At 36.2% G+C, this 72,089-nt stretch overlaps 1 protein-coding gene across 1 annotated transcript; it reads left to right on the forward strand.

Annotated features, from left to right (window-relative positions):
• Positions 1 to 12,665: 12,665 nt before the first annotated feature.
• LOC131061906 (uncharacterized) lies at positions 12,666 to 19,702 on the forward strand. The gene is made up of 2 exons (XM_057995755.2): positions 12,666 to 13,767; positions 18,735 to 19,702. The coding sequence occupies exons 1-2, from the start codon at positions 13,012 to 13,014 to the stop codon at positions 19,014 to 19,016; spliced, it is 1,038 nt and encodes a 345-aa protein (XP_057851738.1). The 5' UTR covers positions 12,666 to 13,011; the 3' UTR covers positions 19,017 to 19,702.
• Positions 19,703 to 72,089: the final 52,387 nt, after the last annotated feature.

Consider the following 72,089-nt stretch of genomic DNA (forward strand, 5'->3'; position numbering starts at 1 on the left):
TAGAGTATGCTTGGTTAAAAGCAAATCCTGTTAAAGATTACAAACACATTGCTAGATGTGACCCAATTAAGGGATTTCCCTCAGATCTATTAGGATCTTCACCTTGTTAGAAGTGACCTTGTTAAAGGATTTCAAACACTCAATCAGAATGTCACCTTGCTAGAGGGTTTTACAAATAAAACTGTTAAGTCCACTCGGTTAAGAGATTTTCTATCACTTCACAAAATAACAGTAATAAAATCTATCTGCAACTTCACATTTAAAATGCTAAAGTAGATTCTTATTTGCTCAATACAATCTAGACATAGAACTAATCTTGTCCATCTGCTGGGCTTCTATACTCTATTATTCAAACAGGTCTTCAAGCTTCTGTGCTCGGTAATCATTCTGTAGCATCCCTGTGCATAAATTTGCCCGCATGCATTGTTTATCAATAGTTCCCTATTTATAAACAATTCACCAACCGCTTAATCTCCTTGATCACATTTCCCATGATCAATCATAGCCATCAGATCTTCAAACTTTGACCAGGTTCAATGTATCCTTCTATCTGAAAATGTTTTACCCTGTCTTGGAACTTGTGCTAGGGTATTGTGGTTCAATCTGAGCTGTAGATCTTCATGCCGATTTTCCTTTGCCATAGATTCATTAACAAACTTCATGCACGACATACCAATCATTTAATCAGTTCCATCTCATCAGCTTCCTTCATTAAATAACACATGTAACCATTTAATGTATTCTGTTACAGCTCGGTTACAACTCGGTAATAACTCGGTGAATACTAAACTTCACTCAGTAGACATTTTGCCTTCATTAACCGATAGCGATAACCTTAGGGTTTACCAACTAGGTTCTTTGCTTCGTAACATAGTATAGTATTAACCTTACAATTTACAACATATGTATGATGTTAAAACAATCTAAACATCATGATCTCATCATTGTCTGACTCGGTAATAGTTGCCCATTGAATACCTTATTCATCCCCTTATTTATCATATTCTTTCTGTGTCTTTTACGGACATCTTTATACTCTTCAAATCATACTTCTCAAGATATGGCAACGTCATACTGAATTAGAAAATCAATTTCTTGACATCAATGACAAAATAATAATATCAAGACAGTAAACATCCTTAATCAGTTATATCCATAATCATCAACAACCTTCTCAATATCCTTATTGAAATGCCAACAATCTCCCATTGTCTGTTATAATGCCAAATGCCAATAATCTCCCCCTTTGGAATTGATGGAAAAACCAATTGATTTGACCTTAAAAAGATCCAGATTGCTATGATTCTGGAATGCTGAAATGCTCTCTTGTTGTCAATAGACTTCTCCCCCATACATTAGACTTCTCCTATTTTCTTCAGTCTTCTCCCCTTTTTTTTAATTTTTAGTTTCAGTCTTTTCAATCAATCTTCTCTCCCTTTGACAACAATGCCAAAAAGTAAAGAACTAAAACATAATTTCTTCCTGTATGAAGTGAATTCCTGCTGTTGTGTATCAACTAAGTCTCAGTCAGAGCATTTTGTCTTCAATTCCTGTTCCCTGTATTGTATCCTGCATTATTTCCTGCACACCTTTAGAAAACATCCTAAAGTGTGTAAATCAACATCAACTCTTTGCAAAGCCCTGGCGGGAAATTCTCTTTATTTTAATGAGGTATATAACTCTAGATGGCAGGTTTACGAAAGTATATGGATATCACTTTGTCCTCTTAAATCATTTTAGGCATAACGATAAGGTGAATTTCCCTTATTTCTTGCTCTGTTCTATGAATGCATCCCTAAAATCATATAAAGAAAATCCTCGGGGTGACACTGCAATGCACCAGGGACTTATGGTCCTCATTTATGATCATCTAAAGGCCTGTAAAATCAATCGAATGCAGCTCTCTATGGATTCGGAAGAAGAAATGTCTGATTCTGATTTCTCGGAGGAGGAGGATTTAGATAATGATTCCTCGACTGAAAATGAGGAAAGCTCTGACGACTCAGAGTATGAGAGGAGCAAGAAGAGGAAATCAAGACCCTCTTCTTCTAAGAGTAAAAAACCCCAAAGCAAACCCTTGATTAGTATTTCTTCGAAAGAAGAGGACTCTGATTTCTTTGAGGAGAAGAAGAACCCTAAGGGAGTGATGAAGGAAAAAAGTAAAATCCAAGCCCAACCCAGGAAGAAGCAAAAGAAAACAGAGGAGACTGGCAAAGATCCGGAGGACACAGGCAAGGAACCGGATGAGGACAAGAAAACAAGAACCCTAGAAGCTGAACAAAGCCTGAAGATGGAGACTATGGAGGAGACCCTCAGGGCCGCTGACACTATTTCTGCCCTCCATATTGCTAAAGATGAACATATAACCCCTGGTAAAGTTACTCCTTCTCTTGGTCCTCACCCCGAGGCCTTGAAGGGTTTTATGAAAACCATTGAATGGCTTATTGATGGGAATAAGAATACTGTGGATGAATACAAAAAACTCTGCAACAGAGTCATGATCCTGGAGACCATTAACATTGGAGAGGGGAACACTATGGCCAATTATATTGAAGATTTGAAGAACACAATTGCCAAAGCGGAAGACATCAGAGATGCCTTTAATCCTCGGTTTGAGAAAATTGAAAAGGAGATACAGGATAGAAAAACCCTGGAGGAAACTAATGAAAAAACACTCTCGGATACAATTGCCAAAGTGGACAAGATAGAGGAGTGCCTCAAGAACATTGCGGAGCAGAGTCTCAGCATTCTGAAAATCTCAGCCAACAACACCCATACCATCATTAGCAAGCTCGATGATGAAAAGGAAACCCAGGAAATTGATCTGGATGCAGAAGGAACCGGGGAAGCCCAAGGTCCCAGAACTCACACCCGTGGAAAGAGGAAGGAAAAGAAAGTGAATAAGGACCTAGAGGAGCTAAAAGCAGTTGGGGCGACCTATGACGAGCTGGTGACTAAGGCAGAGGATCTGTTGAAGAAAATTACTATGCAGTGTTTCCTTGGGTTCTTTGCTATTTTTTGTTGTTTAGCTATTTTTTCTGTTCGCTGGTTTTTTAGACCAGTCGCTTTGTATGAGGACTCTATTTTCTCAACTTTTTATTTTAACTATGTTGTAATGGTTTTGGGTCCTTAAAACCTGTTTTTCATTCAATCAGAACATCAACTCTTAAAAGATATTCGATAGAGTCATTGAATTGATGCTTTCACCGAACTCGATCAGTGAGTAGAAGATAAGGGTAGGACCCCTAACTTACTTCTGAGATATTCAAAAGTGTCCCTTGGTAGTGGCTTGGTAAAGATATCTGCTATTTGTTCCTTTGTGCTAACATACTCCAACACTACTTTCTTCTCTTGAGCTTCTTCTCTAAGATAATGATATTTGATAGAGATGTGCTTTGTCTTAGAGTGCATAACAGGATTCTTCGAAATGTTAATGGCACTAGTATTGTCACAGAATATAGTTACTGTCTCAGTAACTTTCTCATTTATACCTTCCAACAGTTGTTTGATCCATGCTATGTTGGTACAATTCAATGCTGTAGTAACGTATTCATCTTTTGTTGTTGACTGTGAAACACATCCTTGTTTCTTGCTAAGCCAGCTCACTAGTCTTTCTCCTAAAAAGAAAGCTCCTCCACTTGTGCTTTTCATGTCATCAATGTTGCCTGCCCAATCAGCATCAGTATAAACTTTTAAATCAAAATCATTTCCTTTCTAATATACTAAGCCATAATCCTCTGTGCCTTTCAAGTATCTAAAAATTCTTTTGATTGTTGTCATGTGTGTTTCCTTAGGATCTGTAGAGAATCTTGCAACTATACCTACTGCATGTGCTATGTCTGGTCTGCTGTGAACAACATATTGTATCTTTCCAATCATGGATCGGTAAAGTGTCTCATCAACAGATGCAGATTCATCATTCTTTGATAGTTTACAGTTGGTAGTCATAGGAGTACTTACTGGTTTTGAATCCTCCATTCCAAATTTCTTCAGGATTTCCTTTATGTACATGGATTGAGTAATGAAAATCTCATTTTTAATTTGCAGTATCTGTAAACCTATAAAATACTTTATCTCACTGATTAATGACATCTCAAATTCTTTGCTCATTTCATTTCCAAAGTTCTTACATAGAGAATCATTTCCACAAAATATAATATCATCAACAAATATGGCTGAGATCAGTATTCCATTTTCATCATTCTTCATGTACATATTGCTATTCTCACTTGTCCTTATAAAACCAATCTTAATCAAATAAGAGTGCAATCTTTCATACCATGCTCTAGGTGCTTGTTTCAGACCATATAATGCTTTGTTCAATTTACATACCTGATCTTTATTATTGTCTTCAAGAAATCCTTCAGGTTGTTCAATAAAAACTTCTTCTTCTAATATTCCATTCAGAAATGCAGATTTGACATCCATTTGATATACCTTGAAGTTTTTGAAAGCAGCATATACCAACAATGTTCTTACTCCTTCAAGTCTAGCCACAGGTGCAAAAGTTTCACCATAATCAATTCCTTCTTCTTGAGCATAACCTTTGTAAACTAGTCTTGCTTTATTTCGAATGACCTCACCTTTTTCATTTATCTTGTTTCTGAAAATCCACTTTGTACTGATTACATTTTTGTCCTTTGGTCTTGGGATTAGTGTCCATGTGTCATTCTTCTTGATTTGATCAATCTCTTCTGTCATAGCATTTATCCAATCTTCACTGTTAAATGCCTCTTTCACTATTCTCGGTTCAAGTTCAAATATCAGACATGTGTTCTGTCTCAGTTTGTTCCTTGTCATCACTGGATCATCCTTATCTCCTATAATCTGACTTGGTGCATGATGTCTTCTGACATACTTGGCTAATACAGGCTCGACAGGCTCTATATGATCTTCTTCATCACTCGGTAACTGGACATTCTCTTCATTTTCTTCAACAGTTTTCTTGGTAAAACTTGTCGGTTGAAAATAGACAAATTCATCATAATCTTCTGGTTCTTTGGAATTTCCTTCATCATTTCTTTTTGCAAATTCATCAATTTTCACATTTGTACTTTCTACTATTTTGTTAGATGATTTGATCAGACATTTAAATGCTTTGCTTCTAGAAGAATAACCTAGAAATGTTCCTTCTTCACTTTTCTGATCAAACTTACCATTTCTATCATCTTTGCGTACATAGCATATACTTCCAAAGATTTTAAAATAACTTACATTAGGTTTCTTGTCATACCAGATTTCATATGGTGTCTTTAAAGTACCTTTCTTCAATTGTACTCGGTTTAGGGTGTAAACTGTTGTGCTTATTGCTTCTCTCCAAAATGTTTGTGGCACTTTCTTTTCAATCATCAAGGTTCTGGCACAATCCATAATAGATCTGTTTCTTCTCTCAGCTATTCCATTTTGTTGTGGAGTTCTTGGTGCAGAGACTTGTCTTTTAATACCATGATCATTGCAGAATAAGTTGAACTCATCAGATGTGAACTCTCCTCCTCTATCTGATCTAAGACATTTCAATTGTCTTCCTGTTTCATTTTCAACTCTTGTCTTGTACCATTTAAACATTTGAAAAGCTTCTAATTTTTCTTTTAAAAACATAACTGACATCATCCTTGAATAGTCATCCACAAATAATATGAAACATTTATCACCATAATAACTTTGAACTTTCATAGGACCACAAAGATTAGTGTGCACAAGATCTAAAATTCCCTTAGAAGTGTAAGACTTACTTGTAAAGCTTGATCTTGTCATCTTACCCATCTGGCATCCTCGACACATAGCATTCTCAAGCTTTTCAAGACTCGGTAGACCTCTTACTCGGTGCTTCTTACTTATTTTGATCAGATTATCAAAATTTACATGACAAAACCTTTTGTGCCATAACCAGGTATCATCTATCTTTGCATACAGACACTTGTTCTGAGTTGAGTCAAGGTGAAATGTGTTACCTTTTGTTTGTGTCCTGGTAGCAGCTAACTTTCCATTCTTGTCATGAACTTTGACAATTCCCTTCTGAAATTCTATTCGGTAACCTATATTGTTTAGCTATGCTACACTCAACAAATTGTATTTCAAACCTTCAACCCAATAAACATCATTGCATCTTGCATTGTCAAGAAGTGTTATAGATCCTTTACCTTTCACTAGACATGGTGCATCATTACCAAATCTTACATAGCCTCCATCATAATCTTCTAACATAACAAACTTGTGTTTATCACCTGTCATATGATGTGAGCATCCACTATCTATGATCCAAGAATCATTAGTATTTATGTGAGATATTAGGGCTTTTTATTCATACCTTTCTTCATCTGAACCATCTTTGATAGCCACATAAACTACTTCCTCTGTATCAGTTTCATCTGATTTATCATCATTGGATTCCTCATCAGCTATTAAGCATGTCTTTCTATCTCTTCTTCTGAAGTCTCGGTGTCCTCTGTAATGATTGTCTTTCTGTCTGTCATCTCGGTAATCTCTCTTTTCAGTAGATTCTTTGTCAGAACAGTTAGAAGCCATATGTCCTATCTTATCACAATTGAAACATTTCAAAGGTAGTTTTCCTTTATACTTACCTTTGCCTCTCGGTAACCTTTTGGCTAATAGTGCTTCAAACTCTTCCTGCTTTTTTATTTCCTCATACAGTTTGTGTACTTCTTCCATGTTCTTACGAAATCTTTCACTTGCTCCACTGTGATCTCCTTCAGAGTACTTATACTTTCTTTCATTGTAATCATTAGATTCATCAAGATGAAAGGAACTAAATGCAGATTCAACTTTATTTACTGAAGATCCAATGTTATCAAAGTTACTTAACTCAAATGCATGTAGCTTACCAATAGTAGCATCTAAAGAAACTGGCATATTAGGTACATACCTCAATTCATTGATTGTAGAGACTCGGATTGCATAAGCCGATAGAAGGGTTCTTAACAACTTACTTGTTATATCCTTTTCTTTAATAGTTCCACCTGCTGCTTTGATTTGATTGACAATCTCCTTTAGTCTTGTACTGTACTGAGTTATGTTCTCAACTTCATTCATCCTCATAGTTTCAAGTTGTCCTCTTAGACTATCTACTTTTACTCTTTGAACATGTTCATCTCCTTCATATACTGATATGAGCTTATCCCACACAGCCTTTGCATCATTGCAGCCTTCTAGATCATTAAACTTTGAGTTGGTCAATGTAGATGTTATTTCAATCATTGCTTGGATATGTTCTTGCTTTGCCTTTATCTCTTCCATTGTCAATGGATAGGTGCTCGGTGTGATGAAATCATTCTCCAGATAATATACATCATATTCTCCAACTCCTGATAGGTGCAACTTCATCCTTTTCTGCCATGTAGAGAAACTTGACTTGTTCAGCTTCGGTGCATCCCTCTTATACATCTTTGGATCTCTGCCTCAAGTACCTTTAAACTTTTCTTCCAGAGTCCAAAGCTCTGATACCAATTGATAGTTCTAATACTTAATGTAAGTACAAATCCAATAGCCAACAAGATGAGAGGAGGGGGGGGTGAATCATACAAACTTAATCTTCCATAAAAACATCAGATTCAACCTTGGTAACATATACTTCAATAATATAACCAAAACTGCTAAACATGCAAACTCAAAAGCATATAAACATCATAAACCTCATAACACCAGATTTAACGTGGAAACCCAAATAGGGAAAAACCACTGTGGGATTTCAGACCCACTAAGAAATATACTCTTCTAGAGTATGCTCGATTAAAAGCAAATCCTGTTAAAGATTACAAACACATTGCTAGATGTGACCCGGTTAAGGGATTTCCCTCAGATCTGTTAGGATCTTCACCTTGTTAGAAGTGACCTTGTTAAAGGATTTCAAACACTCAATCAGAATGTCACCTTGCTAGAGGGTTTTACAAATAGGACTGTTAAGTCCACTCGGTTAAGAGATTTTCTGTCACTTCACAAAATAACAGTAATAAAATCTATCTGCAACTTCACATCTAAAATGCTAAAGCAGATTCTTATTTTCTCAATACAATCTAGACATAGAACTAATCTTGTCCATCTGCTGGGCTTCTATACTATGTTATTCAAACAGGTCTTCAAGCTTCTGTGCTCAGTAATCATTCTATAGCATCCCTGTGCATACATTTGCCTGCATGCATTGTTTATCAATAGTTCCCTATTTATAAACAATTCGCCAACCACTTAATCTCCTTGATCACATTTTCCATGATCAATCATAGCCATCAGATCTTCAAACTTTGGCCAGGTTCAATGTATCTTTCGATCTGAAAATGTTTTACCCTGCCTTGGAACTTGCATACATTTCTTGGAACTTGTGCTAGGGTATTGCGGTTCAATCTGAGCTATATATCTTCATGCCAATTTTCCTTTGCCATAGATTCATTAACAAACTTCATGCACGACATACCAATCATTTAATCAGTTTTAGCTCATCAGCTTCCTTCATTAAATAACACATGTAACCATTTAATGTATTCTGTTACAGCTCGGTTACAACTCGGTAATAACTCAATGAATACTAAACTTCACTCGGTAGACATTCTGCCTTCATTAACCGATAGTGATAACCTTAGGGTTTACCGACTAGGTTCCTTAGGGTTTACCGACTAGGTTCTTTGCTCGGTAGAATAGTATAGTATTAACCTTACAATTTACAACATATGTATGATGTTAAAACAATCGAAACATCATGATCTCATCATTGTTTGACTCGGTAATAGTTGCCCATTGAATACCTTATTCATCCCCTTATTTATCATATTCTTTCTGTGTCTTTTACCAACATCTTTATACTCTTCAAATCATACTTCTCAAGATATGGCAACATCATACTGAATTAGAAAATCAATTTCTTGACATCAATGACAAAATAATAATATCAAGACAGTAAACATCCTTAATCAGTTATATCCATAATCATCAACAACCTTCTCAATATCCTTATTGAAATGCCAACAATCTCCCATTGTCTGTTATAATGCCAAATGCCAACATTTTTTCCCTTTACCAAGTTTTCCACATCAAAATATTGGTGTTGTGTGTACTGTGCTTTCATGTTTTATCTTTCATTGTGTTGGTTTCTTTGTGCTCCGATATAAAGTTTATAATATGCATTAACTTTTATACTTGTAAGAAAACTGATTCACCTCCCCCCTCTCAGTTTTCTCCCGGTATCAAAATTGTTTAACACCATGGTCATGACATTTTTGGAGCTTTTTTAGGGATTAGGTCCAAATTTGCATATACTGCTCGGATCCAGGTGAATGCAAAAATCCCACATTTGTAGCTCAATGTTTCCTTATTTTTACCTTCATTTTTCAACACTTTACTTAGTTTCAATAATTCAATTTACAAAAGAGGAATATAACTATCACACAATCAACCCCAAATTCATTCAATATTCTGCCCTTGTCTGATTTGTGACTGAATCTAGTGGATTCCCATTCCTCTTTTGAATTTAATGACAAATTAGCGCTTTTCATCCCACTAATGGTGGAAACCCTAATTTTTCACCAATTATATATTTCTTATTCTAAAACATATTCTTGAAGTGCTCTCTATTCTATTTAATCAACTACCTTTTTACATACTTTAACTTTGACACTAAAGGAAACATCTTTGTTCCAGATAGGGTTTCTTCCTCCCACCATCTTTCAATTAAATTCAAAAAAATTGACTCTTGCATCTATATATTTTCAAACTTGAAAGGGTGCCTATCTAGCCTTCTTTCCCCTACAATATCCAATTGGATTGGGAAGTGACCTGAACTGTAGTAGGGGATACTTTCTAAGAGATATGAAACTCACACAATCTTCCTCCAAATAAAAATATATCCAAGTTTTTTCTATGTCGTAAAATTCCATTCTTCTATTAGTCTTAAGTATAGATCCCATTTTCATTGGTACCTCTAGGAGATTTTTCCTTCCTACAAAGTCTTCAAAATTAATATGAGATTGGTACCTCCTTTGCACGCTTGCTAGCTTATCTTGGTTGTGTAGGATCACATTAAAGTCTCCTATTTTAACAAAAAAATTATTTAGGGACATGGAGAAGAACTATTCTATTTCTTGCCATATTTTCTTCTTTCTTAGCAGGGAAGAGGGACCATACAAATTTATTAAGACAAACTAGAGATTATCTATTAAACTTCTTATCTTACACCCTAGCCAATTTTTATTTTTTTGTTATTCTTTCCAATTACACCTGTTGAGGTTTCTTGAGGTTTCTAGAAGGTAGCTAATCCTCTTGAGGCTCCTACTACTGTTACTATTTCTACAATCCAAAGTTTTTCTTTCCTCTTCATCAACTCCATTTCTTCACTTTTTGATTTCATTTCCTACAACATATACATGCTAATTTTTTTATTTCATTTCCTACAACATATACATGTTAATTTTTGTGATTTCATTTGGTGCTTTACCAAGCACTTTTTGTTAGAGGCATTTAAATCCCTAACATTCCATGATGAGATCTTCATTACTCTTTAGGAAGGTTCATTCCATTCCCAAATCTCAACATTCTAGTGATTTTTAATTGTCCTTTAACATTTCCCTTTTGGCCGAACATTTCCTATGTGGTTTTCCTTCCTTTCCCTTTCCCTATTCCAGTCTGGTGATGATTTCTCAATGTATTTTTGATTGATTTCAAGCTTCCCATTTCGAGTAGGGGACAATCATCCTTGCTCTTCTTTCCTTTCTATTTTTTTGTTTCCAGATGCATGTCTCTATTATTAGCTCCAATTTGTCCCAAATGGCTAAATTTGGGTCCATCTCAACTCAATTTCTAACATAGATCATGAACTCTCCTCATAAGAAACTTTCCTCTACTTTGATATAAGATCCCAAAGCCTCATTAATTTTCCTTATGACTCTTCATTCCAATGTTTTGAAGGTAGTGGGTATTTTTTCAATTGTACGTTTTAGAGGGTTGAAATTGGATACCCAATCGGTAGTATAAAATCCATATCCATCCATCATTAAAGCCCCTTGATGTATTTTTTTTTCTGTTTTCTTTTGTTTTACATTCTACCAAAAAGAAACCATTGGGTAGAGATTTTATACTTACTTTTAAACCCCAATTCTCTAATCACCACTTCTAAATTCTATCCTTAGTTGCCCACGTTACTGTCCATTTAATGAAAAATGACGTCTCCTTAAGGAAATCCACCACTAACTATAATTCATTTGCACATATCTCTATCACCTTATTGTTGAGAGACATTTATGCTTTTGTAGCTCCTAATGGGGTAAGGCACTCCCTATCCCATTTTTTGAGAGTCCATTTCTCTATACTTGGGGATTCCTACTTCCCTTTCTTTGATCTCTTCATTAGCACTGAAGAGATGAAACCTCTATAAATGCTATTATTACTTGACCTGAAAACCTAACAACAAAAGGAATACTATTTGCTCTTGTAGCCATCACATGAACATAGTTCTACTTGCTCAGATTCCATTAATCTCCCTTGTTAATGACCCTTACCATTGCATCATCTTTTGTGGCCACCTCTTCTCTACTCCTAAAATTGTTTTTTTGATTGTGAGCCATTTTTTATTTTTTGAATAATTTATTATGTTATATAATTAATAACATGTCTTGCTGGTTAGATTTCTACACTTGTGAGTTCTTTTGTTTCTCCAACATATGTGTGTAAATTTTTTAACAATGAATGAATTAATTATCTTTAATACTAGCAAATAACTTCAAATTGTACTAAACAAGTGTTTAGTCAACTCAAAGTGAGAGGAGAAATGGAGCCAATTGATAAAATTTCAATGTAGAATTTTAATATAGAAGGGAAGGGGAGAAGTTTGTGACTACAAGATCAACTACCAGCATATACCATCAAATTGCACCAAACACGTGTTTAACTAGCTCAAGGTGGGAGGATGAATGGAGTGATTTAATCAAATTCTAGTTTTATATTTTAAAATGGAGGGAGACAAGTTTGTGATTGCAAGGTCGACCCTCCAACCATGAACTTCTCCCAATGTAAACAAATTGTTTAATTTAGGTGGCAAATGGATAATCGAACCTAGGTGCATACACAAGTGTGATAAGTGAGTAGATAAAGTGGATGCATAAGAGTGCACATATAAAGAATATGATAGTGTTAAATGTATATGGATATTCATGTATAAATTGATAAAACACTAGAGAAGTGAGCGTAGCTTCTCACACGATCATTCCATTTGTAATTATGCAAATGCATCAACACATTTCCTCAAAAAAGAGAAAAATAAATAAAATTTGACATGTATGAGCAAATTTCATCATTACAATTCTTAAAAATTAATAACAACACTAAAGGTTTTACTAAATGATTAATAGACACATTCACATAACTTTATTGGCCAAACACTACACAAAATAACTTTGACATAAAACATAAATATGCAATAATTGATCGATGAATATTTATATATGCCTAACAAACATTCAATAATACCTTAAAGTATGATATTTACTTTTTTAAATAAAAAATAAAAAACAATATTCCTAAAGGGCGCAATTTCAAAATTAACATGAGGTTGATTCAAAATTTACCAATTCCGAAGGTGTTGATTCCAGGATCATCCCCACATTGTAATGAAAAAGACCCTCATAACACCCAAATATATCTCTCAAATCACATTCATCCCATGTGACCGGTAATGACCAAAAAAATCACCTTGATCAGCCCAAGTACTAGTAGATACTAGAGGTATTTCTTTATCTATATATCTACACAAATGATTGCATTCTCTCTATTCTATATTCAGACAGACAAGCAGAAGAAACAGGGTAGTTTTCCTATAAATTTTATTGATTTGAATTCTGTTTACCATAGACTTGCCAGATGGGCCAGTCATCTTAGGAAGGGCAGGGCATTATACCTATCAATCTTCAGAAATTAAAAAAAAACTGTATATCAGTCCGGTACCGTTGTTAACAGCGTAATATAATACAGTCCGAGGCCATTTGTACAGTTGGGTGGGGCTTCTTTAATGGGATCATGAGTATGCAATACATTCCTATGACTGCACTGCATTGGCCATCTTCGATCTGCAACACTACTGACCCACAGCAGGGCTGGAGATCGATTCTCACCAACCACAAGAAGAAGAAAAAGAAGCATCTGCTCTTCCAACTGAAAGGAGGAGGACGAGTAAAAGGCCATGCCCTCATTCTATCTGCCACAAAATCTTCTCTGTTACCTGAAACAGAAGAAGAGAGCGAGAAGACACCTGCCGATGCCAATCGCTGCTCCGCACGACTGGTCTCGGGTTCGAGCCGTATCCTTCATCAGCCCAATACGGTGGGGATTATCGGGGGCGTTTCCGATCTATCTACAGCAGACTTCATGCGAAAGCTCTTCAAACAGAGCTCTGAAGAGTCGGAAGGAAGCAGCCTGCCTGTGTTGCTGTGCAGTGATCCTCAGCTGAAACAGGAACTCAGTTTGGGAATCGAACTGCGGTCTTCTAGGAAGAAAGGGGATCGTGTTTCTAATGTTCTCAAGGAGAAAATTCTGTTTCTTGAGGGCGCCGGGGCGTGTTGTATTGTTATGCCTTGCCATGTTTCACATGCGTGGTATGAGGAGCTTTCACAGGTTTGTTCAGTTCCTTTTCTGCATATGGGCGACTGTGTGGCGCAGGAGCTCAAGGAAGCGAATCTCAGGCCCATCGAGACGGGAAGCAATGTCAAGATTGGCCTTCTTGGGACCGAGAACACCATGACAGCTGGGTTTTATCAGGACAGGCTTAGTAAACAGGTGACACTTTTTTTCCTAACGTTTCATTTGCCCTTATTTTGGGTCCAATTAAGTAGGAGCTACTTTGGGGTGTAGCTTATAATTTCAATCTAAAACGTTATATTTTTCTATATGGGTATTGGAAATTTGTACCAAATAGAAAAATGTCTAGTGGGATATAGAATGCAAGCCCAAAAATGTCATCTAATTTGTTGAGGCGTGAATTGAACTTCCAACAGCGTTTACAGTGTAGGAAATTGGAAATTCAATTGAAAAATATTTAGATTGAATTAAAACAGGCTTCCCTCGGCATTTTGCACGATGAATCGAGGAGGATTCATTTTTAAGTTTTGGGTATTACAGGTCATGATAGTAGCTAGAAGTTTTACATGAGTTTTGGGAATAGCTCATGGCGATTCCTAAAAGGTTGCATCTGGGTAGTTAAGTTACACTGTTACTAAGAATAGATGAGTTTTTACACTGGGCACTTCTGGTTTATATTATCACCAGGCAGTGAAAACTTTTCATACTTAAAAGAGTTCTATTGGACAAAGTTCTACTCTTTATATGATAACATCGATTCCTTCCAGTGGTTACAACTGCTCTTTCAAATAGGCAATCATATACTTGATGATATCTGATTTATCTCATAGTCACTATGGGTTTTTACAAGTTGAGTTACTGAGAATGGGTGAGATTTTGCACCGGGCAGTTCTAAATCATATACTCACCAGGCGGGGGAAACTTATTATCCTTAAGAGTTCTATTGGATAACAGAGTTTTACTCTATAAATGATTACATCGAATTCATTCAGTGGTTACAAGTTACTTACAACTGCTGTTTTAAAGTAGGTACTCACATAGATAATATCTTATTTGTCTCAGTCGTTACGGTCTTTACGAGTTGAGTTACTGAGGATAGGCGAGATATTGCACTGGGCAGTTCTGGATTATATACTCACCAGGAAGTGCAAACTTATTACCCTTAAAAGAGTTCTATTGAATAACAGAGTTCCTGCTCTGTACATGATAAGAATTAGAAAAGGAAAACAGCAGAAGTAACAGAGATTGCGAACAGCTGAATAACTCAATGTTTGTATTCATCAAATGCTACATATTTATACACACCGTAACACAACTATCTGCACTATAAATTTAAAATTTGCTAGAGAGACTGACAACAAAGTGATCAAGATTGACAGCTAACTGACAAAACAGGACAGTAAACTGAAGGTGTTTGAAATCAAATTGAACACTCAGCTGTTATTGATTCCTATTGCAGACACTCTATAATAGATCTACAATTCTATTATGACTTATTCTAACACTCTCCCTTAAGGAATAATAGAATTTTGATTGACCCCTAACATATCTCTACATATTACAAACTAGGAATTAAACTGACTAGCAACATAATACAAAACAGTACATTATATAGCTGTTCTTTGAAAACAATTCTTGGACCAGTAAAACATCTTCAAGCTGCTCTCCAACTGCATCACACCGTTCCCCAACTGTAGGTATAGTTGCCTAGCTATTATCCAAGTTCCCAACATCACCATTTGCACATGAAGTGTCTCATCACCCTTGTAAAGGTATGATGTTGAACTTCCAGATTTTGGATCTTCCCTTAACTATTGGATACCAATCCTCACGTGTCATAACCCCATGAGGTATAGTTTCTCTGATCCACAAGCATCTCGGACTATTAAGATTTAATCTAACCCCTACTGAATCTCTCCCTATCTTCAAAGTGTAGTGCTCATATATCCATATTAAGATTCTTACTTATTTCATAAAGTGTAGTGCAAAATAAGATACCATCATCAGTATCTTCATCTGCTAGTTCCTCTACAACTATTGATTTTTTTCCAGCTCTTATAGGTGTAGTGCACTACTCAGCAACAGATTTCTTTTACCTCAAAGTGTCCAATATCTTAAACAGCGAACATCATTTGTTGTTCTGTATTTTCTATGGAAGCCATGGAAAAAGAAATTTGGGTAAAAACATCATGCATGTCAAATTCCTCCAACTGTATACCATTGGGCAGAAAAGAAAACTTAGCAGCTAAAATTCACACACCCGGCAAACAGCAGCTATAGGATTGGCTTTTGGATGGGCCATAGTACTCTGACTAAACTGCAGAATTTCTCACATGGAGTCAGATGAGGAATTCATCTAGCAATTAGAAATGACTATTTAAAAACAACGGGCTAACAAGAAATTGTTGACAGCATATGCTCTGTCATAGGAAACACTTCACCCTCACACGATGCTATGGCCTCATATTTCAACAAGATATCCCATGGGCTCTGATACCAAATTAGGAAAACAAAACAGCAGAAGTAACAGAGATTGCGAACAGCTGAATAACTCAATCTTTGTATTTCATCAAATGTTACATATTTATACACACTGTGACACAACTATCTGCACTATAAATCTGCTAAAGAGACTGACAACAAAGTGATCAAGATTGACAGCTAATTGACAAAACAGGACAGCAAACTGAAGGTGTTTAAAGTCAAATTGAACACTCAGTTGTTATTGGCTCCTATTGCAGACACGTCTATAACAGATCTACAAGTTTATTATGACTATTTCTAACAATAACATCGATTCCATCTAGTGGTTACAACTGCTCTTTCAAGTAGGTAATCATATACATGATCATGTCTTATTTATCTCATAGTCATTATGGTCTTTTTGAGTTGAGTTACTGGGAATAGAGCTGTGAGATTTTGCACTGGACAGTTCTGGATCATATAGTCACCAGAAAGTGGAAACTCATTATCCTCAAGAGTTCTACTGGATAACAGAGTTTTACTCTATACACGAGAACATCGAATCCATGGAGTGGTTACAAGTTACTTACAACTGCTCTTTAAAGTAGGCAATCACATACATGATGGTATCTTATTTATTTCATAATTCACTGTGGTCTTTCCGAGTTGAGCTACTGAGAATAGATGAAATTTTGCACTGGGCAGTTCTGGATTATATACTCACTGGGCAGTGCAAACTTATTCATCTTAAGAGTTCTATTGGTTAACAGAGTTCCACTCCATGCATGATAAAATCGAATCCATTCAGTGGATACAACTTCTCTCTAAAGTAGGCAATCACATACATGATAACTTATTTGACTCATAGTTACAACTCACTATGGTCTTTCCAAGATGATTTATTGAGGATAGGTGAGTTTTTGCACTGGGCAGTTCTGGATAATTGGATAACAGACTTCTATTCTATACATCCATCTAGTGGTTACAACTGCCCTTTAAAGTAGGCAATTACTTACATGATGATATCTGATTTATCTCATAATCACTATGGTCTTTTCGAAAGAATTACTCGAGTCAGTTATCTGCAAACCAAGCAGAGTATATTCTTGTTCAATTATTTTACAAAGATTAGACAGGCCAAGGACTAACCAACGCTAACACTGGCTTTGGTACCATATGTTTTGTTGCCTTTCATTTTGCATCGCACACTTCCACCGCGTCCCTTTGTTGGATCTTATAAGATCAACCAAGGCAAATACTGCCATTGGATTCTATTAGGTAACAATGTTTTAGAGAATTCATGGCAATATCCAACCCGTCCCATGGTTATATACTCTTTCCAAGTAGCCAAGAACTTTGAATTTAGGGTCAGCTCTCTATGAAGTCGAGCAGAGTAAGTTTTTATTAATTTACGTTGGAAACCTAAACAAACTTAGGTTTCAAATCCCCTCTTCAAGTGCTTTAGGAGTAACCCAGTGCTTTTGACAATGTTCAGTCGGTTACTTTAATTCTAAGCAACTTGCACATTTCATGATCTGGTCGTAGTGTAGTTTGTCACTTCTAAGTGCCTAAATCCCCCTCAGACCTGGAGTGGAGTCAACTTGAGCAGGGTCTGACATTTTTCTGAGCTATGTTGGAAGGTTGTTTGGGCTGGGATTTGCAGGGGGCTGCTCTATCACGGAAATGTCTATTCAGCAAACTAAAAGCACATTATACGAAGGAGACATTTAGTCATTGTTTTGAAAACTCTCTTGTATGATGTGCATTTTAGTTGGCTGGATAGCCATGTGTGCTCTACCACTAATCTACCTGGACATCTGAGAGTAACCCATTCAAGTTCACTTTAGAAGTGTAGATTACTTCCAACGCTCCATTTCAAGAAACACTCTAGCTGAGGGCGTAGATGTCAACCAATACCATGTTGAAAGTTTGAAAAGAGTAATATCTGAACCCACTAAGCTACCTGGACATCTGAGAGTAACCCATTCAAGTTCTCTTTAGAAGTGTAGATTACTTCCAACGCTTCATTTCAAGAAACACTTTAGCTGAGAGCTTAGATGTCAACTAATACCATGTTGAAAGTTTGGAAAGAGTAATACCTGAACCCAGAACTTTACCGTTTGGACTGCTGTGCCATTAAGGTACTTGTTCATTTGATGATGAACCTTGCAAATACCTTGTAACTTTCAAGTTATAGGCTTATTTCAAAAAATTACAATTTTGACATCAAAATTTTAAATTAATGATAAGATTTATAATTTAGTTTTAGTTAAGTGGTTTGGGTTTGTATTTAGTCAATCGTTTTCCCAGTTTTTGCAAGCTGATGAGTCAATTCTTACTCTCCAGCTTGTGAAGTTTTCCCCAAGTTTGAGTCTTATGAGAAGGATGCAGCCTAGGATCTTTGTTCAAGCCAAAGTCTCTAACATAGAAAATATTACAAAGGAGATAGTTTGTCTTCACTGAAACCGTACAAAACTGAGTTTGTTAACAAGTCTCTAAGCTTGCTGGAGGAATCCATAACTATAATTTAGTTCAGTAGACAATAATATTTCATTATGTTTTCTACCAAAGGTGATCTCTGGTAGAAAAGTAAATCAATCCTCTCTACTTCTGAAGAATTGTAGCACAGTATTTTGGTTAGCTACTTATTCTTTCCGACCAATGAAACATTTTAACTTATATTGGATGGTGATCAACTGCAGGGTTTTGAGGTTGTTGTACCTGATAAAGCAACCATGGAGCATGTAGTGTTGCCAGCCCTTGAGGCATTACATAGGAAGGACATGGAAGGGGCAAGAATTTTATTGAGAATTGCATTACAGGTTCTTTTGGTGAGAGCTGTAAGTATGGTGGTTCTGGCATCTTATGATATGCATTCCCTTTTAGCTCCAGATGATCCACTTCTTAAAAAATGCATTGATCCGATTGATACTCTTGCAAGGGCTACTATAAATTGGTCACACTCTGCAAGGAACATTACATAAAGGTTGTTCAATTCTATTCATGTCCAGGTTTCATTGGTTTCTTAACGCTATTAAGTATTAAGAATCATGTTTCGAGGTTGCATTTCAAGGAATAACGAAATAACAGTCATTGACTATTAGCAACCCTCTAAAAATTCCTGTATACCTACGCGGTGCCTGTGGTACATATGCCCACGATATAGGTGCCTTCCATACATTTTGGGTTCATGCTCATTATGCGATTTACATGTTGCCATACTATCTGAGAATTTGTGCTCCTATGTATTTCCAGAAATCTCAGTTTAGCTAAGCTTGGGGACAATATTTTGTAATTTATGAAAGCAGGAAATACTTTTGAAATGCAGCAGAATATGATAATACTTGTGGCATGATGTCAAAATGAGGTGCAGACTGTAGATAAAAATAGGGATTTAGTTCATTTCCTCCATTATGTTGTATGTTGTTGTAAATAACCCTTTTGCTGTTCTATGCTTTGTAAATCTGCGAGTTAAGCCTTTCATGCAATTTGTCATTGCATGCCAAGCCTTTCAAGTTTTCTTTTCCACTCTAGATTTGGTAGCTTTCTAAGATAGTCTTCCTTCCTGTATTTTCATGACTGGCAGAGCCTCCGAGGCTCATATAAAGATATCACATCCTTTGTTATAAGTGTTACTACAATGAATATATATGGAACTTTTTTATTGTTATGCCCAATTCTTAATTGAAGACTTATGATAAAAGAATTAAGGTGTAGCATGCATCTGGATCATTTTCAAAAACAAAGCAATGGTGTTTACTCTTCGACACTTTAACCAAATTATAAGCTAAATTGGCTTCAAGACATTGCAACAAACTCTTTTTCCATATCCCACTAATGCACACCAATAGTTGGACATCAAATACTCAACTGATATCAAGAGCTAATTATGGTCATTAATGTAATTTCTTTAGTACCTTACACAGTTAAAACTTATTTGCTAGAGAATTTACTTCCAGATTGGGAAATAAAATATGAATGAAATTTTCTCAACTCAAGATTTTCACATATGGTGTCGGAAAAGAGAATGGTGAACTTATGGGAACACAGAAGAGAGGATGTTGTATGATCTAAATTTCTGGAAACTTTACTGAAACGAACTATGAGTTAGCTTATTTGTGAAGAGCTCAATATAAAATTCAGTTAAAAGATTAATCCACTCAAAGAGGACCAATAGAGTAAAACCTACCTTTCAAAATTTATATGAAGGGAATCCCTCTTGTCAACATGCATTCATTTATCTATTAGTAGTAAAAGAACTGCAAATCTTTGATGTGCTTCTCATACATGCTTTTATTGTTGAATACAAAAACATATTGTCAGAATCGCATAAATGTCCAGTATTCTATCTTATGTTTTACAGTATTATCATATAGATGATCTACCAAGTGATTCTGAGTAATAATAATAATAATTTACGGAATAATAAATAATTATTCTTATGAATCTCTTTCCAAGAACATCCTGAAGCCATTGAGAGCTTCCGTCTTCCTCATCTACCATGTTTATGCATTTGCTCATTTTAACAGTGGTAGCAATTTAAGATTTTGTGACATTTTATGCATTTGCTGAGTTTTACTGTTGTTGTTAGTAAAGATTTTGGAACATTTTGTGCATTTGCTTCTTGGATCCACATTGGTGTTTATTCACTGCTCTGTTTATGCAAATCCTTTTAAAGCTTCATGATAAATACAAAACAGGAAATGACAAGTTCTTTTCTATTTTTTTTTGTAAGAGGTAAAGGTTTTAATCAAGCCTTTAGTTGCAGCATGCTGAACAGCTAAATTGCAACTACCAGTTCTTCTATCTTTCTAATCTATAAAGCATTCAGACTTTGTCTTTTTCTATACCAAGAATTACAAGTAATAACCCTAGGGGCAATTGCTTGCGGTCGCTTCTTATACCAGGAATCTTGATGTCATGCTTATTAGAGAGTTTGATGAAAGGATTATGAATCATATCGAACTCAATCGTTCTTTGCTACCATTGAAAGTTTTTGATCGGCAATAACATAATTTGATGATCACAAAGAGTAATGACTTAATTCGATGAGCGCGAAGAATAATAAAGAGAGTTCACAGCGCAAGCTGCCTATGAAGGGATAACATGAAGTATTTACCTTTTGCCGTAGAACCCGAGATATAGTTTTAATAACAGCTGTAGATCTAGTAACTGTACAATGAGGGAGTCTAAGATATAATATTGGGAAGAAGCAAAAAGGGCTGCAAATCTTTAGTAGAGCAATGAGTTCTGTTGTGCCCTATACAAATGCTCTGCCTTTGAGATGCTTGCACAAAAGGAAATTAGATAATTATGGATAATCCAACATATAATGAATGATAATTCCATCCATGATATATGCTTATGCAGACCCTGGCGCAATACTGCTAAACAATAAAGACCAATTTTTAGTGGCAAACCATTTCGTATGTAAGATGTTTGAGCAAATACTGGATCAATAACATTGAACAACAATGTGGTGGATGATAGTTCATCTTTGCCACTTTGAAGCAGATCTTGGAGCAAAAACTTAGGAGGCACTGACTATGGAAAATGTTTTCATTTTCTCCTTCAGAACCATTTTACTTGCTTCAGTACTTGTCCTTTGAAACTCTTTTGATCTTTTGGGTTTTCGTCTGTAATTATACTAAGAGGTGTTCTACAGTGGTGATAAGACATGGACTGTTGTGTAAATAAAAGCTAAAATACAGTTAAAATGTATTTAATAAAAAAACTAAAATTATAAAATAATTCTTAATTAAATAAAATAATTCATGACTGATATATCTTGACAAGATATCTATACTAGCACTACATCCAAATAAAACATAGCTTGTTTATTAATCACCAAGTCAAATGAAGATAGCAATCATTCATCTTCTTTACTCAATATGGATGCATGCATGCACAATTCACCACCAAACCTATCTTCATGTACGGGGTAAATCAATTATGAAAACGTTGTTTTCAATGGCTTATATGATGGTGAAGGATCCATATGTTAAAAAGTTTTGCCTTTCTGGCCTGTCCTTGTAGCCTCTTTTTAATTAAGGACATGCACACATTGTCTCCCACCTTCAGTCCATGCTTTCTATGGTTCTAGTCATTCTTACTCTCATACTTCGCTTGAGATTTCTCTAGTTGTTTTCTCATCTTGAGTGGGATCTGTTTAAACTGCTCAATGGATTTAATGGCTCTTGTCACCTCTAAATCTTGTTTTCCTTGCTTGTTTTGCAAAAGAGGAATTTAGTTGTCTATTAATTTGTGATGGGCTTTTTCCATATAGTAAGAATGTACATCTTATTATAATTTGTTCAAGACTAGTAAAATAAAGTCACAACCATGGCTACTCAAAGGCAAACCTCCTATAAACTCCATAGAAGTACTTTTCCATGACTTAGCATGGAAAGAAAGTCACAACCATGGCTACTCAAAGGCAAACCTCCTATAAACTCCATGGAAGTACTTTCCATGACTTTGTGAGCATAGAAAGAGCCATCTACATTCCTTATTTCCTTATTTTAGATTTGTGAGTGTAATTAACCTCTAATAAATCTAACAGCTTCATGTTGCATCTTAGACCAATGCATGTACCTTTGCAAATGAACCAATGCCTCACCAACTTCAAAATGGCTTGCAACATGGTTTTATTCATTTATCTCATTAGTAGAAGTAATTGTTCTCTTAGAGCACATAGTTTTCCCAACTTTTAGAGCAACCCATCTTTGAGGTAGGAATATTCTTCACTTAGCAACTTCTTTGGTTTGCCATTACTTTAATATCTCTGCAAAATCAAAGTCACAAGCATATTCCTCTCCGCAGGTCTCTTCAGTAAAAGAATCGAGTTGAATAACCAATGCCAAGGTTGAAGTTGACTTTGGAATAGGTGGCCTAGATAATATATCCATCACCATGTTTGTACTTCTCTTTCTGTAGCTGATCACCATATAGAATTGTTGCAAAAATCCCATCCACTTGTTATGTCTTGCCTATTATAGCTTATTTTGTGCATACAAAAATTCTAGATGTTGGTGGTTAGTATGCACAATAGTTTTTGCCAACAAATTATGTTCCTATTTCTCAATTGTTTGTACAAGTTCATATAATTTTTTTATAATATACTAGATATCCTCACGTTCAACTAAAATTTCTCAGCAGTTACAAATAATTGAGATTTATTGTAACAAAACAACATCTATGATAATACACTCACTAGTTCTCCATTTCAAAGGCTATCATAAATTATGAATAGTGAGCACCAAAGCATGGCTAATTTTATATTCAAGGAAAGCCAAATTTTTTAGAAAAAACCCCTAAAAATTATACACAACCTTGGCAAATCTTTGTTAATTGCATTAATTTTCATGGAAAATTGATGCAATTTTTGAGAAAAAATATAATGTCCATGTCAACTTTTTGCACATTGGTAGACAATTTTGTTTTTCCCTAGTGAGTTGTAGAGTGATCTGAAAAAATTAAATAATTTATTGGGCAATTTATAAGTTAGTTTCCAAAAACTATATATTTGAATCACAAAATCATTCAATTAGGCAAAATAGAAGTCAATTTTTTTGTTTAATTATTAACTGAAGAAGTTGTAGAATACAACCTTACATAACCCAGTGAACATCTATATGCAAATAACCTGTCACAACAATGGAAGATTCACAAAAACACAAAGATTTCTTTGAAAACCTAGAGCAAAAGAATGCAATAATGATAATCAGATAATGAATTACAAAAGGGATCAATCCTTATAAAAGGACACTATAAACCCTTAAGGAGAAAACCCTAAAGAATTATAAGATGCCTAAGTTTAACTTAAGTGTAGAGTATAATAGACTAATAATTAAATAAATAATTATTAGCCACAACATGATAACTCTAACACCCCCCCCTTAAGATGAACTCAGGGAGTAGCTAAAAACAACTAAGGACTAAAAAATGCATGAAAGTAACAATGGATCCCGACAACTAGGTCTGATGAGGTACCCAAGTACAAAAGATATCTCACAACTAGAGAAAAGGAGAAAACCTCATGGGAAAAACTCCTCTCCTAAAGAGAGGAATATAAGTGAAGAACTGAAGAAGCCTCCAAACAAGAGAATGTCCCATAAAAAAGGAACAAAAGATGAACATGAAGAACACCACTGAAGCATGAAGCTGCAAACACTGTCGAAGAATAACTGTCGATCTGAAGAACCTCCATTGAAATAGAAGATGATCAGGCAAAGAAGACTGTAATCTGCATGAGTGCCCTCAAATAACACTACTCAAATCAGATGGCAAACAAAGGCAAACAACTGGACTCGAAGATACAAATGGCAAAAACACCAAAGTCTGAAGAGCTGATCAATCGAAGATGGAAGGTTGCCTCCAAAAATAGGAATGAAAGAGTGTCCATATGGTAAATGATCCATCTCACCGAAATGCATAAGTAACCAACCATTGCATCCGCCTAGTATATAGGAACAAATATTGAATACATAGCTAACTCCAACGAACCAAGGAAGCATTAGAACAAACAACCAACATGAGAAACCCCCCCATAATGCTGACAAGGGAAAGGTGACAGGTACACTGAAATTGGATACCAAGAAAAACTACATGATGAAGAACCAGGAACATCGAGAGTGCAACAAAAAGTACAAACACATATAAAGGCTAGTGTCGTGGAAGCAACACTCACTTGACACACATCATGAGGCTAATGTCGTGGAAGGAACACTCACTTGACAAAGGTAGATGATAAACAAAGACAAACATCAAACCCCCCCCATGACACTTTATAATGGAATGCGAGTACAATAAGGTACAAGATGTGCAAGATCCCATAATACATGTGCAATACAGAGACACTTTATCTCAATGTGATTACAAAATCATAAGTGCTTACAATGAAAGCTTAGAATGTCAAAAAAAGACAAAAGACTTAAAATACATGAGTAACAACAAAAAATGAGTCATCCCACACAAACTAGAAGTTTCCATGAGCTCATATGTCCAAGTAATTCACCAGAGTGCGAAAACACAAAAAACTGAATAAAATGTACCTGGAGTAAAATCTGGAAAAAGTGCATGGATGGATGTGAAGAGATTTGAAACACCGTCCCAACGTCACTAGAATCATGAAAAACAGAGAAACTGGTGAAAAGATACGAGCTTGGGATTGAAAACAACACCTCTAACTTCAAATGGCTATAGAATGTACCAGCAGCAAAACCAGGTAATGAAACCCACAAATCTGGAAAGTAGACGAAACTAGATTTCCGATGATATCTCGTTTACCAAATGTTAGTCCACTCATAAGTTTTTCTTTTATAAAATATTCCAATTTGCGGGTTATCTTTTTGTGTCTTTTGTTTCCATCGGGTCATTTGTTCTCTTTGTACTTGAACCGTTGAACTTCTTTTAAAAAAAAGGTTTCAAAGGTTCAAGGTTCAAAGTACATTCTAAAAGAGAAGGAAAAAAAAAAGAAATCAGTCGTTCCGGTCTCCAATTTTCAAACGCGTTCACTTGGTCTTCGGTCATTGAAGGTTTGAACCCATTGAACCTCGTGTTCAAGCGGTTCAAGGGTTCAAGGTTCAAAAATGCCTTTTTAGTGGGTTGCGACAATGTATTGTTTTATGACGAGCACGAGTCTTTCTTTTATGTTAAGTTGGTATGCAGTCTTGAACCTTGAACCAAAATTTCAAGCGGTTCAAAAGGTTCAAGGTTCATTTGTTTTTAATTATTCTTTTTTCTTTGTCGCTCATTCCTGGTGTTGTTTATGTGCCGACCGTTATTGTTTTATTACCTAAATGAACTTGAACCATTGAACCTCGTGTTCAAGTGGTTCAAGGTTCATAAGTTCTTTTAAAACTAATCTGGAAAATTTTTGTGGTGGAAATAAAAGCGGCGCGACAAGAAGGAATATTCCCTTATTCGACTTTTTGAAATTCTAAATGTGGAAAGTAATCATGAAAATGTCAAATTTCCTGTGCGGAAGTGATGGATAATTAAGAAGCTGTTAGGTTTGTCATTTCACCGTTACTTCGCACGTTTGAGTAAATCATGACGAAGCGTGTGTAGCCCTATTGATATTTGCCCGTCTGGTTAAAGGAAGATGTATGAGTTTATTTCCATATTTAGGAAGATCATAGCTGCCTAACTTCAATTAATCGGAGGTGCCAAAGGTAAATCCAGTTCTGTTCTCCGGAAGAATTCCCAGTTTTGATGGTGTTATCGGGTAAGTTCAATTGTCTTCTCCTATGATTGTGTTTCTTTGTGCACTGAAGTTTTACCAGTATAGGAAAGGGGAAGATCTGAAATTGTTGGGGTAGCATATTGTACTGTTGTTAGAATTACTTGGTTAAGGGAATAAATAGTTAAAAATGAGGCCTATGCTACCAAAGCTTGACCGAACCTCATGTTAGTGAGTATCTTGCCGGAAATGGAAGACACCTCCTTAGTTCATACGGATTTGAAGAATTTCCTTGAAAGGGCTAAGAATCCTCAGGCTGGGTCGCTAATGGAGAAGATAGTTAAGAGTGGTCTTGTGGAAGCTGCTGCATTTCCGTTAGCCGCGCCGTGTCCAGATTTAGTGTTGGCTTGTATGAACAAATATGATTTTGAGAACAGATGTATCAGAACTAGTGATGGTGGAGTGTTAGTCCATATTAATAGGGAAACGATGATGGCGACAATGGGAATTCCGCATAAGGAGGAGTATGAGGATTGGACCATTGGAAATTCATATGCCTATTTCTCGGAGAAGAAGAGCAAGTACAGAAGTGTGATTGCTAGAAATTGGCTCTTGAGGGATCAGAAAGGAGGATCATGACTACCCAAACCCTTAACCAGAGAACACCTCATCACTGAGGTGCGAGACATTGTTGTGCTTTTAAACAGAGTAAAAGGGAATTCACATTCCTTCTATTGGGAAGACTGGATGTACTTTTTCATCCAAGTAGTTCTATCTAGTGACATATTTCTGGATTGGTCTCAGGTAATTGCGGAGAGGCTTCATGAAGGACTAAGCAACTTTGTGGGTATGAGTGGGTTTTACATGTCTTCTTACCTGTTTTATATTTTAGCCTCCACAAGGGATTGGCCTGGATTACCCAATGAACCTTGGCTTGATGGAATGAGGGTTTATGATTTTTACCCTTTGTTGCAACAACAGAGATATGTTGAACAAATTGACAAATGGAATGGAGTCTTTGAGGGAAGAATGGCCTTTGAACTCCAAGGGGATGCCAGCAAAAGGATGTCCATGGAGGCTATGGAGTTAGTGAGTATTTATGGAAGCTTCTTTATCTAGTTTCCACGGTTTACTTACATATGGGTAGGTGGTTTTGAAGGCCAACCATTCAAATTGCCCAGATACGCCTTTGATAGCTTCGTACTTACAGAGGTGAGCAGGCAACTAGCCCATATAGATAAAAGACTAGGGGCAAAGGGAGAATTCGGGGTGGTTTTTCTTGTTGAGCTTGGGTATTACAGTTGCAAATCGGTGTCAGATGCTTTGAATTTGGAATTGGAGTTCAAAAGAATGAATCTGCAGCCATATGTAGCTAGGCAAAGATTTGATAGCAAAGGTTATGCAAGGGAGAACCGTAACATAGACAGTCATTTCTGCCATGAACCCCAGATGGAGGATTATTGGGAAAATTGCAAGGATGAGCATGAAGTGAGAAAGAGGTTGTGGTAAAGATTCACTTTGCGGCAAATATCTTTCTTGAGGCTCCTAATTAATACATCAGGTGTATTGGAAGATATTGAGGAATATGTCTTGGACCCTGAGTTCGGTACTGAGATTGAAGGGAAACCAATTCCAGAAATTGACTTGAACATGAAAGGAGATGATAGCATTCAAACAAGGACCTTCAATGTTGTCAGGAGAATAGAGAGATGGTTGAGGAAACTGAAATTCAAGGAGTGTCCTTTCATGTCCCCACACGAATCAAGAAGTGATTCATACATCTTGGTTCAATCTCCTGTTTTTGCCACTAATAAAATTACTGATATTGCAGGTGTCTCAAAGCCCGTTGTAGAGAAAATACCACCAAGAAGGTCAGGAAGGTCATCATCCAGTCCTACAGCCACCCGAGTAACCCGGTCAAGAAGCAAAAAGAAGAGTAACAAGCCCGTTCTGCAATGGGTCGTGGTGGATTTAGACCCCAGTGAAGAGCCTGAACAAATAATGGACCCACAGGATCAAAGTGAACCTGCGATACAAGAAGAGGATACAAATGAAGGGGTAGGAACTCAATAGGATCCCATGAATGCTCTGGTAATCCTTACCTCTCCAGACACATAGTTCACTCCACCACCTAAAGGATCTACCAGTGCTCCAAGATGGCTGGAAGCCACCATTGGTAAGAAAAGGAGTGTGATGCTGGTCACCATTCCATTAAAGGACATGGTTAGTAAATGCCTAGGAAAAGCATCAAAGCCAAAAAAGCTCAAAACACAAGCAATGCTTGATGTGGATGACACAATAGGACACTGGACAACAGAAGTGGCCAAGCCTATTCCTGGGAGAGATGTAGATAAGGCCACGGAAGAAGATTTTACTATGGAGAAAATAGATTTGGGCGTCGCATCAAGGGCCGTGGATGTAAAACATTTGGAGTCTTCTACAAAGAGGATAATCTCCAGGACTTGGAAAGATGAGAAAGACAAGAGAGAGATGAAACAAATGGTCGCACAGATGGCAGAGTACATCAATGCTATTCATAATCCAAATCCTCAACCATTGTCACAGATACCAGTGTCATTTGATCCTAAGTCTCCAACAAACCAGAAGATGCTTGATCAAGTTCAAAGGAACAGGGTAGTGACGAAGATGTTCAACAAATGCCTGGATCTAATAATTCAACAAGGATCATAATATATTACTAATCTGGTCAAGGTTTACAAAGATGCAAAAACTGCGAGTAATGAGCTTGAGTTGGAAACAGTCGCTTGGGAAAAGGAAAGGGTTAAGTGGGTAGCGGTTCTCACACAAATGAATGATGTTCAGAAGTATGGATTGATGAAGTTCTTAGCTGAGAAACTAGTAGAGAACCTAGATGATAATGTGCTATATGTGTCAAAGAAAAACGTGGAATGGCACAACTCAATCATTGGGCAAGGCCATGAAGAATCCACTAAGCTACTTAGGGGACTGAACGATTTGATTGACACTATACAGAAGGATCTTAAATGTATTGACATCTAACTCATGAAGGAGGGAGCTAAGGTGATTGAGGAAGTTGCAGACATGATTAAAGTCTTTCAAGATAGAGTTCATTCCATTCAGACCATAAAATATTTGACTACCGATGACTTTTCGAAGGTAGCAAGGATTGAATCAATGCTCATTGTCTGTTCGGATCACTTGGAGGTTCATAAAGCGAAGGTCACGCAGGTGAATATGGATAAGGAAGTGTGGAAGCAGAGGATCATACACATTGGCCTGTCCTATTTCCAAGTTATCCTGAATTTTTTGACTGCACACCTAGAATGACGAGGATCTCCGACAAAATAGGAAAACCCGTAACTTCCTCAGTTGCGGTGGATGCTTAGTTATGTAACAATGAAATGTTGGCCTTTCAGTGGCTATTAGTTTAGCTTTCTTTTGCATTATCTGAACGGTTTCTTTCACTGAAGTGAAAGTAAATGTTATTTGTTAATTATGTAAAAACTATGACTTGGTGGCTATTTAAGCTGAAGAGCTTGCTTTTGGAAGGGTTCTAAAAATGATGATTTTTGGAAACAAATAGAAGAGTTTTTGATACGTATTGTGTGAAATGAAGTAATGACTGATTATTCATGGAATGTTGATACGTCTTTGAATCTGTGCATTCTGAGATTGATAATTCTTCTTAGGTTGTTATGTGGGCATAATTTAATCAGATAATCAGTTATCTCTGCATTTCCTTTTGGTTCATATTTATTATAGAATGTTGGATGACTCGCACGATGTTAGTCAACTTGATTCCCCTTGCCATGTGAGGCACGAGAGAGTATCGATCGAGCCATTAGTCTTTGCTGAGTCCTTATTTTGCTTTGAATTTATACAACAAGAATGTTATGAATTAGAGTCTGTGAACTCTCCTTTGAATATTCTTTTCAGACATTTCCTATGTTTTCCAATTTTTTTTGAAGGCATTTATTTGTGTTGATGGATAAATGTTGAAGCCTTTCAATGCTTTCTGGTTAAAAGTGTTAGCCTATCAATTATATAATAAATTCATTCTAAATCATACGAGGAGCTGCCCTCTAATGCAGAGATTGAATTTTCATTAATTCTTCCAACTGTTGGTTTATTTGTTTCTTTCTAACGGGTAGAATGGAGTCATATTTTGTTTAAAGAAGATAATTGTAAGCATTTCAAGAAAGAGACAAATCTGTTTACCAACACCAAAAAATAATATCGTATGCCCAAGTTATGGACAAAAGAAAAAAAACCCTCTTTTAGGGCACACATAGGGTCTCAGAGGCCATGCAAAGGCTTCCATACTGCTAACGTTAGCATGACGTAGGGCCATGCAAAGACTTCCATACTATTGACATCAGCAGAATATTCCCTTTACTGCCAAAAAAATCCATGTCGGAAAATTGCTGGAAAAAAAATCCATTGCCCAGAAAAGTCCCCCTGACTGAAAAAAATTGCTGAAAAAAATACCCTCGTGCTGGCAAAAAAAATCTTGTTGCCAGAAAAAAGTTCGACCGATGGCTGGAAAAGGCAGAACGCCGGCAAAATCCACTGAGAATTTTTGGTGAGGGCTGAAGAGCCAAGCAACGAAAAGGAGGCCGGTGGCGGGGTCCTAGCAGTGGTAGAGCCTGACAGTCGACCAATGATGGAGGCAAGAGATTGCCTTGGTGGTGGTGCCAGAAAACTGTGGGCCCTATTGTAGGCAGCGTGTTGGCAGAGGGCGAGGGGGTGGGCCCTGACAATAAAAGCTGGCCCTGTTGCAGGCCCACAACTGCAGACCGTATGACTTGCAGTCCATGCGGACCTACAAGGGCTGTCGACCCCCCCCGTTTTGGGGTAAAGAAACCTTTTTAAAATTTTTTTTTTGGAAAAAATAAAAAATAACCAGAGAGGGCAAAAAACTAAAAAAATACCAATTTTCTTGAATTGCGTGCAGGCGGTCGTACAGGCAAGGAGGGAGAACAAGGCCCAGATGCCTCTGTCATTGAAAATAGTCAAATTATATATCAAAATTCATGGAATCAGCCTCCTGAAGCCAACCGTGTTGTCTGTTTTTGCCCAAATTGCTCCAAAAAATAGTTGCCCCTGGATCAAAAAGAAGTTGAATCTTCAAACCCTCACAGATCTAGCCCCGTGAATCAAAAATCGACAAACAAAAGGTCAATCTTGACTATTTGACATGTGCCATATTCAATGGTGAGGTCCAAATCAACCCAAATTGCACAGAATACCCGATTTAGGTAAAATATCCCAGTCTGAAGAACAGGAAAGCCTCAAGTCTGAAGCTCTGATACCATGAAGAAGTTGTAGAATACAACCTCACAGAACACAATGAACACCTGTATGCAAATAACCCGTCACAACAATGGAAGATTCACGAAACACAAAGATTACTTTGAAAACCTAGAGCAAAAGAATGCAATAATGATAATCAGATAATGAATTACAAAAGGGATCAATCCTTATAAAAGGATAATAGAAACCCTAAAGGAGAAAACCCTAAAGAATTGTAAGATGCCTAAGTTTAGCATAAGCGTAGAGTATAATAGACTAATAATTAAATAAATAATTATTAGCCACAACATGATAACTCTAACATTAACTCTAATTATTACCCATTGAATAACAATCAATGACAAGTATTCTACAAGGTAATTTTTTACACATCCACTTTGGGGATCAAAATTCTAAAATATGTTGGACCTTCACTTAAAATGCGGTTTTATTGTGAAGATTGTATATTTTTAAATCAATATTCCAATATATACACATCACCTATTCTATTCTAGGAGATAAATTAAACAAATTCAATCCACCTTATGCTACACCCAACATGTAAGAACTTCTAGTTCTCTTCCCTAGCTATGGATCTAGGTTGATTAATACCCCCAAAAGATTTATCATGGGTTTTTGGTTACTTCTCTTTTGAAAAATCTTAGTATAGAAGAGGAAAATAAGAATTTAGCTAAAATGTATTAGCCAAATTATTTTTCCTACTTATACATTAAGACTGAAACTAATTTGCCAATATTTAATAAAACTAAAGTACAATACCAAAGCTAGTTTAAATCAAAGAGTTTTAATTAGCCAAAATAATAGAAAACAATTGGTAAAAGATTATTTTTTGTAAATAAAATAATAATTTATAAAAGTGGATTATAAACCAACGTGTTGCATGGATAGCTATGCATTACGTCATTGTTTGTGCAAATAGAATGCAAAAAATGTCTAAACATTGCAAAAATATAATCTTGCTATTCACCTAATTTACAAAACTAGAAATGGAAAACACACCATCAAATACTACATAGTGAAAATATGAAGTAATAAAATAAATAATATGATTTGATAAATAAAATTTCAAACAACAAAACACTTGCAAACCTTTGTGGGGTGAAGTGTCCTCACAATACCTCCAAACACAAAGAAAATAAAAAATGTTTGGGTTTGTTTGAAGATTTGCCTTAGTCACATCCCTACTTTGGTTTTTCTACCTCCACAACAACCAATAGATAAATTAAAAAAAATAGTTTATGTTCTTAATCTAAGTGCATTGAAAAATAAGAAAGGTGACTAAAATGAGGCTGATAGGATGTGATAATCCCAAGGTGATTAGGTACATAATAAAGAAAATACTTGCAATGACAATAAGAGGCAAGAATAATATCACCAACAAAAGCTTGAGGAAGCCAAAACGTAGAGAGCTAGAGGAGATTGCTATAGGAGCATTAATGAGCGTTATAGATCTTGAGAGTTGTGTATGACCTTGAGAGTGCAAGAGAGCCAAAATAAAAAAGTGAAACTCAAATATAAGAAGAGAAGGCATGGAGGCATTAAAAGGCTCTTGACGAACTATTTGGAATTGTTGAGTTGTTTTCACTAACCTTTGGATGGTGAGAAGTGGAATAACACTAGACAATGACTACTAAACAAAAATTGTTGTGGGATGCTAGAGCGATGGTTGTATGTCTATGCGATGCATTAGTGTCCAAACAATTTGCACTAAAAATGACGATGAGATGCTAGAGAAAACATACAACTAACATAGATGTGACATAAAAAAAGGACCATAAGAAAGGAGGTGTGAACACCTTGAGTAGGAAAAATGCCAATGTAAAGGTTGAAATGAGCATACTGAAACACTAAGGGAATGAAAATCAAAGTGGACACAAAGCATAGAGTGAAATTGCAAGGATATGTAGTTTTTGACATTAAACTTAGTTTTTGCTCCTCCACATATATAAGTATAGTAGTGGGCCTAAGAGTTGATCCCAGAGAAATTTATTAGAATTCTAGCATTTCGATGTGTACAACCTCAAGACTCTTCCATATGTTACATGCAAGCTTCCAAGCTCTCAAATCATCCATAACAACAACTTAATATTTTATTTCTTTCTTTCTCAATTCTCGTTTTGTTTTCTTGATTCCCTTCCTATTAAGGAGGATTTCTAGAGTTGAGAGAGGAAAAGGCATCAAATTGGACAAACTTGCCACAATTTTTTTTTTTTATATCTTAGGTTGTTCATACCCCAAATGTGGGGTCTATTATTTCATTTGCAAGTTCTTAGAACAATTTAGTGTTGTAGAATGTATATAATAGATAGGCTCCTAGTTTTTTAGATCTGCAATATTTTATTACAATTTTTGGATCATGTGTAGAATTTATAATAGATAACTTATTTTATTAATTTAATTTAGTTCAGTAAACTTCCATTTCATTATAATATTGCATTTATTGAAAACATTAAACAAAAGAAACACTCATTTCCAAATAAAAAACCAAGGAGTTTTTATGAGCACAAACAACTACAAATGCAAACAAACAAAACATTCAATTGTTAGCTCAATATAAAAATCAACAAGGTACCTCTTATATGTTTTATTTAGCAAAGTTGCATTATAAATAAAGACAAAAATAGAAAGAATAATTGATAGTCTTGCATTTGGCTTATTCTATTAAGTAGCATTTAATTGTTTACGATTGATAAAAATGAAGAATAACATTACTTGCATATGTTCTAGTTTGTTATTCATTGGTAGTTGATTGTCAATTATTTATGCATTGAGAAAATACAAAATAGATAGGCTAGTTTAAATTTATTTCATTGTTTATTTTGGATTTTTAACATTAGTCATAATCATGGATTTTTTATTGTTCAATTCATAAAACATACAAAAGAAAATAACACACAAATCTTAGGTACTTGCACACCCAAGCTATGAGCTCCAAATATAGAATTTGAACAACAAAACAATTAACTAAAATAAGCAAAACAATTAAATGAACACAGTTCAAGTAGATTATTCAAACAAGTAACTTCAAAGGTTGCTCTTATTCATATCCCATTTTCTTGGTCACATTTAGTATTTCATGCTCATGTGTCCTATTACCAAAGAGGATCAAGTTAGAGTTACTCTACAAGAATTCTAGGAAAATTTATCCACACACAAACTCATCACAAAACAACAAGCTCAAGTAATACAACAAATTCAAGGGGAAAAATATGCATACTTGCTATCGGGTTAGCTTAAGGTGGAGATTATTTATCTTAACCACTTTTTAAATAGCACTACATGAGAGCTTGGCACAATGATATATACCACTATAAATATCCACACAAGGATCATCAACATTATGCCCTTACAAAGATTCACAAGAATAAAAACTTGTATCTCCATCATTTTTTTCAATTCAACACTCCGTCCTATATCGAGTGCTCCAACCTTGCGAAGTAGATGATCAATTGTACATTACAACTCCTCCAGTAAAACCTATTGCCACATTTAGGACATTTCTTCCTTAGGAAAAATGTAGTTCTTCAAGAGCTCCTCTAATCAACTTGCTCTTGCCACATGAGTAGGTATGATATCCAAATATAGTCCATATGTAAGAAATGTGTGTCTCCCTAATTTCAACTTATACATAGTAGTTGTGAGTTGGAATTGATGAACATCAGATGAAAAAGTAAATGCTTTGGGGAAAATTTATTTGCATTATCTCATCTCTCTTTCTCTTTCTTTGCCATCACCATTTATTCTATACTACCTAAGGTACTATAGAAGAATATGTTGATTCTACCAGGACCTCAAGGGAAAGTCCCTTCAAATAGACCCCTCATGCCTACATTTGACCGTTACGTCTCTCTTGACCCTTTAGTGCCTATTTCAAACATTCATGATTGATGACACTAACTTTGGTGGTGGGTATGAGGAGTGTGAACATGACAAAATTATGGATTGACACTATGTTTGACAACCTCACTTGAGTTGGACACTAAGAAATAACATTTCAAGCTTGAACTAGCCACTCAAGAGAACAATGAGTCTTGTTTTGATATGAAGTAAAAAGGCATAATCCTAGTCTTTCAAATTATAGGGATATGACCACTCAAATTGATACTGAGATGCATTGCATTGAGATGGATTTAGTAGATGTGTGAACAATTAGGGAGCCCTTAGAAATGACCTACCTTTAAGTGATCAATCATCACACCATGTGCAACTAGAGGGCCAACTAAAAAATGTGATAAATGGGGCTATCTCCCTCCTAACAAGTCTCACCACCACAACTCACAACATATTTTGAGGTGTTGTTTAGTGAAACCTTGATCAAGAAAGAAAAGTAAGCAACAAGGATCTTGTCACCATCTCATTTCAATGAATCAAGATGTATGGCATTAGAGTAAAAGGGTATTTACCTAATTAAATATTTAATTACTTAGGTCCCTTTTCACACTAGCATCTTAAGCTTACTTAGGTCATGTGTTTTTTTGTCTTAAGTCATCAAATGAGGACACATGTCATGATCTATTTTTATTCTCACATAGGGTTTCTCTAAATCTCCTTTTATTTTTCTTCCTTTTATAAGGATTTATAATTGTATTATTTCAACCTAATTAGAGGTTTCATATTTATAATGATGCAATAATTTTAGATAAATATCTCTTGGCCTCCATAGCTTTGTTTTTCCTCTTTCTGTGGCATGTGTTTGATTGTAGGTGATTCTAGAAAGTTGTAGGGTTGATGAATCAACTTCAACATGGTATCAAAGTCCCATATCTACAATATCTTCTCTTCTTTATGAGAGTTATATTCTTGATTAATAAACAATGTATCTTGGAGCCAAATGGACCTCACCATTGTGTCTAGAAAGCTAAAAAAACCTAAGGTTCTTGTCAAAATGTCAAAATCAAAGAATTTTTTTTTTTTTTCCAATTTTTTATCCTTGAAATCCATGCCCATGAATTTTATACAATTGTATGGATCCATACAATCACATGACTATATGGTTCCATACCATCACCGTATAAGCTCAACACCCACTATGTCATGATTATTGTTTGATTTTTTCAATGAATATTTGGTGTTTTTAATATTAGGTTTAATTTATTGGTGATCACTATTTTTCTCAATAGTTTTTGATCTTTGAAATCTTTCTTTCAAAATTCTTTGGTGATGCATTTTGTCTTTGGTCATAAATGGTTTTCAAAATGTTAGGCAATAGTTGCTTTTGTCGGTGGTGATTCTCTCAATGACCACTATATATCTCCTAGTAGTTATATTTTCATTGACAACATTGTCTTAACCTTGTTGACTATTATTTTCTCAATTGATTCAATTTTTATTCAATTTTTTTCTCCCATAGTTTTATTTCCCACAACAACATTTTATTTATCATGTTTTCCATGGCCTAGCAAGCAATAACACCATCGCCAATGTGTTGGAAATTTGAGTTGTTGTGTTGTTTTATCATTAATGTCAACTTGTCTTGTGTTGTCATTGATGTCACTATGTGTTGGAGATGGTCCAAAAATGAGTGTTCTATTATTATTGTGTGGTGTGGTGAAGATGTTGAGGTATTTCCAGAAGGTTGGTGTAGTCGAAGTTTCAATATGCAAGAAACAATATTTATGTAGGAAAGAGTTTTTAATGTCCCAGTGGAAGAATGCTTTGCATTCCTCTAGAATGTGAAGATTATGGAGTGCGGTTCTAAATATAATGTTTATAATATGTGTATGTTGTACTATCAAGTTTATAGGTCCTATATTGCTCAGATGATAAAGGTGGTTGTTGTTGTTTCTGATAGTGCATGTCTATCAAATTAGTCCAGAGAATGCTTGATGGTTCTATGGTTTGTGGATTCAAGTGTTGCGGCTTGGAGGGCATGTTAATTTGGTTTGTGTAGTGTTCCAATTCAATTTTTTGGCGATGGTTTGATTGGCAAGAGAAGTTGTGGTGATTTGAGTTTAGTTCTATTAATTGGTTTGGTTTTCGGTTGATTGTGGTGGTGTATCCTATCTGGATCATGTCCCTTTGGTCTGCATATGCTTTGTTAGATAATTTTGAAGCTTGATATGGGTGTCACCATGGTGTGTAGATTTGCATTGAGTTTTGTGCATTGGAAGTTGTTTTTGGGCTGATTGGTTTGCGTGCTACATTGTTTGTCTACACATTTCATTTGATGTTTTTGGAGGATGTGTTAGCGTGTGTGATTTATTGGAATCATTTGGAAAAGATGTGTTGTGATGTGTATTTGAATGATGCATTTGAATTGATGTGAAGTGTATTTGAATGCTGCACAAGTAGATTTGGTATAGTATAAGTGTGCAAGATAGTTGTGGAGAGCTTTGAGACAATGCTTGAGATTAGGTGTGTTTTTCATGATATCGATCACTTGACATAGTGGTTCAAGGACAATTTCATGATCAAGAGATCTTGTTCATTTCAGTTCATTGATCCTCTGCATGCACCAAAAGAAGGTGTGTTCCTTTTGGTAGCTAGTGCATTCTTTCCTATCTTTCCATGAGACAGCGAGTCTCAGTACTGCAAGTCCTTTGTATCTTTCCCTAAGGTTGTGTGCCTAGTTTTACAAGTGCTTTCAGGGGTAGTGCACTCCTTGGCCTCCAACCTAAACATTGTAATCAATCATTCATATTATGAGTGTGATTCTCACTATGGTTTTTGCTTGTTTAGGGTTTTCCACGTAAATTTGGTGTTCATGTGTATGTTGTGTTTTGTGTTTCATGTTTTGTAATTACAATATTAAGTTAAGTGTAGTTTGAAGTTTAATAGAATAGAAGTGTTTTGAGGTCTAGATTGTTTCACCCCCCTCTTAGTCCTATGGTGTGTTCAACAATTGGTATTAGATCCCAATTCTTCTTAGAGAAGCTTTATTGTTTGAGGAAGATCTAGAATGGTTCAAGAAGTTAATTTCAAATAACCCAAGTTTGATGACACAAGTAACTCCTATTGGAAGGAAAGAATGAAATGTCACTTGGAATCTCTACAAATTGGAATATGGGAAAGTATCAAGATTGGGTATAATGCTCTGACAAATGGTCCTCAAACTCTGGATGAGATTAAGGCACATGGTAACAATGCAAAGACTAAAGTTGCAATCATTAGCTATTTAAGTGATCCGGTATTTGCTAAAGTTGTTGGTTTGATGACTATTAAAGAGATCTAGGAACAATTGAGTAATGTATATGAAGGTGATGAGAAGACAAAGAAATCCATGTTGACAAATTTGAAGCACAAGTTTGATAACCTAAGAATGTCCGATGATGAGAACATTGAAAGCTTTATACACTAGGTAAATGAGATTGTAAGTGCAATTGAGGGTATTGGTGGTAAATTAGAATAAAGTAAAGTTGTTTGAAAGGTTATGTTGACATTGCCTAAATTATAAAAAAACTAAGAAGTATGTTATTGAAGAAAGCCATGATATGAAAAAGTACACCTTGGAACAGTTGTATGGCTCACTCTCTACCTTTGAGATTGTTGAGTTATATGATTTGCAAAAAGAGAAGAAAGAAATGACGTGGATGAGATAGAATCAAACTTTGTAAAAAGACTAAAGAAAAGATCCAAAAATTACAAAGGTAAGTCATCCTTTAAATGTTTCAATTGTGGAAGAATTGGTCATTATTCTTCTAAATGTACTTATAAGGAAGATTATGGTAGAAGACCCGATGGTGATAACAAGGGAAGAGATAATAACAAATAAAATAATAGAAATAATAAAGTAGATGACAAACCTAAGAATTTTTTTTTCTTAATAGAGACTTACTCATTTGAAGAAGATGGCAATGAATCAAATGAAGAATCATTGTTTGAGCTGTAGCGGAGAAGAGTGATGAAAGGTTTAGTAATCCAAAAGATGTGAAGAACAGTGAAAAACCAAAGAATGGGAAGACTGCAATACATGCGAAATTTGAGTCTAAGGCATGGTTGATTGATTCTAGATGTTAAAATCACATGACAAGTGATAAAGGAAAGTTCATTATTTTAGAAAAATATGATGGTGGTTCAATTAAATTTGCAGGTGAGGAGGCTGCACCGATTTGTGGAAAAGGTACCATTTCAATTGATGGTAAGAATAAGACTAATGATATTTATTAAGTTAAGGGTTTGAGACATAATCTTTTGAGTGTGATTTGGATGTGTAGTAAGGGCTATAAGCTTATATTTCATGGGTTCGGATGTGAAATCAAAAAAGGAAGTTTCAAAAGATTAGTTATAGAAGGTATAATTAGAATTAATGACAATGTTTACTATGTGAAGGACAATAGTGGTAGCAGTAATATGTTTGCATGAAGCAAAAAATGTTGGTTATGACACAAACATATGGGACATATCAATTTTGATAATATGGTGAAGATCGGTTCTACTCATGTTGTAAGAGATTTACCAAAGATTATCAAACTTGTTGATACTATGTGCAAGGAATGACAATTAGGAAAGAAAACAAAGAGGATAGGAACAAGGAGTAATCTACTTCAAAAACCTTGGAGTTCATACAAACCTATGTGGGCCTACAAGGACAAGAGGATTAAATGGCGAAAGGTATTTTATGTTTCCTATTGATGATTATTCTAGAGTGACATGGGTTAATTTCTTAAGAGAAAAATTTGAAGCTTTAAAAAGGTTTAAGGTATTCAAGTCTATGGTTGAAAATTAGGTTGATGCTAGTATCCAATGTCTAAGATCCGATAGAGGAGGAGAGTTCACTTCTAATGATTTTGATAGATTCTATGAGGAACTGGTGTAGCATCATAAATTATAATCGATACAATTCACACCTCATATTTGTGCTCCTACTTTAGTGTGTCATATCTTCATTCCTGTAGGTCTGTTTTGGTCCTCTTTACTCCAACCTTGATGTCACTTGTTGATACCACTGAGTGGGCCCCATCTTGAAGCTGCCCTCCCCTAGTATTTATGTTTCTGGTCCTATTTTTGGAGGACTAGGACATTGAGCTCCCTAGTCTTGGACTAGGGTGCTAGTACTGGACTAGGGTGTCGCTTAGCACCTTGGTCCCCCTTAAATATGTCCCAATTTGAGAGTAGGTAGTCTCTCTCCCTCCCCGATAGAATTGGGTCCCCATGGCTACACTTGACCGTTGGAGGTTGACTTGATTGGTAATATACCTAGGGAACCCTATATAAAGACATCCTATCAATTCATTTGACATCTGCTACCCATTTATATTATTTTTTAATCTATCAAGCATTCATCATCCAACATGCTCAAGCATTCAAGGAAATATTTCATATTTCAAGCATTATGGAGAAAAGTTACATCAATCTTCAGGCAAGTATGTGTGTTTGATTAGGTCTTTCATGTTCATGTGTTTTATCATGCCATTACATTCAATATTTGTGATTGTTGGCAAGAGAGACTGCACAGGTTATCTGGTGTTGTCATTGATGGCAACCCTATTCAGTGCACCCATCTGCATTGTTGTATGTGATCCTACCAAAAGTTAGATTCAAGACTGGTTCAAGTCCGACAAGCTAGAACATAGCATCTGACAGTGTTGTGTATTTTGGTTGATACATCCTTTCTGATTATCATCTTATGTTGTGGATCTGGTTGTAGGTTGATTGATGTCTAGGCAACCTTATTCTTGAGTTTTAGCCTCTGGTGACGAGTAGTGTTTGAGTTAGAAGCTCTGGTATATCGGTTTTCAGTTTATCAGTGTAGGACAATCGACTTGTGTGGATAATCCTTTTGCGGATTATGTGAATCGATTTTGGTGATTATTTTTTGTGTTTCAGGCATTTATTTCGATGACTGTGGAAATGTGTGGACAATTTTTTTTTGGTCCGCAATGGTATTTTGATTTCAGATTTAGCCGACAGTATGTACACATTTCATAATATGCTAAGTGTTCTTGAAGTTGACATGTGTTTGATATAATATCATGTTGCAGATATATAAGCGATGTATTTGATCATTTTAGTGCGTGTGGTGAATATGAAAGGTGTTGATAATCAATTATGCGCAATTGCATGTCCACAAATTACAGATTTATGCTTCGAATTAGAGCAGAACAGTGTAAGGTTGAATATAAAAAGTTTGTGTAATGTACTTAGCCAAAACTATAATTAGGCATTTGTAGATGCTATTATTTAGTTCATGTAATTCATTAATCTTATGTAACTCATTTGTAAGACAATTATTCTTCTAGGGTTGTAGCCCTTCTTTGTTTGAGCAGTGAGCTCTAGGCAATGTGCATTCCATTGTAAAACTTTATATTTGAGTATACTCATTTGTGGGTCTCATCCCCACCATGGTTTTTCCCTTGACCAGGTTTTCCACATATAAAATCCTTGTGTTATGGTGTTGTGGTTGATTCCTTTGTGTTACTACATCTTTCTTTTGGTTCAATGTATTAAGTGGTCGAAAGAACAAATTAATAAATTTAAAATTTGCAGAACACTGATTCAGCCCCCCTCTCAGTGTTCCTTGATTCCAACAATTGGTATCAGAGCCTAGTTCCTCAGAAGTCTAACAACTTGAGGATTATCTAGGAAGGTGGTGTAATGGATTTCGATGGTCTTCAACACCAGCCTCTTGTTGCACTTGATGACCTTGATCAATCCAAAGTTGAAGTCCAAGAATTGAAAGCGAATCTTAAGGATGCTAAGAATTTCATTCAGTCATTGAAGGAGAAACTAAATAAGTCCAAGGAAAAGAGAAAGGAACTTGTTGATTAGCTAAAGAAGAAAGAAAGCCAAAGCATAGATGATGGTCCCTTGAATCAAGCCTTGAAGGAGAAAAAAGAAGAATGTGAGAAGCTTGCCAAAGATAATGCAGTCCAAAAAATGAGATGTAATCTATAGTAATGAGGTTGACAAAGGAGATTGAGGGAAGAAAAAAGAATGAAGAGAAACTTAATCAGTTATTGAAAGAAAGATTTGATGAATGCTAAAAAATCAATTGTGAAAATGATCATTTGAAGCTTGAAAGATAAATTTTCATTCTTAGGGATGAACTTGTTATTGTAAATGAGTACAAGGAAAAGTTCAAGATTACCTCAGCTAAACTTGATGTGCTACTGCAAAGTCAAAAGAATGAAGATGACAAGAGAGGTCTTGGATATGAGAAAGGAGAAAGCTCCAGATCTAGGCAAAGTAATCCTAAGTCCAAACATCAGAAGAACAAAGCTAAAAAGTATCAGGTAAGGCAACCTTATGCTCAAAAGTTCAATGGCAATCATTTTGTTTGCAAAATCAAAATGGTCCATCTTTCTCTGGTGAATGTTTCAATTGTAATGAGTATGGTCATAGATCAAGTTAATGCAAAAGTATGACAAAAAAGTCTTTCAATAGAAGAAATTTTAGATGTTATGCTTATGGTAGGTTTGGTCATATTGCTAATCAGTGTAGATCAAGAGGAAATCAAGGGAATTAGAGACCTAGATAGAGAAATGTTGTGTGCTATAATTGCAACAAATCCGATCACATTGCAAAATTTTGTAGAAGCAAAAATGTGGACTGGAAGGGTCTGACAAACAAGAACAAGAATGTGTAGACAGATGATAAAGGAAAAGTGAAAGTGGATGAGATCAAGAATCAAATGAATAAGAAATGGGTAAAGAAGAGTGATTCTGATGCAGGAAATGGATTCACACCTGAATCCGGTGCTGGAAATTCCTCTAAAAAAATTAGTTTAAGGCCTCTGGTCTAGGGGGAGTTTTCAAGAAAATCTTTTCCTCCCCTGCCAACAGTTGGTGCTAGAATGTGGCAGATTGTCAGTAGTAGCATTGATGTATTGCAAATTATCTAGAAGGATTTTTGGAAGTGTTTGAGCGAAATTGGAGATCTGCAGGAGAACTTTTGTGAGTAGTCTGTGGTAACAGGGTGTCCGGAAGGGTTAGGACAAGTGCATTTATTACATCAAAAAGTTAAAGGTGTAAATGATAAAAGGCAACCTTTACCTTTCATTTGCCACTTTGAATTTTGTAAGAGAGAGTAGAAGCAAGCTTTGCGAGAAGATTTCTGAGTGATTGAAGTGTGAAGGCGATTCGACGTGGAAACCCTAATCCAGTGAAGTAAGGTATTTCTCTATGAAGTTTGTAAATTTGATATCTCTACAATGGATACACCTTTGGTAGTTGATATACCTGAGAGATCCTGACCAAAGTTCAACAAGAACCCATACAAATCGGGGGAAGATGATCTGCAAGGCACATTTATATCGGTTTCGTATGTTGTATCCATGTTGAACATATCAGTGCATACATTCATGTGAATATTGAAGAATTAGGAGGTTCCCAATTGTTGAATCTATATACCAATAATATATTAGGAGAGGATTTCAAGATCAGTCCCAAATTCAATGCTTTGAGGGAAAATAAATTTACGCAGGTCGTTAGATTTCCAGTGTTTGATGAAAATGAATGGGTCTGGTATGTTCTGAGCCAAATTCATGATGAATTTATGTGGTTGAACCAGTAGTTGAAGATCACGAAGGATGCAATCAAAATTGTAACTAGTTTAATATCATACGATGGTTTGCCCGTGCTTCAGTCTTTGAAGAATTAGATGGTCACAGATGCAACCAGTTCCAAGTTTGATAAAAGGGCTATGACAATATTTAAATGATATTGTTAATTTAGATGTGAAATTTGTTTCAATGGTTATCAGATACAAGGTGTAGACGTCTAAAATTAATTAAATTAATATTTAATTAATTTAAGCCTCCACATAATTAATTTAATTGTGTGAGTCCCTTTCTTCTTAAAATTAATTAAATCAAATTTAATTAGTTTTATAACTATAGTCCAATAATTAATTTATCAATAAAATAATTATTCTTCCATTCTTCTAAAGTCATCTCAATCATTATTTCTTCTAAATACCAATTAGTTGATTAATTTCAATTATTAACTAAGCTAATCATGTGATTCCTACAAATCATTCTTTCTAATCCTATCATCTACCCTAATTAATTCCATCCTAATCATGCTTATCATTATCCTCTAATTTTATATTCCTTCACTCACTCTCTCTCCTCATGTCACATCCTCCTAACTTTCCCACTTGCACTCTAATCACTCATTAACCCACCTAATCAATCCCCTTAATCATTTGCACATCCACAATCACCTTGATTAGGGATGGGTCAACTTTGATCCTTTCAAGTCTTTTGTAGCTTTTCTTTCTATTTACTGTTCTCTCTGCTTATCTTAACGTTATGTAAGCGGGTTTCGGGTCCCTTAAAACCTGATTTTCCTTAATCAAAAACTTTGATCCTTTCAAAGAAATTAAAATTCTTTGAATATCCCCATGCCTCCTCTTCCCAAGGAATTTTTAATTCATTTTACCATTTATTCTTCCCACACATCCTCTATTTTGGAATTTTTAATTCCTCCTCCCTTCCTCCAATGAATTTTATATTCCTTTTTCTCTTCCTACTGTACTTGGGAACTCTTCCCCATGAATCTTGAGAAGTTTGGAGACAAGAAATGCCTTTATGGCAAATCTCTCGGTTCTCCCACTTTGTCCTCTCAATTCCCTCCCAACCTTTCTTTCAATTCTAGCCCTCCATTTTGAAATCAATCTTGGTCCTCCATTTTGGCCTCCTCCAATCTATAAATTGGAGTCTCATCTCCTCACAAATCATCCACTTTTAATCTAATCTTATTCTGTCCATTTGAAATCTAAAATCATCCATCATGCCATCATAATGCCAAAATATTGCCTCATAATCCAATCCATCACACCCATGCTCATCATTTGCATCCAATCCCACCTTGTTGTCTAGTGGATAGAATTCCACAATCCTATAAAAGAGCCAATCCAATCAAGTGGAGAAGGGGCACATTCTTCACTTCACTTAAGGCTCAATCCGAGGGAGGAGAAGAAGGTATAAGAGTATCATTTGCAATTTCATGATTTATTTGTGTCTTTATGATAATATATGCATGTGAGCACTCTAACCATTTTCTCATCTCCACAAGGTTTATCACTCCAGCCGAGAGAATTTGATGTCTGATACAACTATCTATGTTTCATATCAGATGATTAAGGAGAACAAGGAGTATGATCAATGTGAGCTACTCCAGAGCCAACTTATAGAGAACTTGACCAACATAAAGAAGGACAAGAAAAATACCCTCAAGTCTGGTACCTTGATGCTATGCATATTCTTCTATTTTATGAAAGAAGTTTTGTGTAATATTCAATGGGCTAGTGACAGACCGGTGGTAGTCTAGATTAGAGATCTTTTGTATAACATTGGAGATAGCAAGTCCCAAATAACTGCACTTTGGGGATACTTCAAGAAATTCCAAAGCATGATGCAGGCTAGGGAAAGGATCCTTAAATCGGTTATGGAAAATTACAAGGATAAAATATGCTTCATGGTAGAGATTGATCAATGCCTTATGGAAGTAGTTGAGCCTAGGACTACATGGATAATGCCCATGGGGTATGAGGTTGATGAGAAGATATTGGAGGTGTATGCTCAACATTTATTGAGTAAGCTTGTTGATGCCTCAGAAGAAAGGTTTGGCACATTTGCTGAAAAGGACTTGCAATTGCATAGGCGGTTCAAGAAGCCGAAAATGGTAAGGAAAGTGAGAAAGGAGGTGGAGCAATATGCCAAGAGCATCGATATCACTACTAAAGTAGTTATAGAGGCAGGGAAAAGGAATATGCTAGCTGTAGAGGAGCCAGTAAAGGTTAAGAAGGCTAATCCAGAAGCCTCCTTCGCAAAACCAAGACAATCTAGGAGCTTTGCACCCTGCTTCGGTTCCCAAAAGCCAACCATCTCTGTGAATTATAAAGCCAGATCATCTGGCAAAGGAGAAAAGAGGAAGAAAGATAAGGGCACAAAGGTATATGTTACTGTTAAGGATGATGAAGAGACTGAATCCAATGAGGCTGTGAAGGAGATAAAGTCAAAGGGAACCGATGTATCAAAAGTCTCTAAGGACAAGTCCTCCAGTGGAGAGAAAACAAGCAAGAAGATGAAGCTAGATCCATCTGGTATGTCTATAGAAAATGTTGAAAAAGCTCTCACTGTTCAAGGTAATCTCAAGCCACTCTCAGAAAGTTATGACAAATTTAATGAAGCCGGTCAGAGAAATTTAGAAGAAGCCACTATTAAGTACTTGAATATATTCAATAGGGCTCTTGTTGAGATTATGTCTGAGAGTCCTAAAAGCTTGTATGATGTATTAGAAATGAGAAGATTGAGTTCAAAGGAAGAAGATATCAGACTTAGAGAGAATGCCTTGATAAATCTTTGTCCTGTGATTTTGGTAGAAGAGGTAAATAGAATCCTCAAAGAAAACAAAGAGTGAGTTTAGAAGAAAGACTGAGATAAATAAGTTAATGATTGGAGAGAACGAGGAAGTAATTAGAGAATCAGAGAAGATTTTGAAATCGATCCTACTAAGGAATAATTTTGATGGTCTTGAAAGAGGCTCCCGTTGGTGGTGAGTCATCTGTTCTAGAAACTCATGGAATGTAATCCAAAGATAAACATGTTGAGGTGAGTTTTCCTTATGTTATGAAAGAGGGAGGGGTGAATAAAAGTGACGAGGAATCAATCAAAGAAGATGTAGTTGAGGATACTCAGAATCCTCCAATAGAATCAGCTAAGACACTTGTGAAGAATTAACTCCCATCTAGTGAAGAAGTACTGAAGGAGGTGGAAGTTAAGAATGAACCAGTCTCGAAAGCAAGAGACACTTCGAGACACTGCAGAGGTAGTGAAGGTATTTTTGGAGGACAAGAAAGAACTAGATGATCTTGAGTTGGTCCAAGGGCCTATCAATCTGGCCACTCTTTCTCCCATCCAGAAATTGCAACTAGAATCCTTTGCTTAGGCCAAAGCAAGGGTGGAGATGCTGAAGTCTCATATTGAGGAATATAAGTTACTTACTCTTGCATTCAGTGTCTTGGAGAAGATCATGCCTTCATATGTCAAGGACACATCAAATACTCCCTCTGGTTAGCTGAAAAGCCTAATAAATTTGGTAAGTACTCACTTTAAATCACTTGAGAAGTCAGCTGATGTTAAGGTCCAAAATGAATTTGATGCCAAGAGGTTGGGTTCATTGAAAAATATGATTGCAAATGATAGAATCTTGTTAGGGACCTACATGAAGAGTATTCAAAATGCTTTATCAGAAGGAGGTCATGTCTACAAGTCATGTCTATTGTTTTCTAGGTTTACTAAGGACATTGAGAAGCAAATAAAAGAGAATGAAAAGCTATTGGCAGGTATATCCTAATCCTTTGATCCCTTGACTATTTCAATGGCCAGTCAAGAAGGTCAAGTCATTTCCTTTCTTGACAAGATCAAGAATCTGATGGATGAAAAGTATAAGATTGTTGGCTTTGGAGCCTAAATGTTCCCAAATTGGAAACTTTATTTAGTGCTTTGAAGGAAGCTCAAGATGCCATGGTACCCAATGAGCCCTCAGACCTTCAGACAACAAAAATGCAGGCAATTTTTTTTAGTGGGAAAAATTTCAATTTTAAAGAGTCTCAAGAAAGGTTGGGATAGTGATCTAGTCTTATTGAAGAGCATTTTTGCAGATGTATTCAAATATATGTAAGTTAGGAGAGTATGTTTGTATATAGTAGTCTATTTATACTATGAATTTTGACATTCAGATTCCTGCCTTTACCATTGATGTCAAAGGGGGAGTGTAGGGTAGTGAAAAATGGTATAATAATCTCAGGGGGAGTTTTGGGAGTTTTTGAATTTTGAGTTTTTGAGTTCTGTAGTGTGTGTTCATATTTGGTCTGACACTTAGTCATTTTTCACTAAGTGTTGCCATCAATGCCAAAGGGGAAGATTGTTGGCAAGAGACACTACAGATGTTATCCAGTGTTGTCATTGATGGCAACCCAATTCAGTGCACCCATTCACATTGTTGTATGTGATCCTACCAAAAGTTAGATTCAAGATTGGTTCAAGTTCGACAAGCTAGAACAGAGCATTTGACACTATTGTACATTTTGGTTGATACATCCTTTCTGGTTATCATCTTATGTTGTGGATCTGGTTGTAGGTTAATGGATGTCTGGATAGCCTTATTCTTGAGTTTTAGCCTTTGGTGATGAGTAGTGTTTGAGTTAGAAGCTCTGGTATATCAATTTTCAGTTTATTAGTGTAGGACAACCAACTTGTGTGGATAATCCTTTTACAAACTATGTGGATTGATTTTGGTGATTATTTTTGTGGTTCAGGTATTTATTCTGATGACTATGGTAACATGTGGATAATTATTTTGGTCTGTATTGGTATTTTGATTTCAGATTTAGCCAACAATATGTACACGTTTCATAATATGCTAAGTGTTCTTGAAGCCAATATGTGGTTGATCTAATATCATGTTGCAGATATATATAAGCGATGTTTTGATCATTTTAGTGTGTGTAGTGAATATGAAAGGTGTTGATAATCAATTTTGTGTAGTTGCACGTACGTAGATTAGAGGTTTATGCTCCAGATCAGAGCAGAACAATGGAACATAGTAGTGTAAGGCCGAATATGAAAAGTTTGTGTAATGTGCTTAACCGAAATTATAATCAAGCATTTGTAGATGCTATTATTTAGTTCATGTACTTCAGTAATATTATGTAACTCATTTGTAAGACAATGAGACTTCTAGGGTTGTAGCCCTTCTTTGTTTGAGCAATGAGTTCTAGGTAGTGTGCCCGAATGCATGTGCATTCCATTGTTAAACTTTATATTTGAGTATACTCATTTGTGGGTCTCATCCCCACTATAGTTTTTCCCTTGACTAGGTTTTCCAGGTATAAAATCCTTGTGTTATGGTGTTGTGGTTGATTGCTTTGTGTTATTGCATCTTTCTTTTGGTTCAATGTATTAAGTGGTTGAAAGAACAAATTAATATAGTTAAAATTTGCAGAACACTGATTCACCCCCCCTCTTAGTGTTCCTTGATTCCAATAGTGATTACATTCAAAGAGCATTGCATCATCAATATTTCTATCAACCATTGCAGATCTGAGGTATATCTCCTATCATTTACTTTGGTACTTACATTCTTCAATTCAAGGATATTCCTAAACCGAGGTTTGACCTAAGGCAAACTCCTATCCACAACTCTTTCTTCTCTCTTTCTATGTACAAGGAATTGACTCAGGAGCTATACTCATAGATTCTAAGAAAGTTGACAATGACAAATAGGTTCAACTTTTGATGGAGCAAAAATTAGAGGACCAAGGCAAATCTCTACTACCTAGTCCTAGAAAAATAGCCCAAACTTTTGGGAGCAGGTTCTGAATCTCTTCTTTTTCCTAGATCCCAATATGTGGCTCTGTTGGACGTTTGCAACATTTTGTTTTCACCAATTTACTTCAATTATCCCTTGTCTTGCCCTATTTTCATAATTCACATCCAAATTTCAATTAGAAAGAGGGAGAAAACTAAAAACTAGTGAATGTAATTCAAAATTTCAAACCTTTTCTTATTTGGATTGTGGCTAGATCTATTGGATTCACCCCTCTTTCAATGTATTGGTTTGTTGAGTAAGATTAGGTTTTATTTAACGTGGTAAAAATTAGGGTTTCCATCACTGGGTATAGTAAAACTGCTAATTTTAATTAGGGACCAATTACATTATAGAAATATAGGAATTTGATAGATCTAAATCTAATAGATCTATATTATGATCATATTCTAGGGGTTTTAGATGTGCCTCTTCTTTTCCTTGAGTTGATTTAATTCAATTTTGTTGAAAATCTTGAAATTAGGGTAAATGTGTGTGAATTGAAGCAATTATGCAAAAACAGTGAGCTACAATTGTCATACAAAGCCATAAACCTAGATATGAGCAATATATGAGTGTTTGGATATGTTTTCAAAAGGTCGACCTAAATTTTGAAGACCAGAATGTCGGTCGCTTTGGTCCTCCAAACTTTTCATTGTCCAAAAGGGAACCCGTTCGTCTCTGCGAATAATATCAATCCTAAAAATTACATCTCTGTACCTATTCCTCAAATCTGCAATTGTTGATGATGATTCTTTTCTTCTTTAATGTAATCACATATGTTGTATGAAATTAAATGAACATGAAAAAACCCTTATCACACACACATGTTTGCATATGAATGATTTAATTTTTCTCCATAATGATTGAAAGAAGAATATGCAACCTTAAATATCTCTGAAGATGCTTGATGATGAATACTTTGCAGATGCAAGGTTGTTAGATTACTTGTTGATAGAATGGATAGATGAAATTAGGCTGATCAAATGTCTTTCTATAGGGGTATCTAGGTTATTCACCAATTAGGCTGACCTCCAATGGTCATGTAGAGCCCAAAATTGAGTTCCTGTTGGAGAGATAGGACTCTTGCCCCATTTCAAAATTGGCCCCAATGCATGCCCTGGTCCTTCTCAGAAAGATACCATAATTAAGCCCTAGGGAGAAGGACACCCCCTAGGAATTCATCAGTGGGTGTACATGACATTAGAATTGGAGTTTGAGCACAAAATAGACCTAGATAGGAGATGAGGAGGGGACACACTAAAGTAGGGGCACAAACATGAGGTGTAAATTGGCCCAGTGACAATTTATGATGCTACATTATCTTAATTGGTGAAACCCTAATTTTACACCATTACATTTTGGTGAATTTATGATGCTACATTATCTTAATTGGTGAAACCCTGATTTTATATGATTACATTTTGGTGAACTCCACTTCTTACATGCTTATTTCTTATTTTTGGTCTCAAATCTGATTTGTATGTTCTTAAGAACTAAGTTTTGCACTCCTAACTCATATTTGTAATTAAATTACACAAATTTAGTTGTTAATTTCATAAAAACCCTAATTTATTATTCTAAAGTTGACTTTTGGGTTGCATAATTTTTCACTTATGTTTTCAGAGCTGATTTGGGTTATCTAATAATGAAATTTACTAACTCTAATTTGTTTTCTATTTCACATATGATTGCATTGTTTCTTAGTTACATGTATCAAGATCATGTTGGATAATGGTTTCTTTCACTTTACATTACAAAATTCATCCATATTACTCTTGCATATTTCATCTTTATAATTTCAAAGATATTTAATATCCATATTATATGTTATTTTATGATGATGTTTTTAAGGAAGTGCATTACATATGTAGATCACATAAAATATTTTGTAGACAAAGATAATCCTAGAAGTGACAATGAAAAAGATAGCACTTGTACCTCTCATAGGGTATCTCATGAAAATTAGGAAAGAGTCAATACTCCTATCAATATTCTCTCTAATGGAGAGAAAACATTTAAGAGAAATATGACACCATATACCTTGCATGCACATGCTCTAGTGCAAGGGGGAAAGATCAAAATGTTAGTGTATCAATCTCTTTAGATCCTACTTATTATTCTAGAGCTTATCTTAATCATCAATATATTTGTAGGGAAGATGATGTTATGCATTTTATTCATGACCTATCTCTTCACATAACATTAAGTAAAGATGAATCTTTAGACGATAAGGACCCTCCTTCCCATCCTATCAAAGAGGACATGAATGATGATAGAAAGGAAAATCTCCATACAAAGGATATCCTTTTGTCATATACTTATCCCTTTGACTCCTCTATGTGTTCTTACACTAAAATTTTTAAATAAATTCATGATGATGATCCTTCTTCTTCAAAATTGAAAAATTCTTATAGGAGTGGTTATAATATAATCTCAAAACAAGGTTATAGTGGACAAGGACTTGGAAAATATGAACAAGGAATCAAAGTCCCTATAAATCCCCCTTCACAAGCTAGTGCATAAGGTCTAGGACATCCTCATCACTCACCTATGGATGATCTCCTTAAAGTTGAAAGGCTTAAGGAGTATTTTCCAAAACATACTCTATTGTCCATCTAAATGTGCTTCTTCCTCAAATAATCCTTTATGCACATATCATCAAACTAATGATCATCATACAAATGAATGTCCTGATTTTCAAAATGAAATGCAAGGACTCATTGATAATGCAATTCTCAAAATAATAGAAAACAATCCTTCTCCTTCTAGCACACCTTGTCCTACATCTCAAGAGATAAGACCTACCCCTATTGACAATCAAGACAAATTTTCTACAAGAATTTTTTGGAGATTGAAGTATGATGAGAATGTTGTTTTTCATTTCATATGATATAACAATAAGAATAAATAAGGTGATGAGTATTGTCTTTTGTATCATTGTTATCCTCATTCTCTTGGAAAAATTTTAAACAATTTGTTCAGAACCAATATGATCAAGCTCACATAGCTCTTACAATTGATCTTGCAGTTTTTCTTGGTGAAGAGGTAGTGCCTTAACACTCCATTCACCTTATTATGTTGCTCCTAACCCTACGGAATTAGTATTTTCAATTTAGTGGGGGATCTTTGTCATGTGTGGTGACACATCTTCATTTCTAATCATACTTGGGCAACAACATAATTCATCCTCATCTCCTCACTTGGGGGGCATGGATAGTTTATTCAATCCTCTCTCCTTTCGAAGATTGCCTCTTGTTTTGAGTAGTATTTTTCATATCTTGATGTATTTTATTGCATTGAATCTTCCTTCATGTAAGTACATGTGTGTTTGCTTAGAAAAATTTATTTTCTTGATGTATCGCATCATTTATGTATAGTCTCTCTTTGAGAGGTTGTGTAGTCCTTCTCTTTTCTCCCAATGCTTGGGGGGAATTGATTTCTCCTATCCTTTCTAAGCATCCACATTTCCTTTGTTGAGTGGTGTTTACTTATGATTCAATGATATTCATTATGTGAATTTGTTTATTTTCTCAAGAATTCTCTCTTATGAAAGAGGTATGTATCCTTCTGTACAACCTCTTACTCACTTGGCAATGTATGCCTATTATAAATAAATCCTTCACTCTGGGTCAAAAGCATGTTATCCTTCATCAATAATCCCTTTACCTAGTATTGGGGGAAGGTATGAATTCTTGTCCTCCTTCCCTTATTTTGGTCAATGATGTTATTTTTGTTCAAAATCTCCTTTTGGAGGTATATGTCTTTGAGAAAATATCTCTTCCTCCTCCTCCAAAGGATTTCCTTTACCCTTGTCACAAGATATCCCTTTTACACCTATCTTACCTTTCTTATAAGAGTCATATCTCTTTATCTTGGATTTATGTACATTGTTACCTAAAGGATATATCCTTTGTGTTGAAGGTGTCTATCCTTGTTTCTAGATTCCTTAAGATATCAACATTCATCTATGCTGACATCTTAAGGGGGGCATACATATCACCCTCTTTGTACTATATTTTTGATTTTGTATATCTTATATGGGGTGTACATTCTCGATGTTGAATGGTTGAATGGAGTGGAATATTGAGAGAGGGGGGGGGGTGTGAATCAATATTCCCACCCTTATAACACTTTTATTCATATTTTACCCTTAGAAATTAATCTTATCAACTTGAATCAACAAATGCAAAATAAGTAAACAACATAACCACAAAATGAACACCTAATTTTTATACGTGAAAAACCCAAATGGGAAAAACTACAAAGAGTGTTAACTCTCAAGATAATATAACTAGTTATATGGTGTTTACAAAAAATGTGCCTCACTACTAGATGACTCACTGCTAGATTACAAAGAGACTCACTGTCAGAATGCTTACCGCAATAGAAATAAATGAATTGAGGAAAATTGCATCTCCAAATGCATGAAGTCAGTTCCAATATAAGCACAAATAGAAATACAACAATTCACAACAAATTTAGTAAGGGATCTCTCCAACCTATCCACAACTACCTGCAATAGATCTAGTAAGGGATTACTTTGTTGGAACTTCAAATTTTCATAAAATTTGAAGTAGCATTTATGGAGGAGTGATTATAACATGCAAAATATCCATGACAAGAGACCAATTTTGGAGGACTATATTGCAAAATCAGGTGATCTTCATGACAAGTGGCTTGATAGGAACCTTTATGTATCATAAACAAGCATATGTGCCAAGTTGCAAACTCCTACAATCAATTTTTAATGCAGTTAGTTTTTATGCCCTAAAGAGAATCATTACTTTGCAAACTAGCTGATATGCATACGTGACTCACTTTGAAGGTTCACAACTTAGTACCTAATGCGTTTCCATTCCAACTCACTATTCCCTGCAATTTTCCTAACAATAGTGAACCTCTATGTCTATTTCCAGAAACCTGGGACACCATTTACTATTTTTCCCAAGCCAATTCCATTTATAATTTGTTCAAATTGTTGCCTACACATTGCAAAGTTTATCAAGGCGGCCTCCTATCAAAATTAATATTTCACACCCAGATAACCTTTAGACCAAACTAATTGACCCTTTCAATTTTCTATGGTACAATGAACTCCTATGCAAATTCTCAAAGCCCCAACAATACATTTGATATTTTTTCCAAGTCAAAACTAAATGCAATTTAAATACAAATTTGTTATTTGCACAATGTTAAAATCAATCAGGAGACCTAATTTGAAAATTGATTTTTCACAATCAAATGACTTTTCAGTTAGGCCGATTAATCCTAGCAATTCATTATATGTCCATTTACCCCTATGCGAGATTGCAAGTCTTCATGATCCAATTGACATCTTTTCAGGGCCTAAACCGTAAGTAGTTTGACAAGAGTTTGCTCACTGCATTTTCAGAAAACATCAGGAAGCCTACTTTGGCAATTAATATTGTTTTCAGGGGTAAAACCAGTCATAATAAAAATTATATATAAAAGAGAAAATCTCAAACTCTAAATCCAATTAAACTAACTCCTAAATGACAATGAAATGCATCAAATCAATTGAACATTAAATAATAATATAAAATTGCTGGCATAACTGATGGTGTTGGCACAACCGGTTCATTAGTTACTATTGTCATTGATGACTAACACTTACTGGTGAATAAGGCCAATCTCATAGGAAAGGAGGTGTGGTAAACCTCAATGGTTTACTCATGGCTGCAAACAATATGGAGGATTCAGTGCCCTAATATGCATTATTGTCACACTTAAGCAGTGTGTTGGTCAAAGACTAATAAGTTGGAGGATAAATAGAGTAGCTGACCGGTTAGTCAAGTATCCGATAGATATTGAGATTAGTTTCTTAAACTGACAGTTGAAAGGATGTTGCTATCATAGGAGGTGACTCATATTACAATTTAGTAGTCTTATGCACGATTGGAACACTCTGGACAGATAGGTGATCAACCTGCTTGATGATCAGTGACCGATGGCAAAAGATGAAGAGTTACACCGATAATATAGGTTGAAGGATGTTATCCATCGAGAATCTTGGAGCAGTGAATGGTAAGTTGGATGCGATGACCAAAGGTGAGTCAGTCAAGGTGAGATATCAATCAAATAAACTGCTAGTGAATTTTACAACAGTTAACAACCAGTTGAGGTGAGCTTTGTGCGGATTTTCTAGTTTGCATTAAAAAGGCAGAACATGACCCAAAAGTTACTAAAATTATGAGTTGCAGTGGAAGATAAGGATGAGTTGCTGGTGAGAATGATGGAGAGCGCGTAGAGAAAGTGCAGGAATATTTGAATTTCAAATTTACCATGAACTCATTTAGGAAACAACAGTTATGTGTTGCCAAAACATGGTATAAAGATTCTTGGTGAAAACCAAAAACTTTGATCATAAAATTGCTAAGTGCAATTTTGAGGAGAGGCGATCCAACAAGGTGAGAACAATGTAGATGTGCTAAGTGAATAGGAGAGTGGTGAAGAGAGTGTGTAGAGCTCGGATAGTGTGAAGAGTAGAGAAAGAATGCAGAGCACTAGGAGAGTGCATAGCAAGTGTAAAGCATAGCACTAGTAGAGTGCAGAGAAAGTGTAACTGGTAGTCAAAACAAAGAGATTCAATTGTATCCGATTAAGCTAAGAGTAGCTATTATAGCAGATCATTCTTTGTTGTTATCTAATAACTACAATAGTAAAATCCCTTAACTGGGTGACATCTTAATTGATGTTCCTAAGTCCTTTAACAAGGCTTCCTCTAACAGGGTAAAGGTTCTAACAGGCCTTGAAGAAAATCCCTTAGCCATTTGGCACCTAACAGTATCTTTGTAATCTCCTAACATGGATGGCTCCTCACCGGGCATACTCCAGAAGAGTACAAATTTTGTGAGTTTTGACTTACAACATGGTTTTCTCCCATTTGGGTTTCCACGTGATAAACCTTGGTGTTCATGTGTGATTGTTTTTATGTGTGCATGTTTCTTATTAATGCTGCTTATACTGATAAGTGTTAAGTTTGAGTAGAAACTTTGATTAAGGTTAAATATGGAAGAACTAGTATAGTGCTGATTCACCCCTCCCCTCTCAGCACTGGTTGGGATCAACAATTGGTATCAGATCTTCGGTCCTTAGATTCAGAAGAGCTTAAAAGCTTAAGGAAAGATCCAAGATGATACAAAAGGAAGGCCCCAAGTTCTCTAAGGAGAATTACACATTATGGTGTGGTAGAATGAATCTCCACCTAAGAACCCTAGGAGATCAATACTGGAATCATGTAAGCATAGAGTACAATGAACCTATAGGGGGTCTCATTGTAGATCGGATCAAAGAGAAGCAAGATAACATCACAAGTATGGAGGTGATTTCTAGTAATCTATCTGATAATGAGTATGCTGAGATTCAAGATTTGAAAATAACCTATGAGATGTGGAATAAGCTGAAGACTATCTATGGAGGAGATCATCATATACAAAAGGATAAGGTGGATAGCTGGACAGGCAAATTTGATGAGATGAGGATAAAAGAAGGAGAGAATATAGAACAGTACAACAAAAGAATAAAGGATGTGGTAAATTCCATTAGAAATGTTGGAGGAAAACTTGAGGAAGATGATGTGGTCAAAAAAATATTGGGATCCTTGCTACCACAATATGCCATAAGGGTTTCTACAATTCAGGAACTCGGATATTTGGGAACAGTTAATGTTACACTTGACTCCCTGATTGGTAAGTTGACTGCCTTCGAACTGAGCAACTATGATAACAATATGTCAAAGATTGATGCTGCCTTCAAATCTTCCATGACACTTGCACCAACAATGAGAAGAAAAGAAACTAGAAGTAGTTATACTACAAGAACCGGTCATTCTCATGAACATGACAACTTTTTATCTAAAGAACAAGAACAAGATGAGCTTGAAGCTCTAATAGAAAGAAGGTTGCTAAGAGGAAAAGTAAAGTACAGAGGTAAACTACCCCTGAAGTGTTTCTCTTGCAATAAAATAGGTCATATTGCATCTAGATGTCCTGACAATTATAGTAAGGATAATTTTAGAAGATACAAAGAGAAGAGAAAGAAGGAGTGCTATCTTGCAAAAGAAGGTGTTACCAATGAAGAATCAGAAGGATTTGATAGAGAAGAGATTGCATTTGTAGTGGTAAAGGAAGATAGCACAGATGAAAGTGATATGGCATTGATTTCCAGTTCAAACCAGTGTGGAGATTGGGTAATTGACACTGGTTGCACTCACCACATGATTGGTGATAGGAACAAATTCCTCAACATGGAGGACTGTGATGGAGGATTGGTGAGATTCAACAATGATGCTCCCTATGCAGTAAAAGGTAAGGGATCTATAGCCCTAAATGATAAAACCAATTGTGAAGATGTTTACTGAGTAGAACGACTAAAGTATAATTTGTTAATTGTTGCACAACTTAACAATAAGGGTTACTGGTTAGATTTTAATGAAGGAATATGCAAAATAAGTGATAAATCAGGAGGTCTGATTGCTACCAGTAAACAAACTAGAGGTAATCTGTTCTACCTAGACACCAATGTAGGAAGTTGCCTAATGGAAAAGGTAGAAGAAAGTTGGTTGTGGCAAAAAAGATTGTGTCATGTTAATTTTGATAGCATAGAAAAGGTTAGTAAAATGAAGTCTGTCAGAGGTATGTTTGATATTATGAAACCTGAAAATGCTATGTGTAAAGAATGTCAACTAGGAAAGTTGACCGGATCTAGTTTCAACAACAAATCTTATCCATCTGAGAATGTGTTGTACTTAGTGTATACAAATTTGTGTGGTCCTATGAGGACTAAAAGTTTCTATGGGGACTGATACTTCATGTTGTTTGTAGATGATTTCTTAAGATTGATGTGGGTTGTATTCTTGAAAGAAAAATCTGAAGCCTTTCACATGTTTAAGGTCTTCAAGGCTCGAGTGGAGAGAGGAACCAGTAAGAGTCTGAAATGTTTGAGATCGGATAGAGGAGGAGAGGTCACCTCTCAAGAGCTCATAAATTACTATGAAGAAGAGGGGATAATGAGGCAGATGTCTGCACCTAGAATACCTCAACAGAATGGGGTTGCTGAAAGAAGAAACAAAACTCTAATTGATTATGCAAGGACTCTAATGATTCAGAAGGACATTCCACATGTCTTCTGGAGAGAAGCAATGAGTACTATTGTGTATACCTTGAACCAGATACAGGTGAAGAAAGGGATAAATAAGACTCCCTATGAATTATGGTGTCGATACTCACCCAATGTGAGTTACTTCAAGGTTTTTGAAGCAGGTGCTATACCAAGAGGGATGAGTACTCTGGAAAGTTTGATCCTAAGAGTGATGAAGGAATCTTCTTAGGTTACTTCACAAAGAGTAAAGCATATTAGTGTTTGAACAAAAGGACTCGTAAGATTGTGGAAAGTGCAAATGTTAGAGTAGATGAGTTCTTTGAGAAAAATGAACATGATAACAAGAGTGAACCAGAGGACTATCAAGGATTTGATTATACTGTACCAGTCAAACCTGCTGCAGAGAATCCTAGTGTAGCTGCAAATGAGGAAGCATGTGAAGTAGAACCTGCACAACCGGTAGAAGAATCTCCAAGAAATGAATCGACACTACCAAGGTATGTCAAAAATAATCATTCTATTGACAATATTATTAGTGACAAAAATGTAGGAGTATTGACTAGAAGAAAAGCAAGGGAGAGTACCTTCCTGATCTCTAAAATTGAGCCCAAAACAAAAAAGGAGGCTTTAAAATATGAAGACTGGATCAAAGCTATGGAGGAAGAATTGGAGAAGATTGAGAAAAATGAAACTTGGACCCTTATGGCCAGACCGGAGAATAAAAATGTGATAGGCACCAAGTGGGTGTTTAGAAACAAAATGGATGAAACCGGTCAAGTAGTAAGAAACAAAGCAAGGCTACTCTACAAAGGGTATGCATAGGAAGAATGTTTGGATTATGGAGAGACCTTTGCACCGGTGGCCAGATTGGAAGGGGTCAGAATATTGCTTGCTTATGCTTCTTACAGGAAGTTCAAGGTCTACCAAAAGGATGTCAAATCAACATTCTTGAATGGTGTTCTAGAGGAAGAAGTGTACATTAAGCAACCAGAAGGGTTTGCTTCATAAGATGGAAGAGATATGGTATGTAAGATGAAGAAGGCTCTATATGGGCTAAAACAAGCACCAAGAGCTTGGTATGAGAGACTGCACTCATACCTGATAAGTATAGGGTTCATGAGAACCAGTGATAACTGTATCTTGTATTTGAAGAATGGAAAAGAAGGAAAACATCTGATTGTAGATATTTTTGTAGATTACATCATCTTTGGAGGAGATGATGAAATGATAAAAGGTTTTGCAGAAGAAATGAAGAAAGAATTCTAAATGTCCATGATTGGTGAAATAAAATTCTTCATTGGTCTACAAGTATCTCAGCTATAGAATGGTATATTAATTAGCCAGACCAAATATATAAGGGAAATATTGAAGAGCTTTGGAATGAAAGATTCCAAACCTATTGGAACTCTGATGGTAACAAGTTGCAAGATTTCCAAAGACGATGAGGCTAATGAAGTGAATGAGACACTATACTGATCCATGATCGGTAAGTTGTAGTATGCAGTGCATAGTAGAACAAATATAGCACAAGTAGTTGGCTTGGTTGCTAGATTTGCTGCAAATCCAAAAGAGACTCATATGGTGGCAGTTAAGAGGATATTTAGATACCTTAAGGGGACTGATGAGTATGGTCTCTGGTATCCACATAAGGGAAATTTCAACTTAAGTGTCTTCACTGATATAGATTGAGTAGGGAACATTGATGACAAAAAGAGCACTAGTGGAGGTGCATTCTTTCTTGGAGATAGGATTGTGTCATGGACAAGCAAGAAACAAAATTGTATCTCTCAATCCATACCTGAGGTGAAGTATGTGGCTGCTACAATCAACTGTACATAGGTAGTATGGATTAAGAAGATATTGGAAGGTATCCAAGAAATGGTGACTGAACCTATGGTGATACAACATGACAATACAAGTGCCATCAACATATCAAAAAGCCTAGTATTGCACTCCAAAACCAATCATATTGCAATAAAATATCATTATCTTAGGGAACAATTGTAGGAAAAAGATCTTAGACTAGAATATATGCCAACAAAGGAATAGGTTGCAAACATATTCAGCAAGCCGCTACCTAAGGATACTTTTGAGTATCTCTGAGGAAAGATAGGGGTAATTCCCCTGCATGCTCTAAGGTGAGTGAATATTGGAACAACATCAATCCGGTATGATTTCCTGCAAATTCTATGTATTTGGATTGATGTTTATGGACTACTCCTATTAAGGGGAGCCGTCATTGCAATATGTGAAATAGGATTTCTAAAATACACCTTTGGCATTGATGTCAAAGGGGGAGTGAAGTCAGATGGAACATGAAGGGAGATGAAGTCAGATGTGACATGAATGGAAGCCAGTGAAAGGGGGAGTAAGATCTTTACTCAAAATTAGATAGAGCAGCTAATCAGTACAACAGAAGCAGAAGCGTCTGGTTGCTAAAAGAGAAGTTTGAAGTGTTGCCATCAATGCCAAAGGGGGAGATTGTTGGCATAACTGATGGTGTTGGCACAACCGGTTCATCAGTTAGTATTGTCATTGATGACTAGCAGTTATCGGTGAATAAGGCCAAGCTCATAGGCAAGGAGGTGTGGTAAACCTCAATGATTTACTCTTGGCTGCAAACAGTATGGAGGATTCAATGCTTCATAATATGCATTATTGACACACTTAAGCAGTGTGTTGGTCGAAGAATAATCAGTTGAAGGATAAACAAAGTAGCTGATCTGTCAGTCAAGAATCTAATAGATGTTGAGATCAGTTTCTTAAATTGACAATTGAAAGGATGTTGTGGTCATAGGAGGTGACTCAGATTGCAATTTAGTAGTCTTATGCATGACCAGAACACTCTAGATAGATAGGTGATTAGTCTGCTTGATGATCAGTGATCGGTGGCAAAAGATGAAGAGTTACATCTGTGAACCAATGATACAAGTTGAAGGATGCTATCCATCGAGAATCTCAGAGAAGTGACCCGTAAGTTGGATGCGATGACCAAAGGTGAGTCAGTCAGGGTGAGATATCAATCAAACAAACTGCTAGAAAATTTTACAGTAGTTAACAACCAGTTAAGGCGAGATTTGTGCGGATTTTTTGATTCACATTAAAAAGGCAGAACACGACCCAAAAGTTACTAAAATTATGAGCTGCAGTGGCAGATAAGGATGAGTTGCTGGCGAGAATGATGGCGAGAGTGCAAAGAAAATGTGGGAAGATTTGAATTTCAAATTTACCATGAACTCATTTAGGAAATATCAGTTATATGTTGGCAAAACATGGTATAAAGGTTCTTGGCGAAAACCAAAAAGTTTGATCATAAAATTGCTAAGTGCAATTTTGAAGAGAGGCGATTGAGCAAGGTGAGAATAGTGCAGAACTGCTAAGTGAATAGCAGAGTGGTGAAGAGAGTATGCAAAGCTCAGATAGTGTGAAGAGTAGAGAAAGAATGTAGAGCACCAGGAGAGTGCAGAGCCCCAGTAGAGTGCAAAGCAAGTGTAACTGGTGGTCAAAACAAAGAGCTTCAATTGGATTTGATTAAGCTAAGAGTAACTATTATAGCAGATCATTCTCTTTGTTGTTTTCTAATAACTACAACAATAAAATTCCTTAACCGGGTGGCAACTAATAGTGTCTTTGTAATCTCCTAACAGGGATGGCTCCTCACCGGGCGTACTCTAGAAGAGTGCAGATTTTGTGAGTTTCTACTCACACCGTGGTTTTCTCCCATTTGGGTTTCCACATGATAAACCTTGGTGTTCATGTGTGCATGTTGCTTATTAATGTTGCTTATACTGATAAGTGTTAAGTTTGAGTAGAAACTTTGATTAAGGTTAAATCTGGTAGAACTGGTATAGTGCTGATTCACCCCTCCCCTGTCAGCACCAGTTGGGATCAACAAAAACTCCCTCAATTGATCTAAATAAGCTTCCATTGCTCTTCTCCAATTTGTGTGATAGGTGGCTCTCAGGTGTTGCACTGGGATTCGTGCATATGATAGACACAATTATTTTGAAGATAGTGATTTTAGATTGAAAATTGATGAATTGATCTGGTATTTATAGATTTTCAAGTGAGATGGGGTGAGATTTGGAACTAAAGTGCTAATTGATAGATCACTAATTTTGATTGACCATTTAAGTGGATTGATTGATCTGTTAACATGATAGATTGATTCGTTAACTCAATTGATTGGATAGTGGACTCAATTGATTGACCAGTGGGCTAAATTGATTAGGGAGATGGCTGATTTGATTGATTAGTCAGAAAAGGTGATTTGGAGTGAAAAGGGGAGGTTGGAGAGTTAACTAATTAGTTAACTGATTTGATCAATCAATTAGCATTTTCAACATGTATTGGAGGACTTTGAATTTGAAATTCAATTTCATGTTATTTGGATTTTCGAATGATGAAATGCACATGAGATTTACTGAAATTTATTGAAATTCAGATTTGGTGAATTGTGAATTTGAGAAAATGAAATTAGATGAAATGAGTTGAAATTCAAATTTGGGGAATTAGAGGAATAAATAAATAAATAAAATAATTTAAATGAAATTATTCAATCATTAGAAATGGGATTAATTAAATAATTAAGATTATTTAATTAATGAAAATAATCATAATTTTTTTATAATAGATTAATAGCTACAGAGGGGCAACACCCTTGTATTAATAAAAATTGAGAAATACATACTTGGTTCAGAAAGAGCCATGGGGGGAAAGAGCCAAGAAGAAAACCCCCCACCATTGCTCCAACAGTAAAAGGGCCAGGCAAGATGGAAAATATCCTAAAAAGCTAGAAAAAACAACTGGAGGAGAACAAAAACCGGTTGAAACCAAAAACCTACAATTATCTAAACAATGCAAGAAAATGAGATGTGGAAAACCAATGAGGGCCGAAGCACAGGGCCAAGGAGGATGATGTGTTCAGGATTCTTCATTGATTGAGTCTAGGTCCTCGTCATCGGGGGCCAGAGCAACTGCTGCATCCAAAATAACCAGGCAATCACTCCCACAAGTAGCATGAGCCAATGATTCTTATTTTTCCCAGGGGTGGTGGACATCATTTAGAATCTATTCTTCGCCATGACCAAGACCCCAAGAGTTGCCTTCAACTATGTCACCATTGGCCATAATGCCAATGTCTTCTCTACCCAAAAGACCTTCCTCCTGGATAAAGGTTCTCCTCCCAGTAGCTATGAAGCCTAGCAGTATACCGACAATCTTGCAGAGGAACTCAATATTTTTGTTAATAACATGACAGGAGGCGTCCAAGGCATTGAAGTCAAGAGAGTTTACAATCACCTTTTTCCGCACCTCCACACCATTTCCCAAGCTCATATAATAATTGTGGGGGAAGGGCAATTTGAGATTGCTGTCAACATTGCCCAACACTGCATCAATTTCCCCAAGAAAGCGGTGCTCGAACACCATTTGAGTGATAAGCTTTGCCCTTTGTTTGCTAATCCTCATATAGAGCAGCATAGCTAGAAAGAAGGCCAAGATGTCTGCATTGGCTCTGTATGTGTGGCATGTATTAAGGAATTCCTCCCCCAAAATTCTTTTAATATAGTGCAAAATTAAAGGGTGGCTTGAGGAAAGAACCGATTGCAAATGCTTATCAGAGATTTTGCCTAGGAATGCCATTTGACAACAGGTTGCTTCCAAAAAAATTGGTGTTTCCATTATAAGGACAATAGAGAAAGAAAGAGGGAGAGCTTGATATGTTAAAAATACATAGGTCATTCTTTATTTATCTTGGAAATCTCATAAAGGTTGAGGAGCTCGAGGACTTAGCTAATCGAGCCAAATAATTTCGCATAGATAAGGTACATCTCAAGCATGCCACCTTTAATCGCTATTAATTGCCTCTTTGATGTTAGCCGCCATCCAACTTTATGATATCTAACAGTAATGATGAAAATTAGATTATCTTCTAACATCAACTCAACCGGAGCTGGAGTTAATGGCCCCAGTAAGATCAAATTACCAAAACCATAAAGAATACTAGTAGGAGTCTAAGCAAGAGACCCGGTAAGAATACGTCTCCTGATAAGTTCTACCATCGGTAGGGGCCAATACATCGGGGAAACAAATATTTAGTGCTTAGAACAAGATCTATTACATCACTTAAGCCTTATAAACCACCATAATCAAAATAAAGATGTGACTCAATCCGAACAGGGTATCTGAGGAAAGAAATGATTACTGCCACTTATCAGAGATTTGCTAGATTATCGTTCTGGCAGCATCTACACCAGGACTGTAGTAACCCTGATGAGATCCTATACCAGAACGTAGTAAGTACTGGTTGGGGATAGGTACAATAGACCTATGTGAGCGATAGGAACACCAACCGAAAGAGGCCGAGCAGCCGGGATGGATACTCTTACCGGTAGGAGCCCGAATACCACAATAAAGAGAGACCCATAATCGATAAGAGTTCAACTCCCGGTATAAACGACCGACCGATAGGAACCAAGACATCAGGGGACCAAAGCAGTTCATTCATCGGCCAAAGGATGCAACATTTAACCCTACTAATCACTATAATCAAATTTATCTATTCCCTACCCGAATACCCGGATCAAGGCCTCCATCTGCAATTTCCATCTTAGATAGTTTGTCTGCTTCCATATCGCCTTCTCTATAGATATGGCTAATTCAAAAACCTTCAAAGGTCTCAAGAAACCCCACTATAGGTCGAAGCCATAGGATGAGATGCCAACTGGGGGTATGGTTACTATGAGAAACATTGACAACATTTAATGAGTCACACTCCAAATATATTCTTTTTATCCCCAACTCAGACCCTAATTGCAAACCTCTTAATGTAGCTCGGAATTTAGCCTCATTTTTAGTGGCCAAACCAATGTCTTCGGAAATTTTCTTAATACAGATGCCATCAGAATCTCTAATAATACAACTAATACCACTCCGCCTTGGATTCCCTATAGAGGCACCATCAAAGTTAATCTTATACCACCCTGGTTCTGGGACTACCCATTTAACATCCAACCTTGGATTAGCCGATATTTTAGGATTGCCATTTCTGAAAAGCGAGGGGATGATCAAATTTGGGAATGCTAGCTTTAGCTTCCAATCCTAATCAGTATATAGATTCTTTTTCAGCGATTTGGACTTTGCTGATTCATTTAGGAGCTCAACCAGGTGCTTCTGTATTTTCCCACAGAGGGCTAACTAGCCCATTTCTTTATCCTGGAAAATTCTTCGGTTTCTTTCTTTCCAAATTTCCCAAATTATCAATGAGGGTAGGATAACAAATAAGTCCCCAAATAACGCTTTGTATTTTGATTTAGGCCATAGTAAAAACCAATCATCCAAACCTTTTGGAAAAGGGCATACCAGATTTAGCTTCCTCATAAAATGCCACCAACAGTTGCTGGAGAATTTGCAGTGAAGCAAAAGGTGGTCAATTGTTTCCTCTTGATTCTGACATAATACACATCTACTAGGTCCATTAATACCTAGTTCAAAGGACTCTTTCATTGGTTAAGATTTTCTTTTGAAAAGCCATCCAAGAAAAGGAACCTACTTTAGGAAGAAGATGTCTGTGTCAAAATAGACTAACTGGCCAATCTTTCTTGTCTACTGCAACTTCTTTCAATTTATAGCTAAATTATACCTTATACTTACCATCAGAGGAGCCACACTATCTAATGATGTCCTCATTAGGGGATGGATGAATTATTCGATCCTTCAGAATACCGACAAAAAGATCTTTTTGATTTTGGGTTAAGGCCAAGGGGTCCAGAGAGTTCTACGCCCATTTATCAATACCATTCCTCTTAATTGAATGACCATAATCACAGACCTTGTGTCCCCAAAGACAACATGTTTCTCTCATTATAGATTGGAGGGCCAGGTTGTGACACAAGGATTCTTCACCACTCCAAGAATCTAGCCAGAAGGATGTATTCCTCCCATTTCTGACATCCAAGGTGACCTGATCGCTTATGATTTCTCTTCACTCCAGAATAAAATTCCAAATGACCGAGCCCCTGGGAGGGGTGATAACTGTGAGAATCCTTTTGGGCTCAAGTGAGTCTAGATATTTGTATTTTAGGATTCTTGCCCACTTCTGATTACCTCCTCTAGAAATTTTCCATACCAATTTAGGTCCCATATTCAGATTCATAATAGAAATTTATCGAATACTAGTACCCTCTGCACTTTTTGGTTGACTTATTTTTTTCCAAGCAATCAAGGGAAACTTCCCTTTGTCATCCGATCCATTCCAAAGGAAATTTATCATTAAAGTAATTAAGTCTTCTTCTATAGAAACCGGTAACTTCATGCAAGCCATGGAGAAAATTGGTATGGTAGAGAGGACTGATCTTATCATAGTAAGTTTACCGGCAGAAGATAACCACTTCCCTTTCCAATTTTCGAGCCCAGCTTTACATTTCTCAATAAGATGTGACCAATATAAAATCTTATTATGGCCACTGAAAATAGGAGTCCCAAGGAATTTACCTGGAAAGTTTTCCACTCTTAAATTGAGGATCCTTGAAAGGACACCTTGCATATTTGGCAACGTATTGATAAAGAAAACTTCTGACTTGTTCCAGTTGATTTTTTGCCCTAATGCCTTACAATAGTTTTCTAGGCATGTATTTATGGTCCTTGCCTCCCTTCTACTAGAGGCTCCAAAAAGAATATTATCATCAAAAAATTGCAAGTGGGTTGAGTGCTCAACTCCTATAGCCACATTGACTCCCAGCCAATGACCATCATGGTGAAGAGATTTAATCAGCCGACCTAAGGCTTCAACCATAATTATAAACAAAAATGGTGATATAGGACCCCCTTGATGAATACCTCTTGTTGAAGGGAAGAAACCATGAGATGAACTGTTAATCAAAACTGAGAATTTGGGGGTTGATATACAATTCCTAACCCAAGTGATCCATTCATTGCAAAAGCCAAATTTCCTCAATACTTCTACAAGAAATTCCCTATCCACCATATCATAGGCTTTCATGATATCCAAATTTAATATCATACAAGAAGCTTTAGTTTTCCTTGCAGTGTGGAGGGTTTTGTGAGTAGTAATGATGCCTTCAACAATAGAGCGACCAAGGGCAAAGCCACTCTGCTCATTTGACATAATATATTTTAGAAGAGGTTTTAGTCTGTTAGCAATGATCTTTGTTACTATTTTGTATACTAAATTGCATAAATAAATTGGTCTAAAATCACCCATTTGTTGAGGGTTCTTCTTTTTCGGTATTAAAGCTAGAAAGGTGTGATTGATGGCTCCTAGCATAGTCATTTTTTAAACTGGATTCTTCTACTGCTAGGTGCAAATCCTGGGCAATAATGTCCCAAAAATGCTGAAAGAAGGCCACAGGAAAACCATCAGGGCCTGGAGTCTTATTAGGATTCAGCTGGAAGGTAACTTTCCTGACTTCTTCTAAGTCAATAGGTTTAAAGAGCTCTTTATTGTGTCTTTCTGTGATTATAGAGGGGATTGAGTCTAGAATTTTGTTTCTTGCTTTCTGAACACTCTAGCAATTTCCATTCATCAAAGATTCAAAATGTCTTACTGCTTCCTAGGAAATATCCTCATAAAATCTGGCAATACTACCATCTGGTCTCACAACCTCTGAAATTCTGGTCCTGCTACGGTTGGCAATAGCCGATCTTTGGAAAAACTTGGTATTCCTATCCCCATCCTTGAGCCAAAGTTCCCTAGATTTCTGCCTCTAGTGAATTTCCTCACGCCGAAGAATTTTATTTAGTTCAGACTTGAGAGAGTTCTCCCTTCTGAAAAGTTCACCATTCATGCCTAAATTTATAACAGAATTGGTTAAAACCTCCAGCTCTGTCGTAATCCTAAGTTTCTCCTTATGGATGTTTTGGAACTGACTCAAATTCCACTCTTTGATTTTGATCTTAATATACTTGAGCTTCTTGTTAAGCTTGAAAAGACTTGAGTTGTTTCTGAGAGTCGACTCATTCCACCATGCTGCTATCAAATCATGTAGGTCCGACACTCTGAGCCACATCAATTCAAACCAGAAAGGACTGCCACCCTCAGATTGTCCTAAAGACACATTTAGGCAAATAGGGAAATGATCTAACCCTACAAGGGGTAGAATAGATGATTCAAGGATAATATTTTGTGCTAGCTAATCACCGACAACTAGAAACCAATCTAGACGTTCTGCGATTTCAGTGAAACCGATATGCCTATTTGTCCATGTAAATGTCCCATTCTTTGGGACAATATCCAATAACTGATTCTTATCAACAAATTCCTGGAAATCTTTCTGAGTCAAACCAATCCACTGAATACCAGCCTTCTTTTCATTACCTGCCAATATAGCATTAAAGTTGCCAGAAAACACACAGGTGCCCAAAGGAATATTTTGGAATCTATGTGACAGGAGTGCGCAAAGTTCACACTTGTCATTGGCAGTAGAAGGTCCATAGACATTAAATAGGTTGAAGCTCTCATTTTTGCATAAACTAGTGACCAAACAATGCTTCCAATATTTATCTTCACCAAGGAGAGTGACATGAACATTCAGAGGGTTCTAGATTATTCCCATGCCACCTAAGGCCCCCTCAGATTGCCTCAATAGACCTTTCCATTGTTTCCGTGCTTTCATTTTTAGTATAATCTTAGACCAATTCCATTTAGTCTCCTGCAATACCCAAATATCTCCCTTAGTCTCATCAATCTGGTGCTTAATTAAACACCATTTTCAGGGGAATTGAGGTGCCTGACATTCCAGGATAGTAGTCTCATGGTTCCTAGAATTTTCAACATTGTTTTCCTTGATTTACGCCCCCTTTTGCCCTTTGAATTGAAGTTTGGTGCAATAATATGTGATGTAGACTTACCAAAACCTTTTGATGTATTATCCAATATTAGGCTGGCAACTGGTTCAAGATCTTCTTCCCATTCTGAGGTAGAGGAATCAATTTCACCTTCTTCCAAGTCAATGGTGGGGCCTTTCTTGCCCAAATCACCAGAGGTGATTGGATCAACTGACAAAGGGGAAATAATCTTATCCTCCATCACACTAAAATCACCTGCCTTAGTGGGTACTGAGGAAAGAGAAGCTGCAAGCTCTGTTGCAATATCCTTTTGAAGGGATTTAGCATCATCCAAGAGATTTAGAAGAGCTTGAGTACTCTCATTGTTGTCAGTAAGGATCTGTTGATGACTAGTCACAACAAGAGGAGAATTAACAATAGGGTTATTCTTTTCCCCCACCTCCATATTGGTAGCTGAGGATTGTTCTACATCATTTGTTTCCCATTTTTCTGTATTTTCCTTATATAACTTCATGTCAGTCGACTTAGTTTACACACAAGCATAACTTTTAAGGATGGAGGCTGAAACTTTGCAATCAAGACCTATGTGCTCCCTTGAGAAGAATTTGGGGCAAAGGTGCAACTGATCTTCTCTGTCAATCCTTTGAATGCAAACCTTACCGACACCAATAATTTTGACTTCCTCTACGATACTGGAAATTTGGTCGGTGTTAATGCAAATCCTGATAAAGCAAGCCCAAACCCTATCCTCCAAAATATCATCCACAGAAACAAAGGTGCCAAGCTCTTTGCAGATATCTTTAATAATCTCAATGTGCCAATAGTCTGATGGGAAGTTGTATAGACTTAACCAGACTGTGTTTTCCGGTAAGGAATGGAACGGGGGATTAAAATTTGGTTTCCAGTCAATGATGTGCACCCCAATCCCGTCCAAAGTATAAGGACCTTTATTTTTAGCTTTAAACATATGCTCATTTTTCATAAACTCAATCAGATAATAATCATTCGGAAGGACATTAATGTTAATATTCTCCCCCCATTGTGATCTACACCATTTCTCAAAATTACCCCTTAACCATTTGCCTCCACCCCATTTAGTAAAAAAATAGAAATCTTGAAGATTTGACCTAGCCAAATTGATCTTGTTATCATCCAAAATAATATTGGGTCTCGAGGTTTTCCTTACTGGTTTGTGGATGTCTAGATAAACTGTTGATTGGTATCTTCACCCTGGTTCATTCTTACAAAATCGATCCAGATTAGATCGCTGATTTCTAGTTGGGGTAGTGGAGCACCAAGCCTCTGCCCGATTGACTCGTGAGGCTCTTGATGAATAATGATGAACAGTAAATACCCAACAGATACTGAGAGGGGGGGGGGTGAATCAGTATAGACAAAAACTTCTTTAACAACTTAAACTGCAAAGACTACACTAACTGGTAAACAACATCACCAATCTAAATCAAGCCAATACCAGTAAAACACAGTGGCTGCAAAAGTCATAAACCGGTAACACTTAGATCTTCACAAAACCTAATATCTCATTTCCACTTCACCCATATGCTTAAACAAGTAATACATCAAAAATATAATGACCACTAGATCAACTTGCATTATTGCTTAACAGAAAACACTAAAACATCACATGAAAAAGCATCACACATGACACACTTTATTTTCACATGGAAACCCAACTGGGAAAAACCACGGTGGGGATGAATACCCATAAGTTGTTCTTGAACTCTTCTGAAGTTCGCTCTATTAGGAGCCTAGTCCGGTTAAAGACTTTACAATAGGTTCTGCTAGGAATTGATCCTGCTAGGGATCACCCGGTTAAGGGATGGCTAATTACCGGTTAGAGGTTAAAACCCTATTAAGGTTACCTTGTAAGAGGATTTGAAAAACTCAATTATTTTGAGTCACCCTGTTAAAGGATTTACAAAAAGGCTGTTAAAGCTACCCGGTAAAGGGATTTTCCAATTGCTGAAATGGTTAAAAGTCAATAGGTAATACACTGATATGATAACAACACTTAATGCCAAGGTAAATCCGCTTCAGTTCCTTTACTTCTATAATCACACTTTGCAAATCTCTACTCACCTCTTCGGTATGGCAAGAATCACCTCACACATACATTCATTTGCCAACAACTTCAAATGAAAACCATCATCAACCTTATAGACAACAATTAGGTCGGTGGCCAAAACCTAAAACCCTAAGCATCTAGGTTAACAATACAGTCGGTCCAATCCTGACTGTTTAATCACATTACATAGGGTAAAAAAATGTTGAACAAATCTCAAGACGTTCTCCATCATTCATTCTTCACCGCTTCTGGAAGCTGATAACCCATCACACGCTCTCCACCGTTTACTAAGATTTTGCACATTCCTGAGGTA

Source organism: Cryptomeria japonica, chromosome 9, assembly GCF_030272615.1.
Source record: "Cryptomeria japonica chromosome 9, Sugi_1.0, whole genome shotgun sequence".
Lineage (NCBI taxonomy): Eukaryota > Viridiplantae > Streptophyta > Pinopsida > Cupressales > Cupressaceae > Cryptomeria > Cryptomeria japonica.

Excerpts from the sequence above, each read along its gene's own strand:
- LOC131061906 (XM_057995755.2), top strand. The coding sequence starts at position 13,012 with ATGAGTATGCAATACATTCCTATGACTGCACTGCATTGGCCATCTTCG. Across the intron at positions 13,768-18,734 it reads AGGACAGGCTTAGTAAACAG|GGTTTTGAGGTTGTTGTACC; the intron begins GTGACACTTTTT and ends GATCAACTGCAG.